We start from the raw sequence: 72089 nt of genomic DNA, 5'->3' as shown, positions 1-72089 counted from the left end.
TGGAGATACCATAGTTAATGATGTTATTGTTGCTAATGTCGTGATAGACTCTTCTACAATCTATTATAGGTGCAATGGTGGTGGTGAAATGAAAATTAATGGGTGGTTTATATTGTTTTATTGGGGATACTATGGTTAATGTTGTTATAGTTGTTAATGTCATAATAGACTCTGCCACAATCTATTATTTTAGAAAATGTTTGTCTTTTGTGTGACTCTCTTGTCCTACATCGAAAATGACCAAAGAAAATATCATGTATGAGATGTGTTTTGTATACAGCTTGAGCTGCTAAGGAGGAATGGACATTTAGGTTGGACCATCTCTTTAAAACGCACGCACGCCGAGCTAAGAAGAGTCAGGTCTAGGTCTATGTGTGGATTGAGAGTACACTAATGCTAATAGTTTTGCTCTGGTGGTTTTAAGCACCTAATAGTGGTCTATAAATAAACCAATATAATCCGTTTTAAAACACTCGAAAAATCAGGTTTTTTCTCTTTCTTTCAAACTCCGTCGCTAGACTCACTTTGGGTTTAAGTTATGCACGCCGATTTGAGACCCTATACGATGAGTGCGTCATTGGGATCAAGTCATAGTCGTTATATCCTGGAACCAACTACTCAAAATTTCTGCTACACTTAGGACACGGTCTAAGGAGGGCACATTTGGTTTTAAGCCGAATGACTCAGCCATGCCTCGATTCAAAGTATAAGTCATCTTTTCTTTTCTTTATTTTTATTATTTTATTTATTATTTTTGAATTTTATCTACTATTTTCAACATATATTTTCTAACAATCTTAAAATCAAATCAAATGTTAGAAATAGTAGACATTTTATTCGATATATGTTCGAAAATAGAAATTATTTTCTTTTGAACCTTTTTGTAACCAATGTTCAAAAATTGTGTTGCAACTAAAACTCAATCATTAAAAACTATAAACCATGGCTACCATCATAGTCGACCTTGATTGAACTGTCAAAAATTAAACCATTAACTAGACAAAATTTCAAAAGATGGGAAAAAAATAATTAAGTTCTACGCTGAAAACATCTAAGGTCTTTTACATTCTTTTAAATTCATTTATAGTTGATCTAGCCAACAAAAATGAATTTAGAGATGCTAATAACTGTAAACAATATATTCTGAATACCTTTTCAAATGAGCTATAGGATATTTATGCTTCATATGAATATACTAAGGACATTTGGGCTGCACTAGAAAAGAAATATATCATTAGATATGCAGGATCTAAGAAATATGCTATTACAAACTTCCTTTATTATAAAATGATAGATGATAAATTTGTCACGAACCATATTTACAAATCTGGTATATAAATTTATAATGATTGAGGGAATGAAAATGGATGAGATATATTCCTATCGGAAGCGTTAATTGAAAAGCTAAATCCTTCTTGGAAAGAATACAAAAACCGAATGAAACATAAGAAAAACAGCATTTCTTTGGAAAACATAATCATACACATACGGAATAAAAATGAAGCTTTAGAAGCCTTCATTAAGTATGAGGTTGAAATTGAAAACCAACTTAGCAGGAACATTAGAAGACTTAGATCAGATAGATGAAGAGATTATGAATCTTTCTATTTTAAATAACTTTGTAAAAATAATGGAATAGTTTACAAAGCTACCATTCCTTACATACAAAAACAAAATAGAATAATTTAACTTATGCAAGAATGGAACATTGAAAGAAATGATGAACACTATATTGAATAGTTTTGGTTTGACTTCTAATATGTAGGGAGAAGTCATATTATCTGCCTATTTTGTACAAAATAGGATACCCCATAAGAAAATTGATAAGACACCATATAAACTATGGAAAAATCACACTCCTAGTTACAAATAGAGTTGGGCATCGAGTCTAGTCGGACCAAGTTGGGGTTGACTCAACTTGATCCTGTTTTGAAATAGGCTTGACCCGAACTCGATACCGAGTCCAACATGCCTGACTCAATCCAAGTTTGGTCTAGCCTAGATTAATCCAGACTAAGTCTGATCTAGTTAGAAGTACCGAGTCAAGTCGAGTTGGCACCGAGTCGAATTGAGAGATGAGGGAGGGAGGTTGTAGAGAGGAGAGAGAGGAGGAGGTGGAGGAGGAGGAGGGTGATGGGGTGGGTGGTTGCCAGGCTTGGACGAGGAGGAGGATGAGGGAGGGAGAGAGAGAGAGTTTGGGATCTGGTCGGGGTAGGGCGCGGCCCGTAAGGTTAGAGAGTTGGGTCAAGTCGGGTTTTGGATTGGGTCGAGTCTAATCAGATTGAGTTTCAGGTCGAGTCAGGTCAAGTTACTGGGTAACTCGAACTCGACTCGGTTTGAGTTCGGATTGGGTGAAGCCTACTCGGTTCAGACTGACTCACTCATTCAGCTCGAGTCGAGTTGGATTTGAACGAGTCAGACGAGTCAAATTAGCTGGATCGAGTCATCCAGTGCCCACCTTTAGTTACAAATACCTTAGAGTATATGGGTGTCTGAATAAAGCATGGTTGCTTGAAAAAAGAAAAGAAAAGAAAAATTAGATCATAAAATAACTGATTGTGTGTTTATATAATATGCAAATAATAATACAACATATAGGTTCTTAGTTTTGAAATCGAAAGATAACTTTTTATATCCAAACACTATTATAAAAGTTAGAGATGAAGTGTTTCTAAAAAATGTCTTTCCTATTAAGTCTGGATCCATAGAAATAAAATACATTAATGAATCATATGTTACTTCAACTAGTAGAAGTATATATGTTAATAATGAAGTAGAACCATAACCTAAAAAGAACAAGAGAGCGTAGAAGGAGACCAATTTAAGAGACGGATTTTTCTCTTTCTTGTTAGAAGATTATCCTAAAACTTATTCAAAAGTCATTAATTCTTTTGGTGTATCTTTCTAGAGAAAAATTATAAATTATGAATTGGAGTCAATCGTATCCAATGGCACGTAGGAACTTATAGACCTTCCTCCTACGAACAAGCCTGTAGGGTGTAAGTGAGTGTTTAAAAAGAAACTTAGATCAGATGGATATATAAATGAATTTAATGTAAAACTAATCGCAAAAAGAGTTAGATAAAAAAAGAAGGATATGATCACTTTGATACCTATTCACCAACCAGACTCTGTCTTAGTTGCAGATGGAGACGCGACGTGTGAAGCGGAGCCTGACTTCTACGACGACGACGAGGAGTTCTCTCATATGCAGTTATTAGGTAGGTTTACTTAGATCGTCCTGATCGACGGGGGCTACAGGGCTTATCATTTGTAGTTGGGCTATCTTTGATATTTTGTATTTTGAACTAACACATGTAATTATTTAACTCGGCAATGTATTCATACTCTGGAGACCGGCAATGGTCTATACATTCCATATATGCTTATATACATCTCTCAGTCTTCCGCTTGCGTTATTTAACTGCCTCTGGAGTATGATATACTGATTTGGTATAATCCCACTCATGTTAATGCACTAATACAGACAACATTCAATCACCATCATATATGTTGCATTAGTGATGTTTTGAGACTCGGGAGTTGGGCTCCTTCTCGACCCCCGATTTTTAGGGCATTACAAGTTAGTATCAGAGCATGATTTAGATTAAATTGGACCTGAATTATGGTCACACGACACACACTAGTGTACTTTGACTTAGGAGGGAGCGACAAAACATAGGAACAGGCATAGGATTCCCAGTTTCGCCAATCGATGAAATTTACCTAAATCGACCGTTGAGATCGGGCCCGTACACACCTGTGATCACTTAAGGTGATTCCTGATCACTTCTAGACCGTTAATCAATGGGTTTAGATGAAGATTTAACCCATTCCAACCTCAAATGACCCAAAAAATGTGAATGTGCAAAGATATGACCCGAAATGACTCGAACAGACTCCGGGGCCAAAATCGTACAATCGGGGGGACCCAGAGTGGACCCCTCATGTTTCTAGCACCCTGAGGGGGATGGCATCGCCCAGGGGATGAGCCATCACCGGATCGGCGAGGCCTCGCTGGTCAGGCGCACTGGGCTTGTCGGGCCGGGCGGGTCGATACAAGTGGGATGTTGTAGGGCCCACGGAATCATGTGAGACCCCCCTTATTTGTTCCATTTGCTCCCCCACTTCATTTCCCACCCTTCCAAGCTTCCTTTACTCTTCAAAAACCCTTTCTCCTCTCTCAAATCTTCCCTCCATCCTCATATTTCCTCTTTTTCCTTCATTTCATACACCCCTTCACCGTTTTCATCAACACCCACCTCCTATCTCTCTCATTTTCTTAGATTTGAGTGCACAACCCTTCCATTTGTGACTCATATATCTTCAAGTCCTATAAATCATCAAATTTTCCGATATTATTCCACTTCTATGGCTCTTTTCGAGCTTGTGGCAGCTATCTTCTCCATTTCCACGCTTCTTTTTCTAATGGAAAAGAAGAGGACTCGTACAGAGGAGGCTGGGCCTAGTCACCCTACTCGTTCAAGGAGACCGAGAGGCGCCACCATTAGTGCAAGCCTCAATCGAGAGATAAGGATAAAGCGGGACCTCGATCCCCAGGCTCCCCTCGAGAGAGCTCTACTAGCGGATCTGTCCCATGGAAGATTTCAGGGCCGTAGGGTTCTTTTTGAAGCACATGTGGACGAGAAGCTCTTTGGGGAATATCTGTTGATGGACCGCCTGGTCAAGGCCAGGTGGGGTCCCATATTTGAGGGCAAGTCTCGTGCGAATGTGAACACCGTCCGAGCCTTCTACGCGCACATTCAGGAGCCAACGCTGGAGCCTTTGCAGTTCAAATTCCCTATGGGGAGGCAGGATCTCATAGTCAATGATGCCTTGATAGCCCGAGTTATGGGAATGTAGCTTGGCGAGGTACATACAAGTGAGAAGAATCTTGGGAGTGCACGTGAAAAAGATTACCGCACGCGATTCCTTTGTGGCTAATTGGCCCACTGGAATCTAAATAATAGCCTCCTAGCAACCAATATGACTGACGACTTCTGCCTACTCCATCACATCTTCACATACAACGTGTATCTCAGGTGGAGTAATCGCAGCGAGTGCATACGCCTGATGGTAGACTTTCTATACCAAGCTGGGCAGGGAGAGAAGCTGTGCATGCCTACGTATGTGCTGCTACAGATAATGCAGACTGCGCGCTCTTCCAGGACGTCCATTTTACTCCCATTCGATCAACTTATATGCAAGCTTGCACGTGAGTTCGCCTACAGACTTGGCGCAGAAGTTCCTATGCCGATCCATTTCATCAATGACACCACTCTCAATAATATAGAGATTGGGCCACGACTGCGTCAAGCCTGACTCGACGAGAGTGAGGATGAAACAGAAAGTGAAGAGGAAGAGAGTGATGAAGAAGGTAGAGATGAAATAGAAGAAGAGCAGGCATAGGAAGAAGAGGAGGCCCAAGACACTGATGAGCGCTCTCCTCCGGCTACGCAGGGTCGCAATGGTGATCGGGCTGCTATACAAGCCCGCTTGGCTCAACTTGAAGAGGGCCAAGTTGCCCTGAAACAGGAGATCACACAGACCCGAGCAAAGGTTGAAGAGACTCAGGCCTTCATGAAGCAAAAATTTAGCAAGGTGTCTCGTGCTTTCAGGGCTATCCTGTGCTGTGTGCAGGACAATGGTGCACCTCCACCATCGTCGGATTCTGATGACTAGTCGTGCATGCAGTCGTCTTTTATTTTGCTTTGTTTGCTTGTTTCTATGTGTAGCCTTGATAGGCTTAGTGGTGTGGTAGTTTGGTAGTATGTTTTAGTGTTTGAAGCCTTGATTGTATTAGCTCACATGCATCTTCTGTCATGATTCATGTAACATTGTATCTCATGTATTGTGACAATTTTGTTAAATGAAATGCATGAAGTTTCTTTAAGCCGTAATGTGAATGTTGTGTAGTTGAGTTGTGAGTATGTTGAATCTGACCTGGGTTGCACCTTATGCTGTATATAGGGAATGCCACCTAAGGTCGCTCGGAGTATGGCACGTCTCATGCTGGGGGAATCGTTTGACGGGGCTCCTCCTCTAAGCGATAGTCATACGGACCCCAGCTTGGGCCCGACTCACGAGACCATACCGGATTCTCAGCTGGCCACTAGGCCCACTAATGGGCCGACACCTGCTGCACCACCAGTTCCTGAGCAGAACCTTACGTCCACCTCGACGCCTCACATGCCTCAGACAGCCCCTCCTCCAGATAGGTTAGAGCAGATAATGCTATTGATGCAGCAGTAGTAGATACAACAACAACAACAGCACCAGCAGTTTTTAGCTACCATGGCGGGGGTCTTTGCCCAGAGTATGGGTGTGGCTCCACCTGCATCACCTATGCACCCGGCTGGGAATGCGGGTGCTAGCGGCCATTTTGAGCGATTCCAGCACTTGCGGCCTCGTACTTTCGCGGGCACTCACCGACCTGAGGAGGCCGAGTATTGGCTTGATCGCATCTCTAAGATGCTTAAGCCGTTGCACTGTACTGAGGCAGAGCAGGTGGAGTTGGTCACCTTCATGTTTGAGAAGGAGACCAGCTTATAGTGGGACAGTATTCTCCGCACTGTTGTAGTCGGATATGTATGGATGTAAGCAGCCTTTGAGACCTGCTTCCACGAGAAGTACTATCCCCTCACTTATCGCCACGAGAAGGAGAGTAAGTTCCTTCACCTCCGACAAGGAGGGATGACAGTGGAAGAGTATGAGAACCGGTTCACGGAGCTGGCCAGGTATGCTCCTCTGATACTTGCCGATGAGCCGATGAGGATACGGCGATTTTTTGAGGGTCTGCGATCCGAGATTTGCTCAAAGATGTGTTGTGCTAGCATACTCACTTGCTGAGCTACTACACATGTCTTTATGAGCGGAGTAGGATGGGGATAGGTTATCTCGCACTCGCGTGCCTATGATTCCTAGGCCGCGACCAGACATGCCAAGCAGGCCATTCCTCGGCAAAAGGCCGCGTACAGATTCACCTCCCAGGCTTGCGGCTCCATCAGTTTAGCTGCGATGAGCAGATTTGTGGTGTAGCTATTGCAAGAGGTCGGGCCACACAGAGGTGAATTGTTTCACCAGGATGAGGGATAGTGGGTTCTCACCGCCTCAGAGGATCAACCGCCCAATGCCTTAGGCTATTTCTGCTCCACCTTTATAGACAGCACCTGCATACCCCTCCTTTCGACCATCGGCACCTTGCTTTAGGCTGCCTCAACGGCCTATGGCGCCATAGTCGAACCGTTCACAACAGGCTCGGGTGCACTCACTTATAGCTGAGGCATCCGAGGCATCAGACGTAGCACCTGTGGCTTTTGAAGTCACAGCTCAGATTCAAGGTACGCCTGTCTTTTTATTGGTGGACACCAGGTCCACTGTTTCGATCATATTATGCGCCGTAGTTAAGCGGCTGGGATTGTTTACTACTCCTACGAGGGGAGTGAGGATCCTCACCGCTACAGGGACCTTGTCGGATGTTATCAGGATGTATGAGGCGTGTTCATTAGACTTGGGTGGCAGGACAGTGCATGTCGACCTGATAGTCGCCTCGCTATGACACTATGACATTATCCTCGGTATGGATTGGCTCACCGAGATGAGGGCAGAGGTAGATTGCGAGACCAGGGTCGTGACAGCCTATGGACCTGAGGGCACGGTCTTTACTTTCCCAGTTCAGGTTGGTTGGCCCTGTCGAGTTGATTGCTACGCTGCCTTATTAGAGCATAAGTTGGGCCCGACGTTGGGGAACATGCTAGTGGCACAGGAGTTCATGGACGTGTTCTGGGCGATACCTGGACTACCTCTTCGGCGCGAGATCGACTTTACTATCGACCTAGCGCCCGGTGCGACACCCATTTCGCTACCGACATATCGCATGCCTCCATGCGAGATGGAGGAACTAAGGAGGTAGATTGATGACTTGTTGGAGGCAGGTTTCATACGACCGAGTGTGTCCCCTTGGGGAACACCCGTGTTGTTCGTGAAGAAGAAAAACGGTTCACTGCGATTATGTATTGATTATCGTAAGTTGAACCAGGTAACGGTGAAGAACAAGTATCATTTGCCCAGGATAGATGATATTTTTGATCAGTTGAAGGGGGCATGATACTTCTCAAAGATCGTTCTACAGTCAGGGTATCATTAGTTGCACGTCAGGGATGAAGACATACAAAAGAAGGCCTTCAAGACCAGTTTTGGACACTATGAGTTTCTTGTTATGTCATCCGGCCTCACGAACGCACCGGCCGTGTTCATGGACTTAATGAATAGGGTGTTTCGGCCGTTTCTATTCCGATTCGTCATCGTATTTATAGATGACATTCTGATAGACTCCAAAAGTCGGGAAGAGCACGAGAAACACCTGCGAGCAGTCTTGGGTACTCTGAAGAAGAACCAGTTGTTCACACAGTATAAGAAGTGCGACTTCTAGAAAGAAGAAGTCAAGTTCCTGGGACATATGGTGTCCAAGGAAGGGATAGCAGTTGACCTCACTAAGGTAGCCGCGGTTCAGGATTGGGAGCAACCCGGTTCAGTTACTGAGGTGAGGAGCTTTCTTGGTCTAGCAGGGTACTACCGTCGATTTATTAGAGACTTCTCCAAGATTGCCAGACCACTATCTCAGTTGACATGTAAGGATCTGAAGTTCGCCTAGAATGAGAAGGCGGAAGCAACTTTTCAGGAGCTAAAGGACAAGCTAACGTCCACCCCTGTGCTAGTATTGCCAGAGCAAGGGGTTAAGTATACTATATACACTGACGCGTCTCGCGTTGGTCTGAGTTGTGTCCTTATGTAGAAGGACAGGGTGATTGCTTATGCCTCGAGACAGTTGAGGAAACACGAGGAGAACTACCCTACACACGACCTAAGGTTGGCAGCCGTCATCTTTGCACTGAAGCTCTAGAAATATTACCTTTACGGAGAGGAGTTCGAGCTCTTTTGCGACCACAAGAGCCTCAAATACATATTCACTCAGTGGGACCTGAATATGAGGCAGCGGCGATGGATGGAAACCTTGAAGGACTTCAAGTTCGAGGTTTCCTACCATCCAGGCAAGGCTAACCTTGTGGCTAACGCGTTGAGCCGTAAGAAGACCATAGAGTTTGCGGCTCTGCTGATGATGATAGAATGGGGTATGGTAGAATTTGTGCAAGACTTCGAGCATAAGCTCACTGTGGAGGAGTCGTTCGAGAGTGTCGCACACGTTCGTGTGCGGCCACTTATTGATGATAGGATCATTGAGGCCCAGAAGGACGATGGACGATTGTCTGAACTTCGAGAGCAGGCTAGCGATGATGAGGTCGCCGAGTGGAGAGTTGGTACAAATGGGGGCTTGCGTTACTATGGACACCTATGCGTCCCAAATCTTCATGATTTGGGACAGGAGGTTCTCGAGGCTGCGCATAGTTCGAAATTGACAATGCATCCTAAAAGCACGAAAATGTATCGAGATATGAAGAGATCATACTAGTGGGACAACATGAAGGCCCACATAGCAGATTATATGTCCAGTTGTCTCATGTGCCAGCAGGTCAAGGATGAACACCGCCGACCTCCTGGACTGCTTCAGCCCATGCCCATAGCAGAATGGAAGTGAAATTTCATCTCTATGAATTTTATCTCAGGGCTACCAAAGACGAGGAAAGGACATGAATCTATTTGGATGATCGTGGACCGGTTGACGAAATCGGCCCACTTCCTCCTGATTAAAGTGTCAAACTCTGCAGACGCATTAGCTAGGTTGTACATTAAGGATATTGTGTGTCTGCATGGAGTTCCCCTAGAGATTGTGTCGGACCGGGACACGCGATTCTCATCTATCTTCTAGACTCGTATCCGGGAAGCGATGGGTGTGAAACTGAAGTTCAGTACCGCGTTCCACCCACAGACTGACGGGCAGACAGAATGGGTGAGTCAAGTGTTGGAAGATATGCTGCAAGCTTATATACTTGATTTCAAGGACAGTTGGGATGACTGTCTTCCGTATACAGAGTTTGCTTATAACTACAGTTTCTATGCCAGTATTGACATAGCTCCTTATGAGGCCTTGTATGGGCTCCCCTTTCGAGCACCGCATTGCTAGGCAGAGGTTGGTGAGAAGAGTCTGATTGACCCAGAGTTAGTACAGGTGACCTCAGAGAAGATCGATATCATCAGACGTCGACTTCAAGCAGCATAGAGCAAAAAGAAGAGTTACGTCGATATGAGGCGGTGACCGCTTGAGTTTAAGGTTGGAGACCATGTGTTCCTCAGAGTTTTTCCTATGAAGGGAGTCCTTTGGTTTGGCAAGAAGGGGAAGCTTACACTGAGATTCGTTCGCCCATTTCAGATACTTGATCGAGTGGGTGTGGTAGCATACCGTCTTACTCTACCCACACCACTTGCGGGCATGCATAACGTATTTCATGTATCTATGTTGAAGAAATACATTCCCGATTCTTCCCACATTATCAGATGGGAGCAGGTACAGTTGAGTGAGGATGCTACATATGTACTGCGACCGACGTAGATCCTAGACAGGAAGGAGCAGGTATTGCGTAGCAAGTTTATCCCACTTGTGAAGGTACTGTGGACGCATCACACTGAGGAAGAGGCTACTTGGGAAACTGAAGCCGAGGTCCATAAGAACTACCCTCAGATTATCAAGGAGTACGAGAATGTACTAATTTCAAGGATGGAATTTTTCTTTAAGAGTGGTAGATTGTAACATCTCGAAAAAATTCGTGCAAGGACCCAAGTATCACCTCAGGCAAAACTCACTCAGGACCAAATCCTTTAGAAATTAGACAAGAATTATCTAGTGCTACACTAGAGTACCTAAAAAATTAGCACTAATCATTTTAAATATGATCTACAAGACCCAAAATGTGCAGAATCATTGTCGCTACTTTACCCTGAAATCTAAAATCAATCTCTAGACCCGGTTGCTCTTGGGAGCACCTTGAAACTCCATATCACACCTGGACCGCACGTCGAAAGTCCAATGACCGCGAAACTATACAGATATGACCGCTTTACTGGGCTTGACAACCATCTTGAAAATCAAGTCATAATAGTGTCCAGAAACGCACAACTTGAGCCTGGAACGAAATGTGTGAGAAACGCGAATATCTTTAGAAAATGAACCCAGATTTAAGTGAATTGAGTCATTCGCTTGCAGGCAAAATCTAAAGATTCAGACCGTCAGAATCTGACCCAATTACACCCTTTGATCAGGAAAAATTCTCAACTCATGTCGGTGTACTTATGGCCCTGATCAAGTACCGGTGACCGTTGAACTAAAACTAGTCTGCCACAGTCGATCTGTAAATTCGATTGAACCGAAAACTCAACTTGACTTAGATTCAATGTCAGAGAGTTTAAGTCCAACCGCATGCTGAAGGGAGGCCACAAGAAGTGCTCCATTGGACTGAAACAGACGCCCTTTGGATATAACCTAAGTATACCTAGGCCCTAGGGCCATTTCCATCAGTCCTGGGCCTATATAAAGGCTTAAAAACCCCTCTTTCTCACTCCATACGAATTTGCTAACCTAGGTGAGAGAAGAGAAAAGAAAGAGAAGGAAAGAGAGAGAGAAAGTGTGAGGGAAGTTAGGGTTTTGCTACAGAGATCGTTCCCTGCCGCTCTAAGTATCGAAACACCGCTACTGTGTCGCTATACTAGCGATTTCAGTTCAGTTCTTAGGTAAGAAATCTTAACCCTAATCTGTTTTAGGTTTTCAAACGATGTATGAGATGAAATAGCTAACATATTTCTTGTTATAGGTTGTCGTTGTGCCGTAGACAAATGCTTAATGTTTAAACTGAGTTCATTACGAGTCTACCGGCGAAAGGTGCGGACTATAAATATTTAGGTTATGGTTTTTAAGGCTTTCAATGTCAGTTAATGATTTATGACTGACTTGAATGCTATCACATGCTTTGATACGATGTTTCCCACGCTTTACACATATATATGAACTATGTTGAGTGTAGTGTACTCCACGTGTTAGTCGAAATGATTGAATGCGTATAGAATTTGGACTCGTGTTTGACATAATTATCCGTCGTGGATATAGGGTTATTGTATGTGCGACAGTCCCTTGGTGAAAGGATTTGCCCTAATACATGTTATGGCCAACATGCGTCATGTATGTTATAACGTATAGTCTAAGTATTTGTTGAAATGACTGATTGAATATGGGATTTGTGCCTGCCATGTATAGGGAATGCAAATACATGATTGTTGTGTATGTGACAACTCCTTGTTGGAAGGATCTGTCCAAGTATATGTTATAATCAACATATGTTATGTATGTTAATATGTGTACTCTAAGTATTTGTAAAAAAGTCGGTATGAGTAAGTATTTGGTACATTGTACTTTATACGGGTGTCGAGATAAGATTCTCAACTACCTTAACTGTGTATATAAATCTCTCCATGCAACCTGCACTATGTTGTCTGTTTTACTTATGGAATGCGTATGTAGGAATTCATGTTTATGCTGTATTTCATAAAATGCTAAATGGTTGTAGGATCTGAATTATTTGTTCAATACTGCATTTACTACTTCATGTGATTACTTGTTGGAATCGAGTGTGGTTGGGACTATGAAATATTCCAAGCAATCGGTAACATGTCCTAGTTTGGCGGTCGAGGTTGTTTTGCCACACCAGACACATTCGAGGAATCCGAATTGTACGCTGCTAGTCAACAGTGGTTAGGCTACGGGGAGTGCTTACGTGCTCCATGTCGATCGGCTCGACGTATGCTCATACCAGTCGAGCTTGTCAAATAACCCGATTGGCCCGATGTATGTTCACCATGTATGGACGCTACTGCTTGAATCTAAGGTACCAAAATCACTAGTGGAAAACCCGTTTAACTTTGGTACCTCGATCTGCTAAGACTCATGAGCCGTACATGGTGGTATGGGACACCGTGGTTAAGCTATCGACCTACGTTGAGGCAACGAGCCTCTCCGTGGTGACTAGTGAGCAACACTGCCTCGTGAGCCGAATATGTTGGTATGGGACACTGTATTCGAGCTATCGACCTGCACTGATCAGGTGACAAGCCCTTTATAGTAACCTCGAGCATACTCTGAGACTGCGTTGAGGCGACAAGTCTTTCCCTAGCAACTAGAGTATAAACTAGGCCTACACTGATCAAGTGACGAGCCCTTTGTAGTGACCTAGAACCACAACATCGCATGAGATTTACTAGGACTGACAACCCTATAATGGATCATTGTTTAGAATTGATATAAGGGAGGTACCTTAGCTTCCCAACCCTGCTATATGAATAAACCTAAGTAAGAACTTGGTTAACACGATCATAACATTGCATTGCACTGCACGGTACTTTGGCGAGGAAGTAGCATGTTTCTGGAGTAGTGCATGCCACGACCGTGAGATGAAGTTCGCAGAGGGAGTGCAGGCGAGGGCATGCATCATATCATACCATCTTTGCATTAACAAGAGTATTTAGGGCTTGATTATTGTACTGCTTTATCATTTCTGCTTGATTGAATTGATAACATGTTAACCTTTGCTTTATAGCTCCACTGAGTTGATCACTCACTCCCACATTCTGGGATGGTGTTTTAAACACTAACCAGACTCTGTCTAGTTGCAGATGGCAACGCAATGTATGAGGCGGAGCCTGACTTCTACGACAATGAGGAGGAGTTCTCTTATATGCAGTTATCAGGCAGGTTTACTTAGACCGTCCAGATCAGCGGGGGCTACAGGGCTTATCATTTGTAGTTGGACTATTTTTGATATTTTGTATTTTGAACTAATACATGTAATTATTTGACCTGGTAATGTATTCATACTTTGAAGACCGACAATGGTCTATACGTTCCATATATGCTTATATACATCTCTCAGTCTTCCGCTTGCGTTATTTAACTGCCTCTGAAGTATGATATACTGATTTGGTATAATCTCACTCATGTTTAATGCACTAATACAGACAACATTCAATCATCATCATATATGTTACATTAGTGATGTTTTATGACTCAGGAGTTAGGCTCCTACTCGACCTCCGATTTTTAGGGCGTTACAGAGAGTTAGACGAATAAATTTACATTGAGTAACCCGAGGGTCATTAATTCTAAACATAATAAATAATAAATTGTTTTGGCTAATTAAGTATATGTACGACTTGAAACAAGCTCCTAAACAATAGAATGAAAATTTTGACAATATTTTAAAATCAAATGAGTATCTAGTCAATGATATGAATATGTGTGTATATAGTAAATTCTCTTGTAATGATGGTATTATAATCCGTATGTACGTAGATGATATGCTTATCTTTGGAACTAATGTTAAGTTAGTCAATTCAACTAAGAAGCGTTCATCTTCTAATTTTAATATAAAAAACTTAGGAGAAATAAATATGATATTAAGTATTCAGGTAATCAGAAAAGATGATAACATTTCTTTATATCAATCTTATTACATTGAGAAAATATTAAAAAAGTTTTATCACTTTGACTACTTACCTGTTAGTACACCTTATGATCATAATGTGCATCTCTAGGATGTAGTGTATCTCAGCTTAAGTATTCTCAAGTAATTGGAAATCTAATATATCTAATGAACTACATTGGACCTAAAATTACATTTGCAGTAAGTAGACTAAGTAGATAAATAATAATCTTAGATATGATTGTTTGAATGCATTGAATAGAATATTAAAATACTTGAAAGATATTGCTGGATATGGTATTCATTATACGGGTTATCCTCATATGTTAGAAGGATATAATAATACAAATTGGATCACTGGTTCAGACGAAACAAAATCCATAAGTGGATATGTTTTCATTTTTTTTTAAAGTTGTAACATCTTGAATTGTATTGCTCAGTCTACTATGGAGTCCAAATTTATTGTCGTAGAAAAGGCAGGATCAAAAGCTAAATGACTTAGAAATCTCTTAATAGATATTCTTTTGTGGCCAAAATCTATGTCTACTATATCCGTTCACTGTGATTTTCAAGTAGCTAATGGCAGGGCCAATAGTAAGATATACAATGGTAAAAGAAGACACATTAGATTCGAACACAATATTGTGAGATACCTGGTGAATGATAGAATCATAGCTGTTGATTTCGTAATATTAGAAGAGAATATGGTAGACCTCTTACCAAAGAACTATCCGAAGGATTAGTCATACAAACTTCAAAGGGAATGAGATTGATCCTAACCGAATGTGATACTAGTGTTGGCAACCCAACCTATACAAGTGAAGATCCCATGTGATAGGTTAAATAAGTAAACAATAAGATACTAGGAGATTGAAAAACACTGTAGAGAACTAACCCTTCCTATGGTGTAGGGAGTGTAAGTAGTAACGTGAGTAGGGATGGATTTTTGAACTCTTAATGAATCCATAACCATATGTAGTGGTGTATCCAATTGTTGTATACACTTGATAGAATTTACCCATATGAGTGTAGAAATGGGGCTACTTCTTATCAGAATATATATGTCGTTTCTCTAGAGTACTCATGAAAACTCAGGTAAAGGTGCATGATCAAAAGGCATTAAACTGCAAAACTAGATGTGACAGAAAAGTTGTGTGAGTGGTATATATAGTCATTTACACTTCAAATGTCGAATTAAAGACTAATAGTCACCTGATTCCTATAAACCCGTCTCACTTACTCTAAATGTCAATTAAAGTCTAACAGACATTGACACTATTACGAATTTATTCTATCTTATATCAAAGTATTTTGAATTTAAAATATACGAGAGATTGCTGTATTTTTTTAAAAAATTCTTTTTAAATAAAATATTTTAAATTCAAATTTTCCCCATATTTCTTTTGCTTTAGAAAATATTTTTTTTTAATGATTCTCTTGTCCCAAATCAAAATTGACCAAAGGAAATCTCATATATATATGAGATTTGGTTTATATAAGACTTGAGCCTCTAAGGAGCAATGAACATTTAGGTTGGACCATCTCTTTATAACGCATGTGTGTCGAGCTGTGCTGGGCCAGTTAGGGTCAGTCTGGGTCTGGGTCTGGGTATATGTGTGGACAAAGAATACCCTTGCATTAACGATTTTGCTTCGCGAGTATACTCATACTGTCGTTTTTACATGACTTTCAAACTAAAGATACATCTCTTTGGGTGGTCTCACCAGTTGGGTATAAACCCAACGAACCTAATCCATTTGAAATTGTGCTTTAAGTACCTAATCATGGTCTATAAATAGACCAAATTTAATTCGTTTTAAAACACTAAAAAAATCAAGTTCTCTCTACCTTTCAAACTGTCTCTGAATTTTTTGCAATTGAGTTCACCATAGAGTCAACTCACCTCGGGTTTAAGTTCTGCATGCTGATTCGAGCCCGTGTGTGACGAGTGACTGTTGGGACCCCTAGAGGCCAACTACTCAAAATTCATATTGCACTTCGGACGCGGTCCAAGGAGGGTGGATCTAGTTTTAAACCAAGTGACTCAGTCACACCTCGACTCAAACTATAAGTCATCTTTTCTTTTCTTTATTTTTTATTATTTTATTTTCAGTTTTTGAATTTATCTAATATTTCCAACACATGGTACTCCACAATATAATGAAGTTGTAGAACCTATGAAATATAAATTAATGAATCATGCTAGGAGCATGCTGAGTTCAGCTAGGCATAAGCAATGTTTTTGAGCAGAACCTGTTAATAGAACTTGTTACTTGATAAATCGTTATCCATCAACTACACTAGATTTTAAGATTCTTGAAGATATATGGTTTGAAAAACTAATTAATCATTCCTTCCTTCATTTTTTTAGTTGTGACGCTCATGTATGGATTCTTAAAGAGAACATAACTAAGATAGATATGAGGTCTAAAAAGTGTTTTTTTTTTTAAAAAAAAACTATATAGATAAAATAAAGGTGTATAGATTGTGGGACCTTATTACTCACAAGATAGTAATTAACCGAGATGTGTATTTAAATAAAGATTCATTGTAAAAAGACATATAATTGATGAGCTTAAAGTTACTTGAAATAGTTAAATTGGAATCTTTATATGATGTTCAAAATTAGCTTACTAATTTGGATGATTAGCAAGTTAATGATATTATTAAAGATACAACTGATGAAGAGCATGCAGATGAGATACTAATGCTAAAACTCAAAGTGACCAAGGTCAACTAAAAAGATGTACAAAACCTTTTATTTAGTTCAAGGATTATATTACAATTTACGCTTGCGTGAAAAAAAGAGTGAGCCTTGTTCATACTAAGAGTTACGTGAATATTTGTTGATGCTAGTCAATAGAGAGTGTTTATGGAGGATGAGATGGAAGCTTTAAATAAAAATAAAACTTGAGAATTAGTTAAATTACCTAAAGGATGAAGGGCTATTGATTGTATATAGGTTTACAAGCTGAAAAATGATACTAAAAATAATGTTAAAATATAGAAAGCCCAATTAGTGATAAAATGGTATGCTTAGAAATCAGGTATTGACTTTAATGAAATTTTCTCTTCAGTTGTCCATTTGAGTATTATTTTTACTATGTTAAGTGTGACGGCAGTGCTGACGTGGAGCTTATGCAGTTGAATGCAAAAACTTTTTTTTTTTTGCACAAGAATCTTTATAAAGAAATTTATATAACTTAACCCACAGGTTTTATTTAAGAAAATAAAAAATAATCTAGTTTGTAGGGTGAAAAGATCACTTTACGGTTTAAAGCGGGTGTCAATGTATTGGTACAAGTGATTTGATTTATTCATTGTGAGCTTGAAATTTCAGAAATGTGAGGCAGATCATTGTGCACATATTCATAGCTATGATAATGGTAGTTTTATTATCTTGTTATTGTCTGTGGATGACGTGTTGGTTACAGGTACTAGTAGAGATACTATTGTAACGTTAAAAGCTCGTCAGATTAAGGAATTTGATATGAAGGATTTTGGTGTCATTAATTAGATTATTGGGATGACTGCACTTAGATACAAGAAGAACAAGAACATTTGGATAACCCAAAATGGTTATGTTGAAAGATTTTTGTACCACTTTAATATACAAAATTTTAACTCAGTCAGACTTCTAATTTTCTATTAGTTTAAAATTATCTTCAGATTAATGTCTTGGCATAGAAGCGAAAATGCATATGTCTCAAGTACCATAATCATCAGTAGTAGGAAGCCTTATGTTTGTTATGATGTGCACCAAACCAGACATCAAGCAAGCAGTACTGGGATCAGTAAGTAAATACATGGTGAACCTGAGTAAAGATCATTAGACTATTGTGAATTGGATCTTTCATTACTTAAAGAGTACTTCTGAAGCGACTATTTGTTATAGTGGCCAAAATTAAAGCCGGTTAGATTTGTATGTAAATTATGTACAAAATTGTGATAAAAGAACATCTACCACTAATTATATTTTCTCTTTTGTCAATAGTGTGGTTAGTTAGACATTGAGATTGTAGTTAGTGGTGGGTTTGCCTATTACAAAAGCATAGTACATATCAACTACATAAGCATGTAAAGAAGTTATTTAGTTGAAAATATTTTTAAAAGAATTGAAATTCAAGAAAAAAGTGGTGGTGATTCATTACGACAGTTAGAGCGTGTTACACTTTACTAAAAATTCAGTATTTCATGCTCGGACCATACACATTGATGTTCAGTATCACTTTGTTTGCAACATGGTGGAAGATAGTCAAATCTTATTGCAAAAGGTTCACACCAACGGCAATGTAACAAATATGCTGATAAGCCTATTTCAAGAAATAAGTTTATTTGGTACATGACTACTCTTGGTCTTATTGTCATTTAACGATTGGTATCATTTGAGCAACTATTATATGGAGCACTTTTTTTACTATTAGAAAAACTAGTCTTCAAGTAAAAGATTATTATGGCAGTAGAGAGTCATATACATCTAAGTGTATGATTACATCTCCTAGTTGAAAACGTCTATTACCTCTCCCTTCATACGTACATGGGTTTAGGTGAAGCCTAGTCTCTTTAAGACTTGATGAGATGCTCTCTCCTCTGATGTGGTCTATATAAGGGGAATTACAATTAGATATAAGTATTTTATTAATTCATCTTTTAGGACATTCATTGAATACGGGTGGCATCGGTAAGCATTGTATCACTGTTTCTCTTGTTTTTAGTGAAGAGGAAAGTTTTGTTGTTGCCATGTGGAATCTGCATATTACTAAATAATGTAAATCTCTACACCTCTTGTCTCTTGTTTTTTTGTCCGGACATCTTAGCTTTTTGTTTGACAATTTTCTTTTGTATTTTGGCCTCACATACATTGATTATGTGTGAGTATTTTTTTCTACAACAATTACTACACCAGTGTCCAAGTATCGTTGATCTAACTGATCATCTTCTTCAAAACTACATGTTTATAGTAAGATTTGCTTCTCATTTGCACCATCATATGCATAGTTTGCATGCTTACTATTATTATTGGATAATTTTACTCTACATTAAGATTCATAATGCTTAAATTTCTTAAAATGATAGCAATGGATATGAGATTCATAACACTTATTTTTTAATGTTCACGGGTTTAAGTTATTTTATCTTTCTTTTCCAATGAGGTTTTCACATTCTCTAGGGGAAGAATTTGATATACATTTATTCTTTAGTCTCTTTTATGACCTCTACTATTGATTCTTTTGTTGAAAGAAGATCTACTTTGCAGTGCTTACTTTGTGGTTTTGGTTGATTTTTTATTCATCTTATTCTTATGTGAATATAAAGAATGCATCAGCCCATTAAGTGCCATGGTTGATAAGTCATTTCCTTTTTAAGTCGTTGGAATAATATATTTAAATTGTTCTATAAGGGATTTCATAAATTTCTCTATGATTAATAGATTATTAAAGGTTCCGCCATTCTCCCTTTACTAATTCACTAAGTCATAACAAGAGAAGGATTCATATGAAGTGATTTAACTCCATGTTTCAGGTTTGAAACCATACACTCTTGACATTTGCATCGCCTTTATATGAGCTTTTGAAAATCTCATACGCTTCTTTCAATGAACATATTCATGATATACAAAAATATAAATGTAGGGAACTGCGTGTAATGATAGAAAAGATCAATTTTAAGATGAGGAGTTGCCCTTATATGCTATTTTTTGGCCTTTTATGCTCAAGGTGAGTTGCTCAGGACACAGAGCCATGCCTGTCTACAATGTGTTGGGGGCCTTGCACAAAACCTTAGGATCTAGCCTCCTGAAACAAACCAGAATTATGGAATAATAAAGCAATGAAATAAATCAAAGCATAAACCACACGACACCAGGGAATTTTACATGAAAAACCCTCAAAGAGGTAAAAATCACGGGACCTCGTCCAGATCAACAATCCACTATAAAGCAGAACGTTACAACCGATCACAAGCACACACCGCTTAGATCAAATCTTCTTCACTCACGCAGGAGTGGATGGACAATAAGAGAATAATGGAAAAACAGAGGGATCTTACTAATCACGAGGATGTAGAAGCGCTGAGACGTGGATTGTGAAGCAAATCACCTCTACGAGTAGAATCTCCCTTCCACAAGCTTCATCTCTCTCTCTCTCTTTCTCTCTCTCTCTCTCACCTTTGATAGCCCTAACCCTCCTAGAAAATATTTAGGAAACCTTAGAAAACCCTAGAATACACCCCAATCCTGCATACATCTTTTTATATAAGAATAGAAAGAGGTAGAATCAAAATATGAAACAATTTCTGCAGAATCTGCGTTTCCGCAATCGCATCTGCGTAACTCTTCGATGATATCGAAACAGGACCAAAACTGTCCAGGGACTAAGGGTGAAAAAATCTGACAATTATCGATGTCATCGAGCAACCTTCAATAACAGCCTTCGATATCATCGAAGGTCCTTCAATGATATCAAAACAGGACAAAAACTGTCCAACGACCAGCGGTGAAAATCCTGATAATTATCGATGATATCGAAACTAGTTCGATTTCATTAAACCCAACAATGAGGAGAAAAATTTCCATCAAATATTTCCCTTTTCGATTCAGGAGGAATTCACCTTCTTCAAGCCAGCTTGGTTTTTACAAACTTCAAACTTACCCTTGAGCAAAGCTTTGGTCATCATGTCTGACCCATTATCGTCCGTGTGGGCCTTCTCAAGCTATAACACCTTCTGTTCCAAAGTATCCCTGATCCAATGATACCGAATCTTTATGTGTTTCGACTTGAAGTGTTGACTTGGATTCTTGCTCAAGTATATCGCACTTTGACTATCGCAATAGACCACGTGCTACTCCTGCTTCAGGCTAAATTCCTGTAGGAATCTCTTCATCCAAAGCATCTCTTTATATGCCTCTGTGACTGCAATGTAGTCGACCTCTGTCATCGACATTGCTACGACCTTCTGTAGCTTACTCTGCTAAGAAACTGATCCCCCTACAAATGTGAACATGAAACCCGATGTAGACTTCCTGGAGTCTATGTCGCCTGCCATATCTGCATCTGTGTAGCCCTCTAACACAGATTTTTCGTCACTATAGCATAGGCTCAACCTGGATGAGCCTCTTAGACTCCGCAGTATCCACTTCACCGCTGCTCAATGCTCTTTGCTAGGATTGGCAAGATACCAACTGACAACACTAACCGCATATATTATGTCTGGGCGCGTACACACCATACAATACATCAAACTTCGTACTGCTGACGCGCAGGGTATCTTCCTCATCTCATCCACATCTGCCTTCGTCTTGGGACACTGTCTGTCGCTCAATCTGAAGTGACCATTCAGTAGAGTACTGATCGGCTTCACTACATTCATATTGAACCGCTCTAGGACTTTCTCAATATACAGCTCTTGTGACAGCCAAAGCTTTCTTCTGCTTCTATCACGAGTTATCTCCATTCCTAGGATCTGTTTAGCCAGGCCCAAGTCTTTCATCGCAAACGACTTGCCCAACTCCTGTTTCAGCCTGTCGATCTTCTTGATGTCTTTTTCCATGATGAGCATGTCATCAACGTATAATAGCAGAACTAAGAAATCACCATATGAGAACTTGTGCGTGAATATACAGTGGTCTGACTCCATTCTATCATACTCATGCTTCAACATAAACGAGTCAAACTTCTTGTACCATTGCTGTAGAGTTTGTTTCAGCCCATATAAGCTCTTCCTCAGCCTACACACCATATACTCTTTGCCCTTGACTTCAAACCCCTCTGGTTGGTGCATGTAGATCTCTTCTTTCAGGTTATCATGAAGGAAGGTAGTTTTAACATCTAACTGCTCTATCTCTAGATCCATATTAGCCGCCAACCCAAGCAACACCCGTATGGATGTCATCTTCACCACTGGTGAGAATATCTCCTCGAAGTCTATAACTTTCCTCTGACCGAACCCTTTCACCACAAGTCTGGCCTTGAACCTCGTCTGTGAATTCTTATGCTCAACCTTCTTTCTGAACACCCACTTGTTGCTCAAAGCTTTCTTGCCCTTAGGCAGTTTCACTATGTCATAAGTGTAGTTCTTATGCAAGAATTTCATCTCCTCTTGCATAGCTTTCAACCACTCCCCCTTATGCTCGTCGGCTAGGGCCTCTAAATAATCTTTTAGCTCTCCCCCATCAGTCAGCATAATGTACTCATGTGGCGAGTACCTCTTGAATGACCGTCTATCCCTAGATGACCTCCTCATCTGTGGTTCAACAGGTGGATCAAGTGGGGGCTGCTCCCCTGGTCCATCTTCTGTAGGAATTTCCTCGTCCTCTTCACTTTGTTGTACTCCCCTGTCATTAGGCACTACAGGAGGAATAATCGGATCTATGTCCTCTAGCTCACCTGAACTAGGTTAGTTCTTATCTGGCCTACCAATATCTTCTATACACTGATCTTCAAATAATACCACATTCTCTACTCCTGACGAGCTTCTTCTTGGTCGGATCCCACAATCTGTAACTAAATTTTTTATCACCGTACCCCAAAAACACACACTGCCTGATCTTCATATCGAGCTTGGACCTCTCGTCCTTTGGTATGTGAACGGATGCCCTGCATCCAAACACCCTGAGATGATTGTACGATGGATCCTTTCCAGTCCACACCTTCTCAAGCACTTCTCCATTTAACGGGACTGATGGAGACCTGTTTATCAGATGCACTGCCGTGTGCATTGCTTCTCCCCTTAACGTCTTGAGCAATTTCGTATGGGACAATATGCATCTGATTCTCTCTACAATTGTGTGATTCATTCGCTCAGCCACACCATTATGCTAGGGGTCTTGGGAACCGTTTGTTCATGCCGTATACTAAGGGACTTACAATACTCATGAAAGTCACCAATGTATTCACCACCATTGTCAGTACGGATGCACTTCAATGATCTACCTGTCTCTCTCTCGACCATAGCATGAAATAATTTAAATACACAAAAGACCTCGTCCTCAGATTTTAAAGCATAAACCCAAACCCTCTTAGATGCATCATCTATAAACGTGACAAAATACAATGCCCCACCCAAGGTTTTTGTCCTCATAGGACCACAAACATAAGAATAAACCAAATTTAATGCATGTATTTTATTAACATGGGAAGCAGTTTTAACGAATGAAACTCTATATTGTTTTCCTGATAAACAATCAAGATAGGTTTTGAGAGGTGTAACTGTCATGTCTGGAAGGAGCCGCTTTCTCGCTAGTACCTGAAGCCCTTTTTTACTCATATGGCCTAGACGCCTGTGCCACATGTTAATAGCTAAATCTTCCACTGTGTTCAACCCACCCTTGCATACACTGACACTTGCCTTGTAAAGGGTGCAACACTTCTTTCCTCTAGCTGTGATCAACGAACCCTTAATGAGCTTTCAACGCCAACCAGCAAACCGACTTTCATAGCCATCATCATCCAACCTTCCCGTCGACATCAAGTTGAGGCGAAGGTCTGGGATATGCCTCACATCCCTGAGAACTAATGTGCAGCCCACATCGGTCTTCACACAAATACCACTGACCCCTACGATCTTCAATATGGCAGAATTTTCCATCTTCACGGTCCCATAGTCACCTGACTTGTAGCTTGTGAAGAAGTCCCTGCGTGGAGTCACATGAAAAGAAGCTCCTAAGTCAATCACCCAGTCGGTGTCTTGACTCGTAGCCGTGAGACAAACATCATAATTTGCTAAAAGAATAACTACAACGTTACCATCTGAAGCGACCGTAGTGGAATCTGATTCATCTTCCTTCTCCTTTCCTTTTTCTTTTTTGTCGTTCTTATTCTTACGACATTCATGCTTGTAGTGGTCCTTCTTGCCATAATTCTAGCATTCAACATCCTTTCTAGTACTCGACTTGCCTCTTGATTTATCTCGGACCTTCCCACCCTTCCTGTTCTTTTCTCTCCCCCGTTCCTGTCACAAGGGCCTCTTGCTGAGTAGACACCTGAGACTTCCTCTTTGTCTCCTCATTGAAGAGACAACTGGTTACCTGTTTTATGGATATCTTTCCGTCTAGTGCATAGTTACTTAGAGACACCACTAATGTCTCCCAACTGTCAAACAATGAACTAAGCAAAAGTAAAGCCTGAAATTCATCATCTAGGACCATCTTCGTAGCAGAGAGCTAGTTCACTATATTGCTGACCTCATTCATGTGCTCGGTCACAGAACCACCATCCTTGAACTTGAGATTCATAAGTCGTCTTATCAGGAAGATTTTATTACTGGCTGTCTTTCTTTCATACAATCATTTCAATTTTAGCCATAGGCTAGCGACTGAGGTTTTTGTAGACACATGGTGGAACACAGAGTCATCCAGCCATTGTCTAATAAACTCCACCGCCTTCCGGTCCAACTTCTTTCAATCATCATTAGACATATCCTTGGATTTTGCTGATATGCCTAAAATTGGAGAATATAGGTCCTCGCAATAAAGTAAATTCTCCATCTTAGCCTTCTATATGGTCCAATTAGAACCATTGAGTCTGATCATTCTTGATGAGCCACCTTCTATAATTCCAAACCGATCCTACCCGTTCAATGAACTTATCTCTAATACCACTTTGTTGGGGGCCTTGCACAAAACCTTAGGATTTAACCTCCTAAAACAAACCAGAATTATGAGATAATAAAGCAATGAAATAAATCAAAGCATAAACCACACAACACTATGAAATTTTACGTGAAAAACCCTTAAAGAGGTAAAAACCACGGGACCTTGTCCAGATCAACAATCCACTATAAATCAGAACGTTACAACCGATCACAAGCACACACCGCTTGGATCAAACTTTCTTCACTTACGCAGGAGTGGATGAACAATAAGAGAATAATGGAAAAACAGAGGGATCTCACTGATCACGAGGACGTAGAAGCGCTGAGACGTGGACTGCGAAGTAGATCACCTCTACGAGCAGAATCTCCCTTCCACAAGCTTCCTCTCTCTCTCTCTCTCACCTTTGATAGCCCTAAGCCCTCCTAGAAAATCTTTAGGAAATTTTAGAAAACCCTGTAATACACCCCAATCCCGCATACACCCCTTTATATAAGAATAGAAAGAGGTAAAATCAAAATAAGAAACAATTTTCGCAGAATCTGTATTTCCGCAATCGCATCTGCGTAACTCTTCGATGATATCGAAACAGAACCAAAACTGTCCAGCGACCAGGGGTAAAAAAATTCGACAATTATCAATGTCATCGAGCAACCTTCTATAAAAGCTTTTGATGATATCGAAACAGGACAAAACTGTCCAGTGACCAACGGTGAAAATCCCGACACTTATCGATGATATCAAAACTAGTTCGATTTCATCGAAACCAGCAATGAGCAGACAAATCTCCATCACAACGTGGGCACCATCTTAGCTCATTTGTATTGAACCACACTTTATGTGACAGGTTGTACGCAGCTCCTACTTGTGAAAGATTTATTAAGGGAGTATGTGTTCTATACTTCTATATGTGAGATTTGGTTTGTGTAGTGAGAAATTCCATTGTTATAGTGTAGTATGGATTCTCAATAGAGTCTACTATTATATATATGTTTTATCCATATCATCAATTCATTTTTTCAGATTATTTTACAACATGATCTCAAAATTAATGCATATACAAAATAAAAATGGATCACATCATAAAAAATAGTGAAGAAAATAATGTCCACCATAGAAACTTATTTAGAACATATAGTGATATTTATTTGTCATCCAACTTATTCATAAGGTTATATAGACAAAAATAGAAATATCAGCTTAATCCAATACTTTTATGACCCCCTTGACGTTTTCAAGGGTAAGTGTTCAATTACTATTTTCCTTGGAGTGGATATCTAAATTGAACACTTTTATGCATGAACCCAAAATTGATGACAAATTATTTCAAGCGTAAGTGTACAATTATTTGTGTTTAGTTATTAATGGTACGTTTTCCTTAGTGTTGAAATTTAGATATGCATCAATTTTGGGTTCATGCCCTAAAATGAGTTGGAAAAATAGATGGGAATTAAGTTTGCAGTAATCATAATTCTTCACACTAAACCGTGGGAGTTGAGTTTGCAATGTGTTATTCCATGTGATAGCTAAACACAAATAAATATTTTATAGAACAAAAAATCTATCACTTGCACTATTAGGAAAAACACTTCATACATATATACCAAAAATCACAACGTGAACATGTAAAGTTAACTAAGAACACTTTCTTGCACTTAAGTTCTGACACCATATATAAGCTATAGAAAATTCCATCTTCATAGTTGCTACGATGACTAGAATCAACTAGTCACATGTTTGATTCTAAAAGAACCAGACTTCACATCAACTTACAAGAAATGAATGAGAGAAATAAATAAAAAATACTTTATTACTTTCTCACCACTATTTCTCTTGATACTCTCTCTCTCAAGTGTTTGTACCCTCATACTATTTATAATTTTCCTAAAGAAATACAACTTAAAAAATAAAAAGACAACTTAAATTTCAAATAAAAACTGACCTAAAAAGTAAAATAATAATTAATTCAAATCCAAGTTCTATGAAGACTTAGAAATTGTTTACTTGACTTCGAATAGATCCACCATTTGGGTTATCTAAATTAAGTATCATGAGTGGTCCACATTAGATGGTTGGGATCATGGTAGGGCCGGGTAATTAATTAGGTTATTTAAGTTTCATTCAAAATGAAAATATAATTCGTCTCTAAGACAAAAGTATCATGCTCACATAGTTAACAATCAAACTCAAAGGTCTAATATTTCAAATTTAACGGTTAAGTGGATAGAAAGTCATCCATACGGTGTTTTATGTAATATGATAAATTGAAGGGTTTATTTAAATTTACAAAAAAGCAGAGGGGATGTTTTTTAGCGTATGGAAAGCAGGGATGTTGATATATTTTCAAAAAATAAAAATCCGGCGAGGATGAAAGAAAATCCAAACGCCAAAAACCTTGAACGTAGGAACGAACAACAGCAGTCTTGAGTGGCGAAGCACAACCCGCAGCGCACTTTAGCATGCCGAAGGGCGGCACTCCCGTTCAGGCTCTCTACGACCTCTGCAAGAAGACGTTTACGCCTTCGGGAAATGCAGCTTCCCCACAAGCAATCCGAAAGCTCTGCTCTCTTTTGGGTATTTTCTTCGACCATCCCCTTTTGCCATTTTCTTAATCTTTCAGACTGAACTTTTATATTTTTCCCATTTCCTGTTACTCTTCAATGCAATATGCATCTGTGTATTGTGAAATTCGTTTAATCAAATGAATGGATTGTTCGGAAGGTGATCATCGTTGGTATAACTCAAGGATTATTCAGTTCCAAGTCCTGAATTCTCTTTAGGTTTGGCACTTTGTTTGTTCTTTCATGAATTCTGATTGATTTCTGCATCTGGGTTTCATGAGTTATGTGATGTTGAATCATGACACTTTTAAACAATTAAGCTGGTATAAGGGTGGCAATTGGCCGGGTTTGGGTCCTTTCGGGGTCAGTCCGGACCGACCTGTTTATGAAACGGGCCAAGAATTCTGGTTCGTACCCAGTCCCTGGTCTATTATCTTGTGGGTCAACCTGGCGCTCTTAAAATTTGAGGAGCCTAGTTTGAACTGACCCGACCCATTTAATTTTGAGGGGGTGAGGCTCGAGTGAACCGAGCCGACCTGTTAAGAACCTAACCAATATGCCAAAAGCCCCAGGACTGATGGAATGCATCGAGCTAGGCTCTTTAAACTGTTGGGATTGTAACATTCCACCATGCTCCACAGTCAATGTCCGCAGCAGCCCACTTTGTGGCTGTACTCACTCTGGCCTCTTTTCCAGGTAGCCCTTTTTAGGGCATGGCGGCTGCACTCTGGTTATCCAGGTAGCCCTTTTCACTTGGCGGCTACACTCTAGTTGTCCAGGTAGCCCTTTCTAGGTCATAGCGGCTTTCACTTTGGTCCAGGTTGCCCTTTCCATAGGTTGCCCCTTCCGTGACTCGAACATAGGACGTAGTGTTGGCTTTGATACCAATTGTTAAGAACCTAGCCAATACTTTTAAAGCCATAGGATTGATGGAACGTGTCAAACTAGGCTCTTTAAACCATTGGGATCGTAACACGAGCCGTCTAGGCATGACCACACTCGGGTTTAAGAATGGAATATGTGGGCAACATTATGCTCAGCATTACCCAATTTGTGGATACATAAAACATGAATACATCATGTGTATGTCTATACTAATTGTTTAGTGATTTTTTTTTTTTTTTTTGGGGGGGGGGGGGGTTGGGCTTGATCGAGTTGGGTCATCTTGCCCAACCCCTTAACAAGCTACATGGGTTGGTTGGGTTCAAGCTGAGCCTGACTTGTTTACTTAAACAGGCCATGTTCTCTAACTTGGGCCCAATCCACCACCCATTCAGCTTAGTCTAAATCTGCCTGCCCCATAAGCTGGATTATCTTTTTTTTTTTTTGAAAGATATAAGCTATCTTTAAAATGGCTTAAACAAGGTTTCCCACTTGGATACTGACCTCATACATGCTTGGGACATCTGAGCCGTCTACCCACCATTAGATGACCTAGCGTTAAGATGAGCCATGTAGACACATGAGGTGGGCAACCCTTATACGAAAACAGCATGGTTTAAAAGAATTGCTAACCATTCACATTTTGCATATGCGTGTGGCCTAGTTGATGAGGGAACTGGACTGGTTTTCTTGCCAAGTAATTGAAATGGTGGGGCTCACCTTATGCACAGCTCTTGTGTGCTACAAACATGGATGGTTGGCACATGTACTGCCTTGGGGAATCCCTCACTGTAAAATCAAGGCAATAGCCAAAAAGAGAGTCCCTCTCTACAAGTCCAAAAGCCATATTTGCTGATACCTTGGGAAATGCCCCATACTGTATAACCAAGGTAATGGTCCATTAGTAAATAGTAACTAGTAACTACCACATCTAGATTCTGTGAAGTTGGATAGTATATCAACTAAAAATAGTGTAAATTATTAATATAAAACAGAATAACCAAGTTCTTGAAATATTTTGGTGTGGTTCTTCACTTCCCGAAATGATGTTCAGACTTCAGATATGGATATAGACTCAGGAGCAAAGATGTGAATCCACATTTCCAAAGCCTTCCACATTCATCACAAGTACACATTCATAGAGTTCTATTGTTGTTATAACTAGTGTTCGCTGGCAACCTTATTCCTACTTTTGGCCTTTTATATGGTACAATAAAATTCTTTTTGCATGCAGATACAATTGGTCCCTCTGATGCTGGACTTAAAGAGGATAATTCAGAAGATGACCGAGGTCATGGTTTCTTTGGACAGAACCTCTTCAGGAATCATCAGTCAACAAGGGTAGCTCGATGGGCTCAACCTATAACATACTTGCACATATATGAATGCGATAGTTTTACAGTAAGTTATAGTCCTGCCTGGTTGGTCTTCTCAACCATAATCTTATGTTAGCTTTCACATTTCAGATCGACACTTCAGAAGAGTTTATCTAACATGTAATGCCAAAGCTATCAACATTTAAATAACATATACTGGATTAGGTTGTCAATTAATCTCATATATAATGCTATGAAAAATAAAAATAAGTTTTAATTTTGTTTGTTTTTTTTTCTATATAATGAAGAAAAAACATGCATGAGATCTAGTCTGGTCTGTTCATTAGGTAAGTGCACTATCAGCATGCCCTAGGCCAAAAATCATACTGGTCTAGTCATCAGGTATGCCGCAACATCAACATTATTTAAAACTTTCTCCCAGCAATTTGGAGCTGGCTTTTGAAAGGTAGATTGACAATTTTATGATTGGCTGACCAGAAGATGTAACCATCCTCTTTTACCTGAGGTCTTGTAACAGCCTATGGCAAAGGCTCATGGTGATACCATTCACATGCCAAGACTGTCCCACCCAATATTGATCCCTAACCAACCATTACATACACACGCCAAATGGTGAGAAAGCAAACTAGTATCTTCTGCCTTCTCCCCTTCCTTTCTTGATTCATAGATCCTAGCGTTCTCCCCTTCCTTTTTTGATTCATATTTTTGTCTTCTCTCCCCTTTCCTTTAAAGTGTTTGATCACACTCTTATCAACAAAAGCATCACATAATTTCAAAACCTCCTCACTTTCATTATTAAAGCATCCACACTTCCCGATGTCCACCTTAGCAATAAAGAAGAGCTTTCTGAACTGGGCTTTATTTCAAGGTTTCTATAACTGATTGGATTCTAATGTCAACATGCGTGGATTCTCCAACAATATTTTAAGATTATAAATAAAACATTATTTCAAGATTCACTTTTTCCTATTTTATTTGTTTTGCTATTGTTTTATAATGTTAAGAAGTATTTGTGATGCAGGACAGCCCTAATTATGATGCATGCTCATGGAGATAATTAAACAGCGGAAATAAAAGGAATAAATGATCTAAAATTCTAACAGTAATCATCATAACTGAGAAAATCATAAAGGAAACATGCAATGGAGCGGGCCATCACTACAACCATGGATTATGGAATTCAATTACTACTTAGGTTGGATCCGGCGAGGGATGAGACCTCCCGATCTTGCATGGTCACACCCAATCGATCAATGAAGATCACTAGTCCGAAGAACCAAGAAGTTTCTCGGATTAGGGATTTGAGAATTTGGGGATTTAGGGTTTAGATCGGTTCTCAAGATTTTGATCGAAGAAGGATTAGCCAAAACTGGAAAATAGAAGGAAGAAAATTATTACCTTGAAGAAGTTGGAGGGGCACAAGAAGAAATTAGAAGAAGAAGATCAAGGGGAGAGAAGAAGCACCATTAGAGAGAAGAGAGGAAGGAGGCAACCAAAGGGTTTGCTTTTTATTAATCAATAGTTAAAATTCGAGTTTAGGGCTTTAGCCCACTTAAATAAGCAAATAAAGACATAAAATTACTAAAATACCACTAGAATAAGCAAATAAAGATATAAAATTACTAAAAGACCCCTAACTAAGTCAAAAACACGCAAGTAACATAAGTACGGGAAAGTTTGGGCGCTCAGTCTTCTTTCTCCAATCTTCTTTCACATGTGTCTTACCTGAGTGGGGTCTTCTATATGTCCAATCACATGTGAAAGGTCTTCAGCTCCTCAATAATCGCCTATCCACAAGGACGACACTTGTGGTTGGCGCTTTCTTCGTTGGTACACCTTGAATGCGCTTGTGTCCGCATCAATTCCCCTCGGGTGAGAAAAACTCGACTTCGACGAGTTGAAACTTTTGTAGCGCTCGAGTAGATCTGGATCAATACCCTGCAATGCGTCGCCCGACAGCCACGTAGATTCAGACGATGGTTTGTTCTTCCACTTGACAAGATACCTTTGGAAACCCGCATCTCTCGTGGATACTATCTCGTCATCCAAGATTTCCTCAATTGCTTCTTTATGGGTAATAGGTGGAGGAGGGGGTGGAAGGGGTTGTGTAACAAACTCAGAAAAAGGCCATGAAAGGGACGATGTATCAACAATGGGAGTATGGGCACGGACTAGATCTTCCACATTAAAAGTTGGATTAATGCTCATTTCAGGTGGAAGGTCAACCCGATATGCGTTGGACCCAACCTGTTGTAATATCTTGAATGGTCCAACACTACGTGCTTGTAATTTCTTTGCAGATCCTTGAGAGAATCGCTCTGGCCTTATTCGCACCATTACATAGTCTCCTTCTTGAAATTCTTGCACTCTACGATGAGAATCAGCTGAAACTTTATAATCATCATTGCTCTTATTTAACCGTTGTCTAATATGTGTATGCAAATCATGAATATGGCGTGCGAATGCATCGACTGACTCAGAAGACCTTTGGGTAACAGACATAGGTAAGAGATCTATGGGCATTCTAGGTTTATAACCACTTACAATTTCAAAAGGACTCAACCCTGTAGATCTATTAATTGACCCATTATAAGCAAGTTCAACAGTTGGTAAAATTAGGTCCCAAGTCTTAACATGTTCACCCACTAGACAACGTAGAAGATTTCCAAGGTTACGGTTTACCACTTCAGTTTGACCATCTGTTTTTGGGTGGTAAGCAGTAGAAAATTGCAAACGAGTTCCCATAATGTGCCACAGTGTCTTCTAAAAATAGCTAGTAAATCGAACATCACGATCAGACACTATGGTTTTAGGTAACCCATGGAGACGCACCACACCATCAAAAAAGAGACGAGCAACATGAGCGCATCTGACGTCTTTGAACATGGGAGGAAATGCACCATTTTAGAAAAACGGTCCACAACGACAAAAACGAAATCGTGCTTTTTTATAGTCTTGGGAAGCCCGAGCACGAAGTCCATACTAATGTCCTGCCACGGAGCATGTGACACTGGCAATGGCGTGTACAACCCAGTATTTTGCTTTTTTTGCTTTGCCAGCTGACATGTTCGACACTGCCCTAAAACTTTGGCTACGTCTCGCTTGAGGCTTGGCCAATAGAAACGATCTTCCACGAGGGCAATGGTCTTATCACGACCAAAATGGCCAGCTATCCCTCCTGAATGAAGCTCCCAGATGAGGAATTCACGAAGGGACATACGGGGAATACAAAGTCTGTCTCCCTTGAAAACAAAGCCATCTTTAAGAACATATTCACCCATAATATGCTGGTCACTAGAGAGCGACGCGTAAGTACCCCCAAAATCAGGACATATGGGGTATTCATCTTTCAGTTGCTCAAATCCGACTACCTCTACACTCAAGGAGTTGAGTAACGCCACTCTCCTACTAAGGGCATCTGCTGGTTTGTTTTCAACCCTGGCCTTGTGTTTCAAAACAAACGAATATTCCTGAAGAAACGCTACCCACTTGGCATGCCTTGGGTTGAGTTTCTTCTGAGAATGCAAATATCTCAAAGCCTCATGGTTAGAAAACAAAACGAATTCTTGCGGTAGGAGGTAGTGTCGCCAATGTCTCAGGGATTGCACTACCGCATAAAATTCTTTATCGTAAGTGGAGTATTTTTGTTTTGCCTCATTCAGTTTCTCACTGAAATAGGCCACTGGGTGTCCTTCTTGACTCAACACTCCACCTATACCGACACCAGACGCATCGCACGCTACTACAAAGACTTTAGAAAAGTCAGGTAGACGCATGACAGGAGCTTCCACCATCTTGCCCTTAATTTCTTTAAAAGCCTTGACGGCGGCTTTAGACCACACGAACTCTTCCTTTTTCATGCACTCGGTAATGGGAGCCATGATCGTGCTAAAACCTCTAATGAACCGACGATAAAAAGTTGCTAGGCCGTAAAAACTTCGCACCTCATGAATGTTCCTTGGTTCTGGCCACTCAATTATGGCCCTGACTTTTTCAGGGTCTGCACGCATCCCTTCAGATGACACTATAAATCCTAAGAATACAACTTGGCTAGACATGAATGCACATTTCTTAAGATTAGCGTACAACTTTTCCTTCCTAAGGACACTACAGACCATCTTTAAATGTTCAAGGTGTGATTCCTTAGTGGCACTATAAATAAGAATATCGTCAAAGTACACCACTAGGAATTTTTCCATGAACGGCCTCAAAGCTTGTGTCATCACCCGCATGAAAGTACTGGGTGTGTTAGTCAAGCCGAAGGGCATGACCAACCACTCATACAACCCATCTTTCGTCTTAAACGCTGTCTTCCACTCATCTCTTGGGCGTACACGGATTTGGTGATATCCACTCTTGAGGTCTATCTTAGAGAATATAGTGGACCTGGCCATCATGTCAAGCATATCATCAAGTCTAGGTATAGGGAACCTATACTTGACAGTAATTTTGTTTATGGCACGGCTGTCCACACACATGCGCCACGTGCCGTCTTTCTTTGGCGTCAACAATGCAGGCATGGCACACGGGCTCATACTCTCTTGGATGAAATCCTTTTGCAGAAGCTCATCAACTTGCTTCTTCAACTCTGCATGCGCTGCAGGGTTCATCCTGTAGTGAGGAAGGTTCGGTAGAGTAGACCCTGGGACAAGATCAGTGGCATGCTGTTTGTCCCTCATAGGTGGCAACTCATTCGGTAAGTCTTCAGGAAATACATCACTGTATTCCTTCAGGACCGAGGTCACCTCACAGGGCAACTCTGATGGAACCTCAGGTGTAATTTCTCTAGCCACAAGGGCATACACCATAGAATCCTCCTTAGCCTCTTTTTCAAACTCTCTTGCGCTGATTATATGTAAAGACTTAGGTTTGGATTTCCCCATTTCTCTAGGCTCACTTGCCTTCTCATCCTTCTTCTTCCCTAGTGTATTCTCAGGTGGCATGGGATTAAGTTTGATCTTTTTACCATTATACATAAAAGTACACGCATTCGAACGGCCAAAGATCGTGATGTCATTATCGAATAGCCACGGTTTACCTAGGATAACATGTCCCACATCCATAGGTAAAACATCACACCACAGGGACTCTTTGTATGACCCAAACTCGATGGGGACTAGACATTGCTGGGTGACAGGTAGGGATGTCTTGTCAACCCAAGAAACTCTATACGGGTCTGGATGAGGTGTGGATTTCAGTTTTAAGCGATCTAAGGTGCTAGTGGAAATCACATTCTGACAACTTCCACTGTCCACTATCACCTTACAATTCTTTTCACCACACTTGGCAATAGTGTAGAAGATAGTGCTTCGACGCCAGTCAGCACTACTTCTAGACTGAGCTAACACACGCCTGACTACTGCAAGCGTTGCTTCTCCATCCACTTCTTCTTCATCAGTAAGTCCTCCTTCAGGGTGATACTCTTCAACTTCATAAGCACCCTGGTCATCTCCACCCTCGTGGGACTCGCCTATAACTAAGGCTCTCCCACGGCTCTTCGTAGGACACTGATTAGACATGTGGCCAAGGTTGCCACACTCATAGCACCTCACTTGGCTCATGTTACTAGGACCGGCACCAAGAACCCCTTTGCCCTTGTCCTCCCTAGGCCTAGGCGGAATGGTCGCCTGTGCCCTAGGTTGACTACCAATATTAGGTCTAGTTCCTTGGGAACTAGATCTAGCACTGGAGTCTCAACGACGAACGACAGGAGCCTTCAGATATTGCTCTAACTCCTGCACGACTTGATATGCTTCATCTAAGTTTGTTAAGGGCCGAGTAATAAGCTCGCGCTGAAGATCCCCACAAAGGCCTGTCTTGAAACGCGAGAGCGTTACTAGAGGGTCTTCTCGGATATCACATCGCATCACATACTCTTCAAATTTAGCGATATAGTCAGCGGCAGGCATTGACCCTTGGCGTAAGGATTGCCATTGGTCAAGGAGCTTCTGACGGTATGAGAGAGGAAGGTACTTCTCCTTCAACTTCTCTTTCATCTCATACTAATGTGTGATAGGGGCTCTACCAACTCTCTCTATCCTACGCTCGGTGTTGGTCCAGAAGAGCTTGGCTTGACCCACAAGCTTCATCTTAGCAAATCGCATTTGACGGCTTTCCGACATGCCATACCACTCAAAGTAGTGGTCCATGTCAACAACCCAGTCAAGGAACGCCTTGAGATCCAAGCGCCCATCAAAACTCGGGGCCTCAACTCTCACACTCTTCATCGCATGCTCATCTGGATCATAACGGTCTTGATGACCATATGTGGCTCGTGCCTCTCGCACCACACCACGACCGTTACCACAATCTCTATCCTCACTACCACCACGTGTGGCAGCGCGTTCTTCAATAATTCCTTCCACTTGGGAGTGCGCATCTTCCCCTACAGCGGGGTTTTCTTTTTGGGACGCCTCTAGTTGCTCCACCTTAGTCATGGTAGTGGTAATTTGGTTCTCAAGGCGGGCAAACTCACGCCTTTGACCCGCTTCTAGGGCGGTTATCTTTTGTATTAATTGAGCAAGTTGCTCAGATAACTGCTCGTTATTCATGGTAAGTTGAAGTCCGAAACCTCTACCTCTTCTCGTGGGCATACAATGAAGACTTGAACCAAACTCTACCTAACTAGACTACTAGGTGTTATGACTTTCAAGATGAACGCGATGAATGCAAAACTACTATGAACTGACACAATTAAGTTGAAACAGGAAACAACTCAAATCTGGAAAATTTTCAGATTAGGAACTTTCTAAAATTGGAAAGTTTCTAAAATTGAAAACTTTCTAAACCTGGAACTTTCCTAAGTTAAACCTAAAAATCGAAACCCTAATTTGATAACTCGATCTAGACAAAAACCATGCAAGCCTAGGCTTTGATACCAAATTTGACGCAGGACAACCCTAATTATGATGCATGCTCATGGAGATAATTAAACAGCGGAAATAAAAGGAATAAATGATCTAAAATTCTAACAGTAATCATCATAACTGAGAAAATCATAAAGGAAACATGCAATGGAGCGGGCCATCACTACAATCATGGATTATGAAATTCAATTACTACTTAGGTTGGATCCGGCGAGGGATGAGACCTCCCGATCTTGCATGGTCACACCCAATCGATCAATGAAGATCACTAGTCCGAAGAACCAAGAAGTTTCTCGGATTAGGGATTTGAGAATTTGGGGATTTAGGGTTTAGATCGGTTCTCAAGATTTTGATCGAAGAAGGATTAGCCAAAACTGGAAAATAGAAGGAAGAAAATTATTACCTTGAAGAAGTTGGAGGGGCACAAGAAGAAATTAGAAGAAGAAGATCAAGGGGAGAGAAGAAGCACCATTAGAGAGAAGAGAGGAAGGAGGCAACCAAAGGGTTTGCTTTTCATTAATCAATAGTTAAAATTCGAGTTTAGGGCTTTAGCCCACTTAAATAAGCAAATAAAGACATAAAAGTACTAAAATACCCCTAGAATAAGCAAATAAAGACATAAAATTACTAAAAGACCCCTAACTAAGTCAAAAACACGCAAATAACATAAGTACGGGAAAGTTTGGGCGCTCGGTCTTCTTTCTCCAATCTTCTTTCACATGTGTCTTCCCTGAGTGGGGTCTTCTATATGTCCAATCACATGTGAAAGGTCTTCAACTCCTCAATAATCGCCTATCCACAAGGACGACACTTGTGGTTGGCGCTTTCTTCGTTGGTACACCTTGAATGCGCTTGTGTCCGCATCAATTTGTATTGGGAAATTTGTGGTGTTTCATCTTTTTTCCTCTATCCTAGCCATCATGACCAGAATAAATGCCAAAAGATAGTCTATGGTCGGACTATTGAAAGAAGTATTGGACACGCATAATCTGCCATTTCCTTCTTTTTTGTGCTTTTCTTTTGGCCACCTTTAAAATTATCTGAAGAGGATGTTTATGGCACGTGACAATGTGTTACAAGTGTGTTAGATCTAGTCTGTAAATTAGGTGGGACCTATTGAGGTTATGCCTTGGCCAAAACATCAAGCTGGTCCATTTATCAGGTGGGCCAGACATGCTCATTGAATATTGACAGGTTGTTGAGATCAGTGATAGGACCTTTTCTACTATAATAAATCTATAACTATCTTGGACTATCACAGAGGTTTTGTTTACATGGGCCCCCTTTAATACAATTGTAACTCGTTAAGGGGTAGGAATAAGGAATCTGGACCGGAATTGTCTACAACACCTTTTATGCAACACATAATACACCCTAGCTTTGTGGCCGACACCATGTTTTATATGTAAATCTTTTCCATCCATATGGTGAGAGAGTTCTTATTTTAACTGTATATACAAAGTACTAGCTTGATAGAGAAATCTGATGGGCCATCAACAGGAACAATGTAAATTTTATCCTAAAACCTCGAAGTTCAATCGGTGTGGCCTGCCTGAGTTTTGGATCAATTGCGCTGATTTTTATATCTTCAATTGATCTTGGTGAGTTACACTTGATTGGTAGGTTTGATGAAAGATACATATCATGGTGTCCGCACACACAAACCTATGGTTGCCATCCCTTCCCCATTGTTCCCTGTGGTACAGCCACATCTTGCTGGTTTTTTGTCCAAGGGCCTCAAATCCAGTATGGAACTTGGTGGACGCAGTGGATTTGCAAATACAACGTTATGGGCCCCATAGTGTTTGGATGTTTTAACCACTAGGTAAAACCAGTGTTGGAGAGTATTCTGGTAATAGGAAACTAGGTATTTTGGCACCATTTAGGTGTTGTGTCAAAGTATGATGCTTAATACATAAGCAGTGGAAATTGTACATGTGGGCATACAACAACCAAAGTTAAACTGACTTAATTGCAGGACATGGTCTCTAATTCATGGTCCAAAAATCAGTGGTTGACAATTTCTAACCTCTAATTCATGGACATGTGTTGGTTAAAATAGGACCATTGGAATTATTTTATTTTTTTTCTATTTAATTAACTATTATTAATAATTTGTTAAAAATATGAAATTACAAATCACCCTCGTTTGATTGGGCAAGTGGATATGGGTATGGTAATATTTGAATTTGACTTGCTTAGAAGACAGGTAATTGGAATTTTTTTTATTTTTTTTATTTTTATTTTTATTTTTTTTTTGTTTTTTAATCAGGTAGAAAATACATTGGAATCTGATTTTTTCGTATAAGATACATCAAGTAATTGAAGCGAATGTCCATTGCCAGCCTTAGGTATGGTACATCGCAGGAGACATTCAGTACACCCGTTGCCACTTTTTTTCACTACAATACACTCTACCATGTAATATAATAATAAGCAAAGTGTTGTTCTGCACGTAGTTTACAAATTTGGCGAGGCCACTCGGGATGCAATTGATTCAACCTGGCCTGGTCATCAACTTGGTTGGTTGGGAGAACTTGGAATGCAAAGAACTTGGACTTGGTTTTCTGAGTCAACGTGTGACTTGGTTGATCCGGCTGAGTCAATACGGGTTAAGCGAGTCCTTGGGGCAGATTTATTTCAAAAGAGAGAGGAGGGTGAGGGAGAGAGAAGAAGGACATCATGTACCCAAAATTTGACTGTATGTGATAACATGACTTTGCTAAAAAGGTGAGGGAAGTTAATAATGTTAAGAAAAGTGAGGGAAGCTAATCCTTAATTCCATGCATAAGGGAACACAATGTTCCATCCAATGTTTTAGTATCGACGATATCAGCTGATATATCCCACAATCATGGTGTGCCATAGCGGCCGTTAAGTGGCCGTAAAGGCCGCTACGTAAAGGTAACGGTAGCAACCGTTACACGTTACGGGGTTGTAAAGGCCATAACGGCTGTTATGAAAAAAACGACCCTAAAGGCCATTACAATCCCTGTAATGCCCTTCGTAAAGGCTGTAATGGTCCGTTTCGAGGCTGATACAGTTTTTTCGACTTTTTCTTCTTTTTTTTTTTGTCAAAAAAAAAAAAAAGAAAAGAAAAGAAAAAAAAAGATCGTAACAGCTGTTACGGGGGCTATAACAACCGTCATATCCTGTATCGTAAAGGTAACGATGGTGGCCGTTACAACCACTATTACTGTTACGGAATACCTTGCCCACGATATATCTTGTATTCGACTTGTACGAAACAAACCACATGGATAGTGCCAAAATATCTCACCTGTTCAAATCGGTGAGCATTTTTGGCTTTCGATCCTTTTTTTTTTTTAGCTATGAATCATGTTAAATCAATGTCAAATGGTTACAAAAAATTCAGTATTCTTCATGTTTTGCATGAAAAAATCATGGATTTGGAGCTTCAATTTTGAGATTTGGGGGAGATTAGTCGTGTTACTGAAAATTGGAAAAAATTAAAATTTCTTGATTTTATTATAAATCGGTTGCTAACTTGCTACCTGTGTCCAAAACACAAATCAAACATGTATGTAGCATAATATAGTGATTCTTAGTAATTTGAAAAAATTTCGAAAAAAATAATTTTAATTAAAAATGTTATTATTATTATTATTTTTTTGAAATTCCACTTCGATCAGTGGTCAATTAACCCCCATTTTAGAATATTCAGGAGTGTTTTGGGATTTGACGGAAGATGGGCTGATTTGTGGAAAATTGGAGAAATTTTAAAGCTTTTTCAAAACTTCTCAAATCGGAGGGGATTAGTACTAGTGTTATGTTAGAGAGTGTCTTCAGTGGTACCATTCTACTATGACTTGGGCATGGTACTGTTGCTCTGTGGAGCAACAATATTATGCCCAGCCTAGTTGAAATGGATATGATGATTTTAAGCCACCGCGCAACTCTATGTGGGTCTGAGCCATAGCCACGCACATTATTCATAGGTATATTTCTAGTTTTCTACTTCTTTTGCTTTTGAATGTATTGTTTGTTCCATACATGTCTTTTTACATTTACGAATTATATGCATAGACTTTGAATATACTTGCATTGGTTTAGACAAACAACGCATAGATTAGGACTCCATACAAACGAAACCTATTACGTACACTTGTTTTTGGTGATGTTTAGATTTCTAAGTGTGTATTGATGTCTTTTTAAACAATTCTTAAAGTTTCATTGAAAAATTTGACCAAGTTCCCAATGTTTACCCATGTTTCCCAACAACAATGATACATTATGTGATACAACTGATATATCTCATACAATAACTGCTATGTATCCATATCCCAAGGGTGCAATACATTACGTGATAACAATACGGAAAACATTGGTTCCATCCACAGACATCAAATTGCCAAATGTACCAGTCTATGACCATCCATGTTCACATGTGCCACCATGAATCTTCAAGTGCCTAACATGTGCCACATTTATCAATGTGTACATTAGTCATAAATACTACATATGCGACCAACCATCTTAGGCTTCCCCAATGTGCCTCATTTTCATCTTTAATCGTTAATCGAGTTGTTTGATAAACAAGGAATAGAATAGTTGGTCTACGACAACATGACCTAGATATCCCATCAAGGACAACATGATGTAGCTGACCTATGCGAAACACAAAGATGCTGGCATCCAAACAGCCCTAAAACCACTCTCTTAACATCTACAACTGTAAACATCTATCTACTAATATCTCTACCCCATTTCTATTGTTGTTCTTTCCTACATTCCGAAGTTTATATCGATCGATTTCCTTGCACTTAGCTCCTTTCCACTTTCTCTGGTATGCAAGCTATGTTAATTGTTCATTATATGATTATATCCACCATCTTCATACTCTTACCTCTCAAAGTTCCTAAATTCCATGTAGCAAGACAAATCTTATTTTCCTGCACTAGCTTCTTTACCCTCACTCATCCAAAATGGTATGAGAACCCTTGCCTACTTTTCAATGCAACCGGTGCCATTACGGTTCGTCACTTCTAGTGATGCCTTAACAAACCGTTTCCCATTTTTCATTGCACTCATGTGCCGTTGTAGCGTGTGCTTGTAGGGAATTCCTAGCATGTGCCTGAAACGTTGTGTCACAATTCATTAGAAAAGGATATGAAAAAGGTTTTACAGAGGCTGCCTACCTGACTCAATCCTTGTCCTTTATACGGGCTTGGGAATGACAGTGGGAGTGCAAAAGTTCATACTTGCAGAGTTTGCATATACTTTATAAATTGTAGAATACGTTCACATAATTATTGTTTATACTTTATACATTATAGATCCTGTATATATAAAGGGGAAATTTGAATAGGATTAAAAATTGGGTCATGAGTATCCATTATTTTCATGAACTATTTGAGGTCATAGTACCTAAATCAATGCAGTTTCCATCTGTTTGATTTGTAAAAGACAAGTGGGGTGGGATTTCAGGAGTTAATATACATTCCATGCTATTGAAATACAAAAAGGCTAGCTTTCATAAACATTGTCTCCTGCGTAGTTTGAGAAAAGATTTGTTCTTATTTGAGTAAATGGTGTGTATTTTTTTGCAGATTGGTATATTCTGCTTACCAACTTCAGCAGTTATTCCACTCCATGACCATCCTGGGATGACTGTCTTGAGCAAAATACTCTATGGCTCCATGCACGTGAAAGCATTTGATTGGGTAGAACCTGCCTGCACACCGAAAAGTGGCGAGACAGAGTTTTTCCCTGGTGTGCTTCTAAAATTCATATTCTTGAGTGATCTTGTGACCTATTTTGGTGACATAAAAGTTCATTGCACTTCTCAAAATAGAAAATCAGTTTCACTTCCAGGAGACTACTGGTTAAAATTCTATTACCTATTTTGAGTTGATGAGCATATCCTAGTTTTCAGAATTATCTGAAGAGTAAATATAAGTTGCTGAGCTACTGCGAGTGTATAGTTAGTATGCGGAGTGTTGAACTCACTACAAAGAATTGTAGGGTCCTGCACCTCCGCAAATGTACAATTTGCTGACAAGCAGGAAACTGTAGATGTTGTTCTGTGGTTTGTGATCTAAACCATTGTTCTGATGGGTCGGACCATGGTTGGGATGCCTCAAAAATCTTCCAAATTGGGGGACTCCACCCCCCAATCACTGGTCTGTGAATTGACGACTAAGGTGAAAATGCAGCTATGGTCTGCATTCAATAGAAAATAGTCCAAAGATCAACGTTTTGTATTATTCCGATCTGGGAGATATTTGGGAGTTTCTCATCCATGGTGAGGGCCATGTTATCAACATTATGGGTCAATGAACTATGATCCCCATATGCAAATCAAATTCTCAGAAAACTATAGTTTTGCTGATTCACAGGACCTTATGATTCCTCATTGCATGTGCTTGAGAACCTCGGGTCCACAATGTTGATTGGATGGACCTCACTGTGGAGGGGAGATACCCCGAAAAATCTCCCAGATTGGAAATACTAATCCTTCAATTGATGGCCTACTGATAAATGGTTAAGAACAAGCACATCCAAAGGAAGGCCAAAGATTGAAGGGTTTGATTGTTTGAGATTTTCGGGGCATCCCCTATCACAGTGGGGCCCATCCAATTGTCTGTTGGAGTTGCCAAACCACATGTATGGATTTGGGAGCATCAGCAAGCTGTAAAGGGTCAGGACTATAATTCCTCTCCAATGCAAAAATGTAGATTGTGCTTCAATTTCAACTGTTGTCATCTGTAGTTTGTGAAGAACCAAGGAAGCTTTTCTGCCATTTCTCGAATTCCAGAAGTACCCCTGTTTCCACATTATCTTTGATTTTACTTGCAACAGAATCCACTTGTGGAACTTGACATGCCCTTTTACACAGTGATGAAACATTTTCCACTCTGCTGTAAAACACAACGAAGGAATTATCAATATTATGAAGGAATTATCAATATTATATCATCAATCGAAAATTCAGTAATTATGGCATATTTTGGCAGCTTTCTATTCAGTATAGAAATATTAATGGTTCCTTGTCATTTTTTAGGTGTGCATCTGTATTGCATGATTCATTTCCTATAGATATTCTCAGCCAAATCTGAGTGATTCGACCTTGGGTCGGTCTTGTGTTTTTGGATCTCTTTGAGGGGATCAACCGTTCAAGCTCTTGATATTTTTCCTTTGCCACACAGCCTCTACAATTTACAATTAAACCATGCTAACCCTAACCCAACTCTAGCCACACTTAACCCGACTTAATGATAATAGTCACAGCTGAACGTCAAGCTATCTAAACTCTAGTAGCTTTAACTTAACAAAGCTAACAAAACCCTAATAATCCTAAAATATTAACGATGTGGGTGGGAAAGAATATCAAAGGTGCGAGTGCCCAGATCTGGAAAGAATCAGGGCTGGAAGTGGGCCCCCGACAATCTCAAAACAGTCCTGGAAGCAGATGCATTCATGCAGCAGCACCATCCATGGAAAGACTTCCCATTGCGGGCTTGCAGCGGCAAGGGGGAGGTGTATGGCCAGTTCGGAAGAGCCTCCTCTTTCCAAAGAAAGCTTCATGTGGCTGAATTTGGAAGCCGTCTAATCATTTTCATCAGTCCATGCCTGGACTCCATCTGTGCCCACCCCACGCGCATCTGTATGTGTCTGTGCGTGAGAGAGAGGAGGGAGGGAGAATCCAAACCAAGGGCTTAGAATAGGTTGCTGTATTTTCTTTCTATAGCGTAATATGTGGTTTCATTTGGGGTTTTGGTTTCTTCAAATCCTAGGATTTGTTTCTATTTGCTGAAAGTTTGTTGTCTGAGAAACCCTTGATTGTTGTATGGTGATCTCAAGGGCTTGTTTGGATTTCAAATTACATCAGTAACGTATTATAAAATCGCTATCTTACAAATTTACAACGTTTGTTTAAACACGTAATTCAGTGGTCTAATGCAGACATAGTAGGAGACAGGTAAACGAATATGTAATCATTACAATTTTACATTGTATTTCAGCGGAAATCTCCTATCCAAACACGTACATCAGTGTATTTTTCTCTATGATTTGACATTGACGTAATGTAATGGTATTATCATTACGATTTTACCACACTTATCCAAACATGGGAATTGTTTGTCAAATTACTTTTTTTCAGGAGACAGGTATTGTAATGTGTAATCATTGCACTTTTATGGTACATTACTGATGTAATTCGCAATCCAAACATGCCCTAAGTTTCTAGATATTTGAAGTAATAGCTGGAATTGTGCATTTAATTGCTGCGATTGTTAAAATTGTGGGCCTGTATCTTGTGAGGAATCGACATGGGCCTATTTTATACCATTGGATCTAAGTAATGATTCATTTTGTCCATTTAAACCTAGCTCGATCTGCATCAATTAAATTCTACAAAATATTAAATTATAAAATAAGCTAAAAAGAAATGTATATAATCAGGTTCTTGTAGCTCTTTTGAGGGCCTTTCCTTTTAATCAATTTCTTTTGACAGCTTATCAACAACAAGAAAAAAAAATAAAATGTAATTGGGGACGTGACAATGAGCCTTGATATGGTTGATGGATCACATCTCTATGCATTTATGTTTGTACATCTGTATGTATATCTATGCATGCACCAATTGTCTATGTTCCGAAGTTTCAATTCATTGGAGTTTAAGAGGTGATAATCAATTTTTAGAGTGTTGGTATTATTACATGTATCAATGACTTGGGAGACAAAAACATGTATTGATATCGTTGATAATATCACAGTACCGAGTAAAATATCCGTATTTGAGGGAACACTGGGAAAAAGGAGGAAGTTTTTGGTGAAACTTTAGATGTTAAAAAACGCATGTTTATGCATGCACATATATAGTGGTGCTCACCTGTGAGTGGGTCCCATTGTGATGTTTTGAGGACATCCAGCCCGTCCATCAAATCTGTCACCTCAAAAAAACCCCCACGTCCCAAACTCAGGTGGGCCACGACGCAGGGAACAAGGGGGGAGTGGATGCCCACCCTTGATTTTCAGTGGGGCTTACTAGAGGTTTTAAACCTCCTGAATTTTGCCATGATCCTTCATGCAGGCCAGCTGAAGGGTCTGAATTGCTTTTATTCTATATACACAACACAGTGAGCTCCACACGCAAATCAACGTTGGACATACTACCCATCTTGTTCCGTGTGTTGGGGCCCACCTGCATTTTGGATCCACCTGATTTTGGGCCTGAGGGGTATTGGGGTCATACATTTGATATACAGGATGGATGTCATCACAACATCATGTTGGGGCCCACCTGAGTTGGACTGCACCTAAGATTTCTCTACACATATGCACACCATTGCATCAAACCCACACAGTGTTATGAGTCGGGTCAAAGACGTAGTCTCCATCTCTTCTACGGCATTCATTCTATTGTTGCTCCAAGTATAGACAGTACTATGGCCAATCAGTAGAACTGTTAACACTCATCAATACGATAAGTTTTCCACATCAATTAACTCTTATCAACATCTATTTTCAAAATAAATATATTTTCATATATTTTTTTAAAATTTTAAGTAATTAGAAATAATGTGTTCGAAAAAAGAAAACTTGTGGCCAACCACCACTCATGAATATATCAAAATTTCACACTTGCAATCTCATTTTAAGGGGTAAAAATAATGAAAATTAGGATTTCCCTATTTTCCTCTTTTACACCACTCAATTTTATTATTATTTTTTTTCTTTTGTCCCAAATCCATGTCGACGTTTGACAATCATGCATAGACATGGGTTTCTATTGCAATCCATGCCAACATGTCTAGAAATTAGCATTTTTTCTTATCTTTTTCTCACATTGGAGTTCTGTCTTGTTTCTGCTTTCGAGTTTCGATTTCTCCCCTAAATCTAATATTTAATTTCAAACACCTTAACCGGAGTGGTTGAAATCTAAAAGAAATCGGAGGCTTTTTTCTTCTTTTTTTTCCCCTGGATTTTGCTCATCTTTTTCTCTTGATTTTCTGGGTATTTATACGGATTGTTTCAATATCAACGATAACATCAATATTATCATTGATACCATGCATTTATACTAAACGGCACGGATCGGTATCTCACAGTGTTTAGAATATCACGATATAGTGATAATATTATCAATAATATCATCAATACCGTATAAAGTTAGTTTTGCACTTGGTATTTGTATCACTGACCCAACGATATCTGATAGTATCGTCGATATTATTGATAATATCGGTGATATTGTGAACAGCATTGATAAGCATCTTTACGATAATCCATGCCTCCTCTTAAAAGCAGGCAGGTGTAGATCCTGAGGTATTATACAATGCTAGCATTTTCATTTAGGCAAGCATCCTTACAAGTGGGGTTAAAGTGATTCAGACCATTCATCTACCATTGTAGATAGGCGATGGGCCAAAAATATCATCAAACAATCCTCCCCGTTCGATTGTTAGGGTTTTCCCTTTGCATGTGGACCTTTCACCTTTCTTTTTTTTTTTTTTTTTTTTGAGCAGTAATAAAATTTTATCAAAGAGCAGTGGCAAAAGCCTTGCTATTTACAAAGCCGTCCAAGAGCAAGATGACAATGCACAATCTTTGAGAGCCTTTATATTAGGGGCCCACTCTAGATCAGATTTAACCCTCCCCAAAATATCCATAGCCCCGCATGCTCCAATTACGAAAGCATTTTTTGTTCCTCTCTGATCAGACTACACTGTGAATGTCATCCAATGCCTGAATTGTCTATTGAACTACTCGAAGAATCTAGGCTACACTGCCAGTGTTGTCTAGTGTTTGAATTAACATCATACAACAGTTGCTTTGTTGCTCACTCATCCCTGTTCGAATCTAAGGAGAATAAATTCTTTGGACCTTGTAAATTCTAGTCATTGCATCATTTCATTTTAATTTCCACTGGTCATTTTTTCATTAAATCCATCTTTTAAACTTTTAATATTGCCAAGAAGCCAAGTTGTGTTACATAGCCAACTATGTTGTATGAGTTGAGATCGCACATATTCCACACCTGTTGGCTAGTTAATACAATCATTTGGGTCCATTTGCCCTACCAAAAGTGGCAATCACAAGATCTAGGCTTGAGCCAGTCGCAATGATTGTTGTAGATCAACTGATTTCGTTGTGGACATCTAAGTGCATTTTTTGGGATGATCCGGAAAATCTGCAACTCCACGTCCTACAACATGATCTGCCAGCAGTAACCATGGTTTTAGGATGTTCACAAATCATGGGCTATCCTAAGTCCAGGTTTGCAGCATTGGTGGTAGGGCATGATAATGTTACTCAGGGGATTTGATCCTTAGCAATAACAGGCACAGTCTGTAATTTCTGCCCACCGCAGGGATCTTTTGATCCTTCTCCAAAATATACATTTCATTAGAGTGATCCTCTTCGACAGTTTGGTCACATGCATCTCCACTTGGACATGTACATGTATCTGCACCCTTGATCACACCCGCATGCTAACAGCAATTCCCACCTCACCAGTCACTGTTCCTCTGTACTTACTGTGGCAGGACCCATGTAGCTTTCTAGATATTTCAAAATAATCAAGCTCGGAATAATCAAGTTCAATAGCTTGAAAAGCGAGAGGGGCTGGGAACTGTCATGTTCAATCTGAATATAGCTCAAATGCATTGCATTTCTAACCTCATAGATGGTCTCAGAGTTTTATGGCAACTACTCCTTTTATTGCAGTGAGATTGGCGAAGCTGCAGGTGGACACTGTTCTGACAGCACCATGTGAAACATCCATTTTGTACCCCAAGACCGGAGGTAATCTGCATTGCTTCACTGCTATCACGCCTTGCGCTGTGCTTGATGTCCTTGCTCCTCCATATGCTGAAACTGCTGGGAGGCACTGTACTTACTACCGTGATTATCCATATTCCAGTTTCCGTAAGTAATCACTTCAAAAGATCTTCGTAGGAATACATCCCCTCCTACATGCTGCCGTACTTGCTACCCCGAGCAGTGCATCAATGTAGCTCCACCATGGAGTTGCCCTGGCCCAAGACACAAGGCCGGTCCAATCTTCAGGTGGACCTCACATGCACATTGGGGACCACTGGGGTACTTCTCAACCTTCCATTACATGTGAGGCTCACCAGAGTTTTTGGACCTGCTTGATTTTTAGGCCAGGGTATCTACACGGTTGGGAGCACCAGACACTGCTTGGATGTGGCATGTTTGCCAGGGTAGGTGAGGTGTAGAGACTGACATGTGGATTTATCAATATCTAGTAAAGATCTCCATGTATTGATGCTACTCCAATTTCAGAGTCAGAAGATGGAACTGAAACATATGAAAGGGAAGAGGATCATGCATGGCTTGAGGCAATCGAAGCACCAGATGACCTCTATATACGCCCTGGCAAATATGTGGGTCCAGCTGTTCAGGTTTAGCTCCCCATCACTTTTTTCCCCTCTATTGTACTTGGTAGCAGTTCCAACATATGTCATTCATGTATCTTATATGTTTGATTCAAGCACAAAATGAGTGTTGAGCACCAGTCTTACAGCTATGTGGCTCTTTACATACAAGTCGAAGGGACATGGGGAACTACCGAATTAATCTATTTTACATCGCTGACTCTCTTCCATCCGTCACTAACCCAGTGGTAGCATGAATCCGAAATTCTGTTGTATGTAACAATTCAGTTGATTATCTACACCGAGCCGTCAACAAGATTTTTTTTTTTTTTTTTAAGAAAAGAATCTACTTACTGAAAATCTCTTGATTATTCCAGCATAATCCAACTAAAACACAACACTTACGCATGTTGAAGCACTACTTATTTTTATGAAGTTCTCACTGTAATTTGTGTGTGTGTGTTTTTTCCTGATGTGTAGCATAATTTTCTTTTATTAGTTCGACATTGAGGGGCTTCATTTTTGTTGGATGAGCTGGGGTTAGGCAGGATGCCTACTGGGAATTAGATAGCAAATAATGTTACAGTCTTTCATTGACCAATCATTCTCCAAAACAGACATCAAATCGTGTTGAAAATCACAAGGCCAACCACATCCAATCTTCAAAACAAGCAATCTGCACCTGTATTAAATTGTGAGCGCTTTCTCCTTGGATCAAGAATTTTCTCTTGGCTAGCCATGCCCCCTGAATAATAGAGGGGATATTTCTGAAGAATTTGATGATGAAACCCAAATGGACGTAAAATAAGGGAGAAGTTGGATTCTCATGAGAGGTCTAATCATATACATAAAAACCAAAAAGAAGAAACATTTTTGACAAAATGGATGTAATGTAGAAGACAAAATTCATCTGTAATTAATGCACAAATGGTTTTCTAGAAACCCACAAGCTTTGCATGAATTCAGATTAATGATCTACTGTGCTTGATGGGTTTTGGTTTGTTTATTCCTTTTTTTTCATCCCTTTTATTCAGTAAGACTTCAAGTAGATGCCCTGGGTTGAACTGGTTTGGAGTGAACTGCCAGCTAAAGTGGGTTTGGGTTTAGCTGTGGTTTTAGCCAAGGTTCTAAATATCATCTAAAACTGGGCTGACTCAGCCTAGTTGTTTCAGTTTCAGTGGGCAGCAAAATGTGTCACCAGACCAAGACAGGATGAAACCAGATGGAAATGAAATGAGCTGGGGCGAGTTGTGCCCACTTCATTCTCCAGGTGAGTCTGCACTCTGAAACTGCCAGGAAAACCATGGGTTTGAAACATCTATTTAATATCTCAATTCAAAGTGTTGGTTGGAGCGGAAAAGTCTCCTTCTACTATATTAAGAAATGTTTCGAATATGTGGTGCTTCATTATCAAATCATGGTATTTGAAGCCAAATGCATTGTCATCATGTTTTTTTCTACATGTATTTGTGTGATCATGTGATTTGGGCTATTTGTACTTTCAGTTATGGAGCCAATGGTTCAGCACTCCTAACTGTTGTTATCATGGGCCCGACATGGATCACTGACACATGAAAATCTCCCAGATTGGAAGGTTTTCACCCGATCATTGAGTATGAACGAAGAGGCTATTGATGTTTTCAATGAGCCTATCATATTGTCATGAGCTGAGCGTCGGATGTTTGAACATTTTCGGTTGAATGAGCCTATCATACTGTTAAGAACCTCTGGGGTATCATTGTGCAAGGGTGTTGAAAGGGAGAAGAAAGGAAAGGGGGAAAAAGATGAAAGATAGAAGGAAGCTTAGTTGCACAAACTGTCTAACCAGGTGCTGCTGCCACTTCTAATCATGCTTTGTGCTTGTGCTCCTGCTTCTTAGCTGTTTATGCTTGCTAACATTTTTGAAACTCGAATTTGTTGATACTTTGCTGCGTGCTTAATGCAGTAACTAAAATAAATTTTGGAGGGAAGGAGGGAGGGGTTTCCTAAAGTGTGTAGGCTATCGTAGCCTTTTTACTTAGAAAAAATAACTTAGAAGGGAATAGGAGAATACTGATTTTTGATGTATTGCTTCTTCATACTTGAAAATGAAATCCATACACATTTATAGGCTTTTGGATACATTCAACAAATAAAAGCTATTTAATAGATGCATAAAAAACTAAGGAACATGTGACTCTTCAACAAAGAGACATGAACCTTTTCACAAAATTCTAAGCATGAATACATGCATGTATTGCATGCATTAATTCAACACTCCCCCTTAATGCACTTTCTGAATTACTCCCAACATCTCTCGAAGATGACAAAACCTTTCTTTAGGGAGTGCCTTGGTGAACATGTTAGCCATTTGATCTCGCCGCTCTCAATAACTTCGCAGATGAAGTGATGCTTGATCGTAATATGCTTCATCTTGTTATGATATACTAGATTTTTTGCAATTGAAATGGTTGACATGTTGTCACAATATATAGTAGTTCTTTTATTTTGCTTTTCGCCAATATCTTCAAGAATTCTTTGTAACCATATTGCTTGAGAAACTGCAAGAGATGCCGCCACATACTCTGCTTCTGCTGTCGATTGAGCAACAATACTTTGTTTCTTTGACGCCCAAGAAAATATCCCGGATCCAAGAGAGAGTGTATGCCAATGTGCTTTTCATATCATCTTTGGATCCTGCCCAATCACTATCTGTATATCCTACCAATTTTGAGTTTGGAATAGGAGTATACGTGATTCCATAATCCAACGATCCTTGGATGTATCGTAACACCCTTTTTGCAACTCCAAGTGAGTTTGCTTTGGACAATTTATGAATCTCGAGAGTAAACTCGCAGCAAAAATAATATTAGGCCTTGTAGTAGTGACATACAAGAGGCTTCCAATGATACTTCTGTACAATGATTCATCCACCTTTTTTGAACCATCGTCTTTTATCAACTTCTCATTTACTACAAGAGTAGTAACTGGGTTGCATCCTTCCATGCTGAATTTTGCAAGAATAGATTCAACATACCTTTTTTGAGAAATGAAGATTCCATTTTCGTCTTGAGAAACTTCTGTTCCCAAAAAATAATGCATCATGCCAAGATCATTCATCTCATAAGTCTTCATCATATCGAGTTTGAACTGATGGAGCATGCTTTGATCATTTCCCATGAGTATCAAATCGTCAACATACAATGATACGATGAGAATAGATGTACCTTCAGTCTTGACATATAAGTCAGGCTCACACTTGCTCCGATGAAACTGATTCTTGGCAACATAACCATCGATTTGGCTATACTAAGCATGCGGCGCTTGCTTTAGTCCATACAATGCTTTCTTCAACTGATAGACTTTATCTTCTTTGCCCTCCACCACAAATCCTTGTGGTTGAGCAACATAAATTTCTTCATCAAGGACACCATTCAAGAAGGCTGATTTGACATCAAGCTGAAAAATGGACCACTTTCTTTGAGCTGCAAGTGCAATGAGGGTTCGTATAGTCTCCAATCGAGTAACTGGTGCAAAGGTTTCATTATAATCGATGCCTGGTTGTTGTGTAAAACCTTTTGCAACGAGCCTCGCCTTATATTTTTGGATTGAGCCATTTGAATTGAGTTTAGACTTGTAAACCCATTTTACTCTAACAACATCTTTGTCGCTTAGACGATCAACTAACTCCCAAGTAGAGTTCTTCTCGATCATGCAAATTTCCTCTCCCATAGCTTTCACCCAATTGTCTTCTCGAGTTGCAACTTCAAAGCTTTTCGGTTCTACAACTGAAAAATTGCAACGCTCGTAGATGTCTCTCAGACTCTTCATTTTTTTCGGGGGCGATTCGGATGAAATACTCGAAGTTGTTGATGGAGAACTTGATGATGCGAATGGAGTAGCTTCTGGTGAAGAGAATGGAGTTGTGGGTCCATAATCTTCTTCATCATTTTCTACTTCCGTTTCTTCTTCCACATCTTGAGTGCTTTTCGGCTCATCTTCTTGTATAAGAATGGCTTGTTCTTGTATTTTTTTCTTTTTCTAATCCCATCCTGTACTTTCACTGAACAAAACATCTCGACTAAGCATTAGCTTCCCCGTCTCAAGGTTATATACTCGATAACCTTTCGACGAAGTACTATAACCAATGAAAATACAAATTTCAGATTTTTCATCAAGTTTTTGACGCTTTTGAGATGGAATATGAACATAACAAATGCAACTGAAAATTTTGAGATGTTTTACAGAAGGCTTGTGACCTGAGCATGCTTCAATCGGTGTTTTGCCATCCACAGCTTTAGTAGGACTCCGATTAAGCAAGTAAACAGCTGTAGACACAGCTTTAGCCCAAAAAGTATTTGGGATGCCTTTATCCTTCAAGATAGAATGAGCCATTTCGACAATTGTTCTATTCTTCCGTTCTGCAACGCCGTTTTGCTGGGGTGTGTAAGCAATAGTCAGTTGCCTCTCGATTCCTTCTTCTTCACAATATGCCTCAAATTCCTTAGAGACATACTCGCCGCCACGATCACTTCTCAGCATTTTGATTTTCAGACCACTTTGTCTCTCAACTTGTGATTTGAATCCCTTGAAGATCGAAAGAGCTTCTGACTTTTGCTTTATGAATTACACCCACATCATTCTTGTATAATCATCAACAAAGATGATAAAATACAAGCTTCCACTAAGTGATGGAGTTTGCATTTTTCCACAAATATCAGTGTGGATCAACTCCAAGGGTGCCTTTGCTCTCCACGTGCTTCTTGAGAAAGGTGCACGATGATGTTTTCCCAATGCACAACCCGAGCAAATGTCATTTTTAATTTTGATAGACGGTAAACCATCTACCAAATTCTTCTAATCCATCAACTTCAATCCATGAAAGCTCAAATGCCCCAGTCTTTTATGCCAAAGCCAAGATTCATCAAGTGTCTCGGCTTTCCATGCACAATCGATCAAATATCGCAACTTAATAGGAAAATTACGATTCTTCTCCATATTCACCTTAGCGGTCACTTGATTTGTGCCATTCTTGTCATAGATAATGCAAGAATCATTTTCGAAGAATATAGAGTGCCCATTTTGAACAAGTTGCCCAATACTTAGCAAGTTTTGATCCAAGTCAAGAACAAATAAAACATCTTTTATATACTTGACCCCTTTCTTGGTTTCAATGGCAATCGTCCCCTTTCCATTTACTTCCACAGTAACACCATGTCCCATACGGACTTGAGATCTGACGGATGAGTCGATATTTGTGAATATCCGATCATCACTTGTCATATGATTGCTACATCCACTATCCAAGTACCATATGTCTTCATTTTGAGTGAGTACCGACATGCAAAAAACATGTTTTCTTCAACTTTTTCTTCAGAGAAGTTTGCAGCATGCTGATTGTCCTTGAAACGACAATCCTTCTTTACGTGTCCAAACTTTTTACAGTTAAAACACTGAGGTTTGCCTCGATTCCAACACTCACTTTCAATATGGCCAAACTTTTTGCAAAAGTCGCAGGTAAGATTTGAATTTTTACCTTTGTTTCGATTTTGCTATTTCCCTTGCATCGATTTTCCACCTTTCTTGTAATTGCCTTGATTCTTTTCGGAACCAACTTGTGTCTTCTCGGAAGAAGTTTGTGAACCAATTGAAAGTTTTGTTTGAAACTCACTTTCAATTGATTTTTCTTCACGCCTCAACAATCTTTGCTCATGTGATTCTAAAGAGCCCATCAACTCAACCAATGATAAGGTTGAAAGGTCCTTAGATTCCTCCATTGCGGCAACGGCAACATCATATTTTGCAAGGAGGCTTATTAAAAGCTTTTGAACCACCTTTTCATTAAAAATAGAATCTCCATAGATCCTAATCTGATTCACCACTTCAATCACTCGTGAAAGATAATCTTTCATCTTTTCCTAGTATTTCATTTTCAGATTTTCATACTCCCTCCGTAGAGTTTGTAACTTGATGGCAATCACTTTAGACGTACCTTTGAACTCTTGTTGTAAAGTGTCTCAAGCTTGCTTTGAAGTTTGAGATAGAATGATTCTAGAGAAGATAGAATCAGAGACACTTTGTTGGATGAAGAAGAGGGCCTTCGCATCTTTCTTCTTATTCTCCTTCAGTTGTTCTTGTCGTATGGCTGAGAGAGATGTGAGATCGGTTGTAGTTGGATAACCGGTTTCAACAATCTCCCATAGCCCTTGAGATTGGAACAAGGTCTTCATTTTGATGCTCTAATGATCAAAGTTCTCCCCTCCAAAAATGGGAATTGCGGGATGAATCGTTGCACCATTCGTTGCCATCGATTCTACTTCTTTAGAAGCTTCTAACACCCAGTCAAGACCCGAAACTTATCTCTGATACCATTTTGTAGGCTATTGTAGCCTTTTTACTTAGAAAAATAACGTAGAAGGGAATAGGAGAATACTGATTTTTGTTGTATTGCTTCTTCATACTTGAAAATGAAATCCATACACATATTTATAGGCTTTTGGATACATTCAACAAATAAAAGCTATTTAATAGATGCATAAAAAACTAAGGGACATGTGATTCTTCAACAAAGAGACATGAACCTTTTCACAAAATTCTAAGCATGAATGCATGCATGTATTGCAACAAATACATGTATTCCAAAAGGTACATGCATTGGAACAAATACATGTATCTCTCTTCAAGTGCATTAATTCAACAAAGTGAAACTTGGCATTCCTCTTGCTTTAGACAACCCTTATTCTCATGTGTTGAAGTTGGAAACTGCCGTGGCTGCAATGCCCAGGTTCTCATGTCACACCATCCAGCAATTGCTGATATGTGTGAAACTAAAGATAAACCTTGTCATCAACTTGGATTTCATGTTCAGTGTGCTTGTTGTTGTCTTGTGGCCTCACACATACCTAGGAGTTAGGACCACCGGAGATTTTCTTTGTGAAGGGGTTCAACCTGATCATGGACTTGCCACTCTTAGCTTGCTAATGTAGTGGAGTCATTCTGGTGGTGTCAGTTAATGTGTAGGTTGTCTTTGTTAATGTACTACCTTGCATGCCATTTGCTTATTGGGCTCATGATTGACGGTGTTGTACCCATAGTTCAAAAAACGCCATATGAAAAAAAAAAGAGTACGGTAGGTGTTTACATTCAGCTGGGTTTCAATTGTTAAAAAGATTATAAAAAATTTAGTCAAAGAAATGGAAACACCAAAAAAATCAGAGAATGGGAAGTTCAGGTTTATTATGATTTCAACTCTAAAAAATGGAATGAAAAAGAAAACGGTTATATATCCACTTGTGTTGACATACTAACCTTCAACTAAAATGGATAAATTTCTACATGCCTAAGGAACAATGTACATAGGTAATCAAATGGTGTGTTAATATTATTCTTTGCCTCTCTCAAATCCATTGTTTTCAAGTAATCCTTATATAAACGATTTGTCTCCATAAAAATTTCACCTTCTACTCAATTCTATCAATGGATGGTGAATACCCGTCTTTGTTCTTTTATATCTCCCTCAAAAGTTTTTTTTTTTTAATAACAATTATTCTCTTTTAAGGTTTCTCATCTACCCGATTGGTCCTCCAATGTTTCCATCGATAGCATTAGCTGCCCATTTTGATCAATAGCCGAATCTGACATTCTTGAATTGCTTGCTTCATGCTGGGAATATTCTATGCAGTGTTCGAAATATCGATACTATCGGCCGATATATCGGCCGATATTATCGGTATCGGGCCCTAGCGAGACGAAACTCCTCCGACAACCCCCGGAAGATACCGAAAATCCAAAACTTCTGATATCGGCCGATATTATCGTCGATATCGCACCTGGGAGAGCATCATTATCCGAAAAAAATAAAAAAAGAAAGGAAAAGAAAAAAGAAAAACTTTTAATGGTAGATTTCGGTACCTGTAAAGAAGATCGCCTGATCGGAAGCTGTGTTTGATGGGCCATTTGAATCGAAGCCTCTGATTTGGAGAGGTTTGGCCGCGAAATCCGCCGAAATTGTTGAAATAGTCGGGATTTGGGAGAGATTTTAGGGTTCCGGCGTCTGGAACCCTCTCTGCTTCGAAAAAAAAGGGCCCCGAGCCCTTATGCAGAAGAAGCGGATGGGTGGTGCATCGCACGTCGGTGACGTGTTGACGTCACCAAATTATTTGGGTCCCATCATGAGGTATATATTATATCCAAACCGTTCGTCCATTTGGCGAGCTCCTCGTAAGGCTTTATCCGAAAAATAAGACAGATCCAAAGATCAAGTGGACCACACTGTAAAAAAGCAGCGGGATATTGAACGTCCACCATTGAAACCCTTTTGGGGGTCGCAAAAGTTTTGGATCGTATGATATTTGTTTTTCCTATTCATCAAGGGCTTTGTGACCTCATGAACAGATTGGATGGAAAACAAACGTTATGGTGGACCCTACGAATGTTATAACGGTGAGAATCATTGTCCTCACTGCTATTTGTGGTGTGGTCCAATTGAGGGTTGGATGTCACTCAATTTTGGATTCGTGATCTAAAATGATCTCTCCAAATGGATGAACGGTGTGGATATAATAAATACATTATTGGTGGGGCCATGTAACTCTGATCTGCTTTGAACTGTTTGTACAACGTGTACTACGGAAGCGGATTGCGTACTGAGTAACTCAGTACCCCTAGTGTACTGAGTAAATTGTGTGGGGTCCACTGTTATTTTTTTATTTTATCCACTCCGCTAATCCATGTTAAAAGATAATTTTATGGCTAGATACCAAAAATGAAGCAAATTAAAATCTCAACTGGACCACACCACAGGAAACATTTTGATTGAACCTCTACCATTGAAAATTTTTTGGAGGCCAAAGAAGTTTTGGATCAAGCTGATGTTTGTCATTTCTCTTCATCCATGTCTTTGTCATCTTATGAACAGGTTGGATGACAAATATAAATTACTTTGGACCCTAGGAAGGTTTCAACGGTGGAAATCATTATTCCACACTGTTTCCTGTGTAATGGTCCACTTGAGCTTTGGATTTACTTCAAATTTGGTATAAACCCTTAAAATTAGCAGCTTTGGATTTATAAATGGGATGCCTCATATTTAAATATATTTACCTTAGTTTAATAAGATAACGCATAACTTGGTACCTTATACAAAGGAAATTTATTATGTGCACTTTTTTTTTGATATTTTATGATTTAAAAGTGTGCATTAAGGTCTTTTTAAATAATCCCCAAAGTTTCATAAAAAAATTCAACCATTTTGCTAATGTTTCCCCATGTTTTCCAAAAAGTGTGATAAACTATGCGATACAAACGATATATCCCGTGCGATAACCGATACGTATCTGTATCCCAAGGGTGCGATACATTGTGCGATACCGATATTTCGAACACTGATTCTATGAACATTGAGAAGAGATGTTCCATATCATGGACCGGATTCCCTTCATTCAACAATCAATCCAACTTTTCCTTGTTGACAGACATGAGTTGCCATTGTTGCAAGCTATTCCATTGTGACTTGCTCATGTTCTCCACAGCTTCCTGCAACAGCCTCATCTCCATCTCTAATTTCTGAAGCGCATCTCATCAACCATGGCTCTGATTCCAATTTGTTATGGCCCTCTCAGAAACCCATAACATAAGGGTGTTAAAATGGAGAAAAGGGGAAAAAAATGAATAAATAAAGGAAAGAAGAAATCGATATCTTGGGTGGGTGATCATCCAACTTAAACAAACTTAATTTTTTTCTTCATTGCCATCTCTCTAGCCATTACAGCTCCTTAAGGGCCTGTTTGGATTCGTAGAATATAAAAAGAGGAAACAATGTTTTCCTAGAAATGATATTTCCAAGAAATGGGGTGGAAGGAAATGATATTTTTACCATTTGTTTTGACAGAAAAGTTTCCTGCAAATTGGTCTTAATTTCCATTTCTCTTGTTTGGCTAACATATTTTCATGGAATTAATTTACTTGGTATATATTGGCCTAAATAGCAATTCTGATTCAAGGCCCATTTGCATAATCTTACATTACCATTTGGCTCATCTTGATATGTGGCCCATCTCAAGCGTGCCGCTTGGCATGTAGGTTGTAGATATGCCAACTTCATGTGCTTTTTTAAAAGAGAAACATGGCATTTCTCATGGAGAATTTCAACCTCTGTATCCATGTTAGGGCCTATTTGTTAGTCAACCTTTTAAGCTATAATTTTTGTTTCTTCATGTGCCATACACATGACGGCCAACTGGCCTAATTTTTGGCCGACTGGACATGGTGGGCCTGTCAATTGATCAACCCATGATTTAGTTAATCTGTTCATAGAATCATATGGTATAACCTGTTCACATGGATGTAACCTGCTTGTATAATCACACACATTACCCATTTAAATTCCAAACCAGCAGGTCCCACATGACTTTCAGATAACCTGTATAGATAAATCACTTTTCTCAAATGATGTGGCCCAGCTAATTGGATATTGGATATAGCATGATCACATAATGATACATATTACCTATTTTGGTTCTAAACATGTTGTGCCTGTTTTAAGATGAGTTGTGTATGTATGATGTCTTTTCTCACCTATTTGTGAATCATATGGGCCTCCCTATTTGGATTTAAGCTGTTAGATTGCATAGCATTAAAAAAGAAAGAGAACTTATCACCTACAGGCACGTGTACCATTAATAGCGATAGATTACGTTTTCAGCCGCCGCCACCGCCACCACCACAACAACAACAATATATATTTTTTTAATCTTCCCCTTTCCCCTGATTTTTTCATTGTTGGAAATGCCATGTACCATTATTAGCGGTACAGTTGCCTGTAGGTGATTGGTTCTCGAAAAGAGAAAGTTAATAAAACCAGCATCATCATCTAAGCCTTGTCCCCACTAATTGGGGTTAAATGCATGAATCCTTGTTCACCTTCCACTTTATCAAGGACCATAACCTTAGTCAAACCACAAGTCTTCAAGTCTTTTGTACTACCTCCACTCATGTCCTTTTGGGTCTTTACCCTTACCCTTTCAGAGCTTTCAACTTGAACCAACTCACTAGTCGCTCATAAGTGTAGTTCTTGGTCTCGGTTACAAGTGTCCAAACCATCTAAATATATTTTCCCTCATCTTCTTGCCTATTGGAGCTACTCCTAAGTTTCCTCCAGAGCATTCGTCTCTAATTCTATCTTTCCTCATCTTGCCATTCACCCATCTCAACGTCCTCATTTTAGCTATACTCAGAAAGGTTTATAAAAGACCACTTAAAACTATATTAAGTTATCACTCACCAAAATACATTCTCCAAAGTACCATCTATCAAAAGTATCATCTACAAATACTAACATCTCCTTATTAAGTAAAGCTTTACACAAGCCGAACTGAGTCGAGCTTGGCCCAGCTCGGCTCGGCTTTGCCAACAGGCTACCCCAGCTCGAACTCAGCTCGGTTCGGTCTTTGAGCCTGATTGGGCAGCTCGGCTTGGTTCGGTTAGCAGCTCGAGCCGAGCTTGAGCTCAATCTTTCAAGCCGAGTTCGAGTTCGAGTTCGAGCCTATGACCTGAGTTCGAGTTTAGGTTTTATAGTTTTTAATATATATAATATATAATTTATTTAAGTATATAAATAAATACAAAATATTTATACTAAGTGAACTCGATCCGAGTTGAATCAATTCGAACCGAGTCAAGATCAAGTCAAGTTCTGAGCCGAGTCGAGTCAAGTTCGGTCTAGCTCAGACTTGGCTCGAAATTTTTTCGAGCTCAAAAAATCAGCTCGACTTGACTCGAATCCAGTTTCGAGCCGAGTCGAGCTTTTCCTAGTTGAGTCGAGCGAGTTAATCGAGCTAACTCGGTTCGTGTACAACTCTACTTATAAGCAGTGTTTTAAATATCGACGATATCGGCCGATATATCCCACGATATATCTTGTATCCCATTTGTGTGATACGAAATGCACAAGTAGTGGGATACATCCCACATGTCTGATCCGGTGAGCAAATTTTATTTTATTTTATTTTTCGATCCCTTCTTCTGTAAATCATGTTAAATCAGTTTTAAATTGCTACAAATCCACGATTTTTCATGTTTTGGATGAAAAATTATGGATTGGGAGCTTCGATTTCGAGATTTGGAGGACTGAGTTGTGGAAAATTGGAAAAAAATCAAAATCAAACATGTATGTAACCTAATCTAGTAATTCTTCTTTTGCTTTTGAATGTATTGCTTGTGTTTCCACATGTCTTCTTACATTTATAAATTATATGAATAGACATTGAATATACTTGCATCAATTCAATTAGACAAAGCATAGATTAGGACCTCATACAAAGAAAACTTATTATGTGCACTTGTTTTTTGTAATTTTTTGATTTGTAAGTGTGTATTGATGTCTTTTTTAATAATCACTGAAATTTCATTGAAAAATTCGACCAATTTCCAATGTTTCCAACAACAGCGATACATTAAGCGATACAACCGATACATCCCATGCGATAACTGATACGTATCCTTATCCCAAGGGTGCTATACGTAACACAATACCGATATTTTGAACACTGCTTCTAAGTATGATATATCAAAGCTATCATCTTGATAAAGTCCCAACAAGACCAAAACAAATGTATAAAAACTAGTAGGCACCATAACTTATGCTTCCAGTAAGTTCAAGCAATCATGTTGTTTGTGTTCTGCACAGGTTGTAAACATCTTCTTCAAAGAATTGTTCTCGAATTACGGTCAAGTTTGCTTTGATTTTTTCTGCGTTAGTGAAGCTTGGAACCATTGTTACTTGGGCACTTCTACTTTTTGACACTTGGACACTCTTGGACGTTATATGGCACTTCAAAACATATATGGAGAAAGTGTCTTGGTGATGTCACTGGAAACTGCCATGTGTTGGACAGTTCAAGTGAGGTATCCTCCAAACATATTGTCCAACAATTTTCCCTTCTCACTTAGATACTATGAGCAATATAACAAAAAATCACAAGCATTGTTGTTTTTTGTTGCGCATCGCTAATTCTTTAAGAGAGCAAGTGATGTTCATACAAACCACTATTATTATAATAATTATGTGTGATTCTTGATGTTTTGTCAATCAATAATTAATTTCTTTAGATTAATAGCTTTGGTGTTTTTTTTTTGAAAGATAATACTAAGTGGATTTTTTTTATAACTATGTTGATATGCTTTTCCATTTTCCTTTGTTTCTTTAAACTTTTTAGATTTTCTTTTTTACTTTATTTGTCTAATTAAAATATTATTTATTTTTTGTAAGAAAATGACCCCGTTCCAAGATTTTTGGAGTTTGCCATGCTAGACACTTTACAACACTTCGACACTTTGCACCCATGCCAATTTTTAGGAACCACAACTGGGAGGCTTCTCAATCTTGTCCATTGTGTCGTTCATTGAAATATTCACCCGTCGATTTCTAGCTATTGCTTTGGCCACATCCTCTAGTTACAAGGAGAGTGTGTCCAAATGGCTCACTATTCCTACTATTTTTGTTCTTCTTCTCTACTACATTCTTGTGCACTCAAGGGAGTTCTCATCACGGTGTTCTGTATCCGTCATGATACACGCGTAAAGACCGATACATATAGGTAACGGCCATGATTGTCACACGATACGGGGTGAAACAAGGAAATTGGTTTTTTAGGACCGTATCAGCCATTACAGTGGCTATAAAGGTTGTGATGGGGCATAACGACCGTTACTCCTATAACGGTCGGAAAATTGCCACTTTTTTCCTATTGAAGTTAATTTTTCTCCTCATTTTTTCACCTTTCTCAGTCCAAAAACTCTCCTAGGTCATTTTACAATAGATTTCGACCACTCTTATTATAGTTTTTAATATTAAAACCGTAGATTGAACTAATTTGAGTGAATAGAAGCTCACAGGGCCATTTTTTTTAAAAATAAAAAATAAAATTGAAAAGTAGTATTTATGCCTTTTTCTGATTTCTAGTTCTAGTGCTTGATTGTAATGTGTAAACGTTAGAGACATATAATCATATTCACAAATTCACTGGACAACCCGATACAACACTCTCACCAAAGAGTGGACCGTTGCACTACCATAAACATGTTCAAAACAAAAAATAAATATATATTGGAATATTTACATTATTCTGAATTTTCTAGATATTTTTTCAAAATTTTTAGAACTTTCACCAAAGAGTGGACCGTTACACTACCATGAACATGTTCAAAACAAAAAATAAATATATATTTGGAATATTTACATTATTCTGAATTTTCTAGATATTTTTTCAAAAATTTTAGGGCAAAAGAAAATTTTCAATTGTTATGGGGGTCGTAACAGTTGTTACGCCCCCGTATCGTCCGTTACGGCCGATACCCATATCGGTAATGGTGGTGAACGTTACGGCCACCATTACCGATACGGAATACCTTGTTTCTCATCCTCTAGGATCGTCCTCTGGTGCATACGGTCAAGAAAGGATAATGCAAAGTATCAGGCTGCGAATCGGAATAGGTTTTATCAAAGCCAATATTCTCATAAGGGCCTGTTTGGATAGGGTAAATTCAAGAGGCATAAATGGGGAGAGAAGGTAAAAATAAGATTATGGATTGACAAGGTAAAACTACTTCCCTTTCATTTCCCTTCCAGATTCCATTTCAACTGTTTGGATTGGCATGTAAAAATGTAGAAATCCAACCAAAATTATTTTGGTGCTCCACAACAATCATGTTTATATATATGTACCCATGCTATGGTACTCCGAACCAATCATGCTTATACGCCATCCAATCCATTCATTTGACGTGTCTCGTCATGATGAAAGAATTTACCAAAAATCACATATTTCAAAACTCAGGAAGGCCATACCATGTGAATTAAGAGTTTTGAGGTATAATGACCCACCTGATGTTGAATCAGCCTGATTTTTGGGTTCAAGGCCGAACAGAGGGCAGTTTACCTGATGGATGGGGTGGGTTTTATGCATGTTAAGTCATTTTCCCCACGTTGGAGGAGGAAACCATGGTAGATACCTAATTGAGGTATGCAAGCGTTTTCCTTTTTACGGGTGGAAAGGGAAACGCATTTACTTGGTGGTTTGCATTCCCAAATAGGTGAAACCGTCCCATCAGGGAAAACCCTTTTCATTTCTCTCAGTGAAAACCCTTTTCACCATTTCCAAACAGGACCTAAGGCTCCAAAACATGGAATGACTGTTCGAAGGCATTCCCATCCATCAATGTAGGAATTGTTTTTGTATTTTGCTCCCTCCTTTCACATGAGGAGCCCACATTTGCTTGATTGTGCCAAAGATCATATACCACTCATATTTTTTCAATTGGCTAGTTTCTGAAGAGCTTGTCAAGAGGATGGCTCTTTAGTGAGAAAAATGTTAATATTTGCCTGTTTACAAGTCTAATATTTGTGTATAAATAATTTTATTGCATCAACAAAATTATTAACTACCAGTATACCTTTATGTATTCGTTCCAAACTTCATCAGGAATTGTAGATCTCTTAGTTTCTTTATCTATCCCATCAAATTCACTCCTTGCTTATGTCTCCCACACAATAGTGATTCCTTAATGTTTTTAATTTGTTTTATAATTTTTATTTTTATTTTTTACACCATCTACTTATTAATCAAGAATAGTCCTTGCCCTGAACTCATTCAATATGTTACATATACCTCCATTTTAAATCTTTTATCTTCTTTATTGCTCAACTGGACTTGCACTAATAAGAGTTCTTAGTTGCAAAATCATTCTAATAATCCAGCTTCAAATTGCACCCTGGACTCATGCTCTTGCTTGGCTTGTTCTATACCTGCTAATACTTTAAAACCTACACTTCCATGCTCCCACACTCAAATATGTTGCAGCTTCGCATCATGCTTCCATTTCGAAAGTATTTTACATTAAAAAAATTTGTTCTTAGCTTGCTTATACTCTATTCCTAAGTCAAAATACATTCTTCTGTTGGAAATGCATAAATAAGTTCTTATAGATGTCTATCATGCTCATGTGAAAACCCAAAATAAACCACAAAAGTCCACAAACAAAAGTAAACAAATCTACCAAAAGATTGATAGGTGTATATAATAACATCCATATGTTTACAATAAGATTCACAATCAATAATAAGATTTCTTAAATTATAGTTACCAGAGAGATGGTAAATCCTTGTAGCTATTTCTTCTCTTGGTTGTCCACTCATCCCTCTCTCTTTGCCCGCATGTTCCTAGCAATTGCAAGCGTATTGTATTATTGATATTGGCTTTCTCATTTCTTTCATCTCTGACGTCTTCCTCTGCTTCAATATCTAGTCACTTCCCCTGCTCCCATACAAAGCTACCCATACACAACAAGCTAAGACTATCTTGGATTTTTATTTATATGATGGTTGTCTGTAGGATGGGAATTTGCACCCAGTGTTTTAAATAGCGGTAACGTGATGTGTAGCGCTCAGCCCTCTATAGCGTGTAGCGTAAATACGTAGCATGTAGCGTAAGCTACACGATACTTCTATTTTTTAATTTAAAAATAGGACAAATATAATACATATTGAAAAAAAAGAGGAAAAGAAAAATATAAAAATGCCTAAAAGATGATTCATATTATAAGCATGTCCAAAAAAGTTATTAGTTATCATTTATCAAAAGCCAATCCACATATATAAGCCAAATCAAATAATTATCACATCAACAACTTTGTAAGCAAACCACTTTAATTAATAATGTCTAATTGAAACCACAAGTCACAATTATGAAAAGAAATAAAAATCCCATAGGTTAAAAGTATCAAGTATGATACAAGTGTCACATTCCTCAACATTAGAAACAAAGAAAACGTGAAAATGATAATAAAAAATAAAATAGTAAAAAAAATACATTGTAGCTTATGCTACGGACGCTATGCGCTACGTAGCTATAGCGTACGCTACGACCCCTGTAGCTATTTGGGATGCTACGTAGCGCTACGGTCACGCTACGCTACGTAGCGTACACTACGGGCGCTATTTGAAACACTGTTTGCTCCTTTAACACTCCAAAGGAAAGTTTGTCTGCATTGCCCAAGGAAGGCTTCCCCCCAACACACACACACACACACACACACACACACACACATATATATAAGCATATCTTCCCTACCAAGTGCTGCAATACTCACGTGTCAGAAGCCGAACCTTCCCCATCTGCAAGGATGGATTGAATCCTCGAGTTGTAGGAGCATGCAACCATGACATTTTGTGATATATTGCCTTTTTATCATGAAATTTCCATGCATGTGTGCAGGGATCAGTGCTGGGATGTGGGTTCCAACTATGGCGCCAATGCAAACCTATGTAAAGTCGTAGGCAATTAGCGGCACGTACTAACAAGTACCACTTTACAAGCATACCATGTAGAGATCGTTTATTCCAGTACTTGAAAATAAGGACTACAACTCAGATTACTAGTTATGTTTTAGGGTGTTCTTGGATTGGAAGGTTTCACAAGATCTGAATATAAAGAAAGCTACCACTGCTTTAATGTTTTGAGTGAATTTCCGACTGGCTGCTTCACCTCAACATTAAGGGCCTGTTTGGATGCACTCTCGAAAGGTGCGTTTCAGGCGAAAACCCCCTTTTGTGCCAAATTGGGGTTTTTCAATGTGCGTTTAGATGCACTTTGCAAACCATCATTTCAGTATCCACTCGACAAAATAGACACTGAAATGCTGACTCGATGAAAACCAATCAGATTGGTTTTTGTCAAGTCAACTAAAATGGCAGGCTTGCAACCCCCTTATGTAGAAACCCCCTTTTGTGCGAGTGTGTACAAACAGCCCTTAAAGTACCCGATTACTCAGTTTCTGGCGTTGTGGCACAACATATGTAAGAACATTACTATTTATTCTTCCGGAATTATCCTCCTTGTATCTTGTAGTAAAATTTTAGATTCTAGCTGATTACACAAACGAAAGAATGTGTCTTTACACATCCTCATTTGATTTTAGACCATTTGTGTCATTCGTGTTGAATATACCATCTAATATATTCTTCGTTAGTGTCTACAAAAGACATGATTGTGTAGTTTCTTTCACTACGTAAGTATGATAGTAGCATGCCACAATCATTGAAGCAGCTGCAGCCATGGCAACCGCAACCACAGTGACATCATCTTCTATCATGTGTTCCTCTTGATTGTCCTTGTTTTGCAAAGTATTAGGTAGGATTAACCTAATCAGATAACTTGTATACCATACACAGGCTCTCTAGGGCAAAACCAAGATGTGGAATCGATTGGAAGGAACCAATTGGATACTCTGGTAGAGTGATGGATGATCTGCAGGCACTTAGAAGTTACCTTAAAATCGCATACATGGCATGTAAGTAGTAGCTACACTAAACCATCCAAGTTATGATACCCAATGTAGATGTCTCATGAACAAAAGATTATGCTTATTCGATTATTTGATATTGGATTGGTGGTATTGGACAGTTCAAATTGAAAAAATAAAAAAATAAAAAATTATGGTCTATTTCCACAATCGACCAGGAATCAGAGGTTAGGATCGTTCAGTCAATCTGACATTGGGATTATGACTCGGAGGCTGTGGGCTACATGATCTAGTTTTATTTGAGTTAATATATGCCCTGTACAAATTAATTTTTTGTGCTCGAGTGTCAAGCGTTGCGTTTCAAGTTGGGATGTTTCTAAGAAAGATGGGAGAGGAGAAGTCAAGAGGTCATTTCTGGGAAATTGGGAGAAAATGGTAACCATGTTTATAAGAAACTTTTAAAAAAATGGAAATGTCATCCCCAAATGGTGTTTCTTAACCTCATTTGGTAAATGGAAGCCTATAAACCATCCTATTCATGTTTGTACTTATTATTTAATTCCTTCACTGTCATGGTCACCTATTAAAGAACTATATTCCATGCTGGTCGAATGATGCACGATCATCTCTACATCCTCGAGTTATCATCAAGTGCAATTAGAACAATTTACTGATTAAAACAAAACTTTAATGATTGGAAATCATCGTAAAGCCATTTAAAACCTTTTTAAGTGTTGGCTCCAACAAAAAAAAAAAACTTGATAAGTCTCTGATCTATTAGATTTTGTCATAAATATGTCCTTAAAAAACTAATGGATCCCTTATTGGTTCATGTAAGAATCAACAAATCTTGATGTAGCTAGCCACACTCGTTTCTACTGGCCACACGGTAGCCTCACAAAGTAAGAAAGCCATACATCTAGGATCATGTTCCTCACATGTCTTTAGGTTTAAGGATTAATCAACTTCTCATGTATAAGCAAGTTTAACCATAGCCTAGACTAATGGGCCTCAAGACTAGTGACTAGATGTCAATCCCACCAGTGCTAGTACTTAAAGGTCAGGCAAGATCTTATATCTGTGGCACACTTACACTACTATGTGAGGTAGGCGAAGGCATACCGATACCAAGTCGGCCCTTAATGGTGGAGATTTTCCATCCTGACCCAAGTCAATCCTTTTATATGGGATGACCATTCAATGTGATGATCACATGGTTGTCCCAAAACCTGTGATGGCCATGGTATAAGAGGGTACTAAGATCCATGAATCACAACTCTCTTTTGGTTGACTGTTTTCTCCAATCCCGAGTTCTTAAGTACATATAGAGGAATCACTCTACGTGACCCATGTTCACATGTGTTTAAGGTGACCACATATTAATTAAGGCATGGTAATTTGTCACAGCAAGAAGAAAAGGGGAATTAAAAATGGAATCAAGTAGAGATAGAACCAAGATCACCCACAGGCTATGACACTTAGTCATCATGATTTACGATTGGGATCATCACTCTCACATCTGCATTGTTAGTGAATTGGGCTCACATTGGTTTTTCATGGCACAACTCCAACATGATGTTCCTGAGGGATCTAATCGTATATAAGCAAGACTAGGTTTGATTCGTTGACCCATTTTATAAAACGGTTGAATTTAGGTACACTGCATTATACCAGTTTAGAAATCAGGTTTCAGGTACCTACGAGCATCCGACTAATATTAGAAACAATCAGTGATTTATATTATATATAATACTAGATACTATATATACCATGATAATTGCAAATATTAATTATAATTAACTGGGTGTACCCTCTTTCACGAGGAGACGCACGGGGATTGTAAGTATTAATTACAATTAATACTAAATGTTTATACTTAACTATTTCTACAATATATGATAAGCCATAGCTTTGGGCATTTTTGCCCTTGCAGTTAGTCCTCACAACATTAGTTAGGAGGGAAGTGGATTGGCTGGTGTACCACACACCAGCTATATAGCTGCTGTGGGTACGTATCGTGCAAAGACGAGCACTGACGCTCCTCGAGCTCTAAGTTGTACGAACGGTTCAAAGGAGATTAAAGTTACAACTATTAATCTATTTTTAGAGATCATTTTAGAGCATTATGCAAAAAAATGAATCATATCCAAAGATCATCTGCACCACACCACAACTATCAGCGGAGATAATGATTTTCACTGTTAAAAAATTCTCAGGGCCCACCATAATGTTTATTTTCCATCCAATCTGTTCATTAGGTCAAAAAGACCAGAATGAAGAGGAAAAACAAATTTCATATTTATCCAAAACTTCATTGACCCCAAAAAGGGTTTCAATGGTAGACGTTCAATCCCCCCACTGCTTTTTTCAGTGTGGCCCACTTGATAGTTAGATCTGTCTTATTTTTCATCTCAAGCCTTAAGACGAGCTCGCCAAATGGATGGACGGTTTGGATATAACACACACCTTATGATCAGACCCACAGAGCTTGCTGACATAGCTGATAGCAGCTATATAGCTGATGTGAGGTACACCAGCCAATCCGCTTCCAGTTAGGAGAGGATAAATTCATCATAAAAATGTAGCTACTTGGCATGAAATGATTAAGATTTTACAGCAAAGGACATTATAAATTCCACCTGCTTACTTTCATTAAAAAAAAAAGTGTGTAAGCTGATCCAACTTCACCTCTTCCTTATGTAAATGCAAAAAGTGTTTAATCAGGGAGTCAAGATAGGATCTATGGCTCACTAGTCACCATGATAAGTATATGACATTCACTTTATATATTCATAAGCACATTTAATGATGTTAGCCTAAATATGGACTGGGGACTTGATTGGGCTACAATAAAGAAAATAGTGAGGATGGGGTGCCCCTCATTCTCTTCCCTCTTTTGCCTATCATAATGGAAATTGTCAGTAGGAGGCTAGACACGGTGCCCCACCGCCTGAACCTGACCTGTTGACAGGCATACGATCCGGTAGGTAGGTTACTCACATATGTTGAATAAGTGAATATGGTGGGTTGGTCATTGTTTTCTCAACCATCTAATTTTATTTTATTTTATTTTTCATATCTGACGAGAGAAGCAATTCCACACGTGGGGGCATGACATAATCCACACAACGTGGTATGAATGGACCACATCTCATACTATCATTCTGTGTTGGCACGTGCTCTCATTTGGGCATGGGCCACCAGTCTACTCATGTGGATAACTGTGACCATCTAGATTGACAATTTTTCCGTGGTGAGAGGACACGGATTAGGTAGTCAGGTTGGCACCATTTTAATGGGAAACGGATTGGCTACTCCCCCTGACATCAGCCCCGTGGCTGATGGTGGGTGCTCTATGGGCCCTACCATGATGTATGGGTTTCATCCATTTTTAAAGATCATTTTAGGGCTTTATCCTAAAAATAAGAGGGATATAAGCCTTAGGTGGACCATACCACAGGAAAACAATAATGATTGGATATCTATCATTTAAATCCTCCTAAGGCCCACTGTACTGTTTATCTGACATCCAACACGTTGATTAGGTCATGAAGACCCAGATGAAGGGAAAAAACAAAGATCAATTTGATCCAATACTTTTATGGCCCCCAAAAAGTTTTTAATGGTCGAAGTTCATTCAACACTGTTCCTGTAATGTGGTCCACTTGAGATTGGGATATACCTCTTGTGTAATATCATAAAATGATCTATAAAAATAGATGGACAGCATGGACGAAACACATACATCATGGTGGGGCACACAGAGCACCGAACACCAGCCATTGGCTAGTGGCAGGGGGAGTAGCCAATCCGCTTCCATTTTAATGGCAGTGCGGTGATGTGGTGAGATTTGATTGGTGGGATTGTAGAGCACAGGATTATGGGCCTTGGACGCGGATTGCGTACTTTCCCCGCCCATCCCTAGCTCCGAACGGTCTATTTTGTGAGCAGGCCCACCGTGATGTATCTGTACATCGTCAATCCCTTTTTTCAGATTATTTTAAGGCATGAGCACAAAAATGAGGCCGTTCCAATGCTCAAGTGGACCACGCCAAAAAATAAGTTTGGTTGCATTAAAATACACAAAGCATTAAATGTCAGTTGTATTAAATGCAAGAGTCATCTGTGGTGTGGTCCATTTGACCGTTGGATCTGCTTCATTTTTGTTTTGATTCCTTAAAATAATCTAAGAAAAGGGATAGACGGCTTAGATGCACGGATACATCACAGTGGCTTGCCCACGGCCCATTCGGAGCTAGGGACCGGGCAATCCACGTCCATGGCCCTTTTTTTAAGTTTTCAGCTTTACTTGACCCGGAAACGGATTGGCTACTCCCCCTGCCACCAGCCCCGTGGGTGGTGGTCGGTGCTCTGTGGGCCCCACCATGATGTATGTGTTTCATCCATTTCGTTCATACATTTTTACATATCATTTTATGGCTTGATCCCAAAAATGAGAGGGACATAAAAATGAGAGGGATATAAATATCCGGTGGACCACACCAAAGGAAAACAATAGTGATTGGATATCCACCATTAAAATCCTCCTAAGGCCCACTTACTGTTTATTTGACATCGAATCTGTTGATTAGATCATACAGACAAAGATGAAGGGAAAAAAACAAAGATCAGCTTGATCCAAAACTTTTAGCTCTTAAAAAGTTTTTAATGGTCGATGTTCATTCAATACTGTTTCCTGTAACGTGGTCCACTTGAGATTGGGATATACCTCATTTTTGGTCTCATACTGTAAAATGATCTGGAAAAATAAATGGACGGCATGGATGAAAC

General features: G+C 39.4%; 1 protein-coding gene across 10 annotated transcripts; it reads left to right on the top strand.

The window, feature by feature from the left end:
* The first annotated feature begins 27356 nt into the window (after nt 1-27356).
* On the top strand, nt 27357-67510 carry LOC131255619 (plant cysteine oxidase 3). Of its 10 annotated transcripts, none has more exons than XM_058256373.1 (7): nt 27358-27582; nt 29686-29852; nt 42225-42387; nt 48349-48549; nt 48931-49049; nt 50770-50850; nt 67228-67510. In XM_058256373.1, the coding sequence occupies exons 1-6, from the start codon at nt 27468-27470 to the stop codon at nt 50815-50817; spliced, it is 813 nt and encodes a 270-aa protein (XP_058112356.1). In that variant the 5' UTR covers nt 27358-27467; the 3' UTR covers nt 50818-50850; nt 67228-67510. The 10 variants fall into 10 exon arrangements, 9 of the variants coding, with proteins under 9 accessions (XP_058112352.1, XP_058112356.1, XP_058112355.1 ...); XM_058256372.1 differs by lacking the exon at nt 67228-67510 and adding an exon at nt 66272-66513; XR_009176208.1 differs by lacking the exons at nt 50770-50850; nt 67228-67510 and adding exons at nt 50057-50113; nt 50195-50500 and having other exon boundaries at nt 27359-27582.
* Nucleotides 67511-72089: the final 4579 nt, after the last annotated feature.

Source organism: Magnolia sinica, chromosome 9 (genome assembly GCF_029962835.1).
Source record: "Magnolia sinica isolate HGM2019 chromosome 9, MsV1, whole genome shotgun sequence".
NCBI lineage: Eukaryota > Viridiplantae > Streptophyta > Magnoliopsida > Magnoliales > Magnoliaceae > Magnolia > Magnolia sinica.
Note: the sequence above shows the minus strand (reverse complement) of the source record. Positions and strands in the feature narration are given on the sequence as shown.

Excerpts from the sequence above, each read along its gene's own strand:
- LOC131255619 (XM_058256369.1), top strand. The coding sequence starts at position 27,468 with ATGCCGAAGGGCGGCACTCCCGTTCAGGCTCTCTACGACCTCTGCAAG. Across the intron at positions 27,583-29,685 it reads AAAGCTCTGCTCTCTTTTGG|ATACAATTGGTCCCTCTGAT; the intron begins GTATTTTCTTCG and ends TTTTGCATGCAG. Across the intron at positions 29,853-42,224 it reads ATGAATGCGATAGTTTTACA|ATTGGTATATTCTGCTTACC; the intron begins GTAAGTTATAGT and ends ATTTTTTTGCAG.